Raw genomic sequence first — 51138 nt, forward strand, 5'->3', positions numbered from 1 at the left:
AGAACACAGAAACTTATTAAGTGTTCCTTGAATTGAGTGGAGGATGGAGAGAAATTGTATTACAGAGAAAAATGGTGAAGAAATAGATCTCCCCCTACCTTCTAACTTACATTATTTACTAGAATAGGGGGAAGGGTGGTTGACCTTTTCTTTTTACTGTTGCTAATGCTATCTTAACCTTTCCCCACTGAATTTACGAAAACCAGAAAGGAAGCAATAAAGGACCCTTGGTTTGTATCTGCCACCTTCAGCATTAGAAGTGTTGGAGAATTTTTGATAAGTTGAGCAATAATGACAAAAGGCATAGCTACCTTTTATTAAATGCTTACTTTCTGAAAATTGCTAAAGTACAACTACTCTTTTTTCCATTTCAAACTTTGTCTTAGTGATTTTTAGCACATTATCAATTACTGAGCTGTTTTTCACCAACATCACATCCACACAGCAACTCTGTTAGGTAGACATCATTGCTTCCTTTTTAATTGCTTAGGTTATTTTCCCAACAGCTCACGGCAGAATTAGATCCTCAGTTCATTTCTTCCAACTTGAAATTTCAAGCTGTCTGCACAAGCTTCATTACCAAATTATTTTTATGGTAATATTTGGGCATGAACCCCTAATGCTTTTGGAAGACACTGGTCCCTAGGCCACCCCCTCTCCACCAGGGCCAGAGATCACCAACCTGGAGGCTTAGACCAGTACATTGTCTCGGGCCTGGAGACAACGATCTGTAGAGGCAGAACAGAACACATTCAGACACCAACAGCAGTTTAGTTTTTAGAAAGAAACCGGATGATTCTCCAGGTTAGGACACAGGGGGCTGATTTGGAGCTTTACTTTCCCTTGGATTCCTCCCTTCTGTAACATGGGAATTTAGGAGGAGAAAGCCAAATAGCTCGACTTACCAACTTTGGTCAAGTCAAGTATGTTTTCCTGAACAATTCCGTGTTTTTCACAAGATTCCACAAACTTTTCCTTGACTTCTGGGCTCACATCTGGTTCTCGGCCTGTGGGAAGAGTGACAATGACTGCTGTGTCTTGTGTATTGGTCACAGAGGTACAAGAGGGAACAGGGCTCCAGAGGGATGGGAAATGGATGGCACCGATTGGATGCTGAGGCAGAAGTCTTGCGGGGTGGGGATAAACTGTCCTGAGTTTCACATCAGTAGGATATCTTTCTGGCATGATGAGAGATTTCATAATCTTCCTATCACTGAGCCTGAGGGTTTACCAAGGGAAAGCATCTGTCTTCCGAAGGAGAGAGATAGTCCAGGATAAGATTGGGAAGACCACTGTGTATCTAAGTTTCCTTCCTTCCCCTGTCTCCCCACCCCACGATGAGTGCCAGCATGAAAATACTCTACCATAGAGCTCCATAATTTGGGATTTTTCCTCATTTTCGGAATTCTGGACATGATAAATAAGATAGTCAGTATAGTCCGTGTCAAGGATGGTAGCTACATTGTGCCCATCGTCTGTGGAGGAAACAGAATACAGCTCAGAACTTTTTGGGAAGCAGTTGAAACCCTTTACCTGTTTTTTCCCACAGAAGAAATCCAAGTGCATTTCCTGGAAGAGATAGAGAGCGAGGCTGTTCAATGCCTTCCATTTGCATCTCGCTGGGCTTCATGAAGCGACTTCTAAAGATAGGGTAGATTGACTGCTAGTGATTGAAGAATTTAGCCACAGCAGCAACTCATGCTTCATCTTCTTCCCTGATACCTACCCACCCCCTCAGCGTCTCTGTCAGTGATGTGTCTTTGTCCTCTTTCTAAGCCCCACTGGCATCACACACTTGATGCTACATCCTGAGTAACAGGTTGTGGCAACGGCCACCAGGCATCATCAGAAACATGGCAGGGAATGAGAAGCTGTCCTGCCAGTTTACTTTTCTTTACCCACCAATTAGCTCTTGTTGCAGGAGGTACATACAACGGTACTGCCTTCTTCATCTGATGGAATTATGTGTCAAGCATTGGATTTTACATACAAAGTTCTCCCAAATTCAGGATATTGGCTATTAGATGGCCCCTGTTATATTACCTAAATAAGCATTGATCAAGAATTGATCATGATCCTGAAGATACTGGGGTTTAGCAGATTCCTTGCAGCTGGAAGTAGATTTTAGAAAGGCATTTTTTGTATACTTACAGTCAACAATACATTCGCCGTCCTTTCCTGTTGAGTCACAAACCAAAGGAATTTCACTGCACTCTCCATTTATGCTGTGAAACAGAATGAGTTAATGCCCAAGAGATATTGAGGAGGCTGACTCCTTTCCCCTCTCCTCTCCCTATAACTTGAGTTTCTGATTCCACCTAAGTTTCGAACATTGTTTTGTTCAGTTACCAGAGAATATTATTTTGCTTGATTTTATCACTATTGCTACTACCACTACTTGCCGCTGTTACTGTTACCACGACTACTTATCTAGATCATGAGCAGAGCGTTCACCACCTGGCAGCCTCTCAAGGAAGTGCTTTACAAATGTTACCTGAGTAGGTGCTCACAAAAAGACATGAGGGAGAATTGTTATCAACTCCTTCCTCCCGCAGGAAAATGGAGGTGGAAAGAGATGAATTATCTTGGTAACACAACTAGTAAGAGATAGATTCAAATTCAGGTTGCTGATTTCAAATTCTATGCTCTTAACCTACACTAGCTATATTGTCATGCTACTTAGGATTCTGGTGTCCCTCTACCTCCTACTTTCTCCACTCCCATTAAATTTATTCGTGTTACCAACTCTTGTCTCTGAATCTTGAAAAGGCCCAGATCCATTAAGGCCTGGATCAGTACCAGAGGAGGGACTCTGATTTTGGAGACAGGCTCAGCATGTGTGTGTGCACACATCTGCATGTGTGTACATATGTGCACACTTGTGTGTGCCTGTGTGTGTGTATATTCAAGATCTTACCCACACTTCAATTTTTCTTTTCCCAACTAAAAATCTCATACTTAGGAATAATAAACATTGGAGATCCCAGAAGGTGGGAGGGTGGGAAGGGGGTGAGGGATGAAAAATTACCTATTGGGTACAATGTACACCATTCAGGTGATGTGTATGCTAAAAGCCCAGGATTCACCACTACACAATATATCCATGTAAGAAAACTGCGTTTATAACCCTCAAATCTATAAAAAGAAAACAAAATCCCATGCTTACATTGTATGGTATTTAAAGTACAGAGAAGAGTTTTCCAGGGGTTGGATGTGTTCCACGAAAACCCTCATGCCGCCATTTTCTTCTATCTTTTCCTTATGGTCAGAGGCCAAGAGAATGGAATACCACTCTCCTGAAATCTGCAATAAATAGTAAAAGGATTGGGTAAGAACAGAGAATAGGGGATATCACATGGACAGTTCTCTCCTTGGACTCTGGCCAGTGGGCTAAGACTTATACTGGTGTTGTGAAGATAGAACTCAGGTCAATTGGCACCACACCTAGGGCTCTTTCCACTGACCCTCCAGGGAAATGAAAGTCCCCAAGCATTGTCATCTTTTCATATGGTGGAATTGCTCTTGGTCCAAGGCCAGAAACTACCCCTTTTGTGAAACATGTTAAGGAACTTCTGCCCCTGCCAATAGGACCTACTTGGCTTCAGAATCCTCCAAGGCCCCTACCCCCACACCCCAAGTCAAAAGTTACTGCACTCCACAACTCTACCTTTGACAGATCCAAGTTGCTTCTCCCAAGATCATCCCTTCCTTCCTTGTAGGCACAGACTAGGGCCAGGCCCAGACTCAGCAACAGCAGCTTCATCTTGATAGGGGACTGCAGTCTCCTCTTCAGTTGCCAGGGGTGAGGCTTGCTCTAATAGCGGCTCCAGTCCATAGCTCCTCTGCCTTTATATCCATTCTGGGTCCTGATTTCTGTCCACGGGGCGCCACCTTTCTCCTCCCCCTCCATGAAATGGTCTTTCATTCACTGATGTGAGGCCAAGGATTGTTCCCACCCTTTTGAAACATGGCAATTTCACCTCTTTTAGATCTGGTTAGTGACCTTAAATTTCTCAGAACACATTGGCAAGAAAAATAGTGGATGTTCTAAAGGGCTGCCATTTGGAACCAGATTGAGCTGTGGTTCTGGCTTTGGAATCAGAAAGCCAATTATGTGTGGCAGGAATGGGTGTAACAGGGAAATGGAATGTGTGAGAATCTTTGTTCTACCTGTCACACAGTGTGTGGAATTATGTGAGTTACTCAATTTTTGCAAGCCCCAGAAACAAAGAAACTGTCTCTACCAAAGAAAACAGTACCAATCACAAAGGATTAACATACGATTAACTAAAATGATATCTTTAAAGTACGGCATCTGGTATTCAGTACATTTTAATTCCTTCTCTGTTTTATCTGAACTCAACCACTGCAGCCTTCTGTCTCCCCACAGTGAACGAACAAGCATTTAATCACTATGTGTAAGTCTACACGTGGGCCCAGAACAGAAAAGAAGTACAAGATATCATTTCTTCCTTCAATGAATCTTCAATGAAGTTGGGAAAATGCTTCACATACTTAGTAAAAACTTGCTTCTAGAAGCATATGAAATGGCCAACTGAGGGGTAGGTACCAGGTCCATACTGTATATAATAATGGGATGCTGCTGGGATGGTGGCATCACACAGAAGGTGTTTAAGAGCACAGGCTCTGGGGTCACGCACACCTGGGCTTCATTCCTGTCTCTGCAGTTTGGAACCCATGAGGACAGATTTTAACCTCTCTGAGCCTTAGTTTCCTCTTCATGGGGATAAATTACACCTGCCTACCAGAATGCTGCAGGGATTCAATGGGATGATGTGCATAAAACCCTCAGCATAATGTCTAGCACACACTGAGCTGGCAGGGGCAGAGAAGGCTTCCTGGCTGCGGTGGGGCTTATGGTAGGTCTTGAACGTTAGGGAGGGTATGCAGATGTGGAGAGCATGTGGGAACAGCATTCCTGGTGACAGAAATATTGGGAGATAGGATCCTGTGCTGCCAGCTGGGGCTGTTAGAAGCTATGGCTCATTTCTGCCTTGTGCAGTCCCCTTCTGCACCCCCAAAACCAGAAAGAGGATGGTATCATGGGAGGAGCTGAGCACATGGCAATCAACCTAGGAACTGTGATGTTCTGCTTGTGACCTACTTAAAAAGTCATCCCAGGCTGGGCACAGTGGCTCACACCTGTAATCCCAGCAATTTGGGAGGATTGCTTCAGGCCAGGACTCCAAGACCAGCCTGGGCAACAGAATGAGACCCCGTCTCTATGAAAGAGAAAATTAGCCTGGCATGATGGTGCATGCCTGTCGTCCCAGCTACTCGGGAAGCTGAGGCAGGAGGATCGCTTGAGCCCAGGAATTTGAGGTTGCTGTCAGCTAGGCTGATGCCACGGCACTCTAGCCCAGGCAACAGAGTGAGACTCTGTCTCAAAAAAAAAAAAAAAAAAAAAAAGTTTAAAAAATAATGTGCCTATTTGTGTGCTATATGGAAATAACTGGTATTTCTTGGTTTTGCCCTACTTAATCCACTTAATACAGATTAATTCAAAATATGTATTTTATTATTAGTTTCAGAGTCAGTTTGTTGTGGTTAACATCAATTCCAATGTTGGCATTTAGATTTCATTTAGAATGCAAAAGAAATTGAGCTAGTTTTTGAATCGACTATATGGAATGTATTTATTTGAAATGTATGGTTTAAAAACCTACCAGTTCATTCACATACATTATTTATAAACCTAGTATGATATATTTTATTATAAATCAGCTATATAAACTGTTTGTACAAGGAGAAGTACCCATTTGTGTGACATTCCATGTTAAATGACTGTCACATTCAGCTTTACTGCATGTGGCCTAGTATACACAACTGTATGTTTTTGAGAGCGTTCTTTCTTCAATTAGGTTTTAACTTAATACACAAAAAATGAAGGAAAGAAGGAGTGGGTGAAATGCTGCTGAAAAGTCAAGTAAAATAAGGACTGAAAAAGATATCCATTTGATTTAGTGTCCTGGGGATAACAGGAGGCCTTAGAAAGACAGGGGCAGCAGCCTCGCCAAGATGTCTGCAACTGTCCGGGCTTCTATCTGTTCCAGCTCATCCACGGATGAAAGGGGAAGAATTCATAACTGCACTTTCCATCAGCAGCATGGGACGCAGGTGAGGATGGTTGAAGGTAGCCAACAGGAACACTCACTGATCCCGTGCTTGGCTGACAGGACCGGCGGCTGCAAGTGCAGCAAGGCGCAGGGGCGCCCCCTGCTGACCAGGGCTGCACTGCATCCCACCGCCGCTGTGCGGCAGCAGCGTGCTTCTGTTCTTCCTCTGTGGGTTGAGAGGTTTCTGTCGTCGGGAGTATTAAGTGGTTGCCTATTTTTGTTATATATGTATGACTCTAAATATAATTTGCAACTGTTAACTAAAGAGTCTCAGCAGAGTACAGAACTGGTTCACATTATGGTCCCTTTTAAAACTTGAAAAGTCTGTTATTTTGACAAATTTGAGAAATGTTCCAATAACTATTGGTTCTAATCTTCGTTTCATTGATTTCTATTCACAAGTGGAATCTATTTTCTACATAGCTTCCAAAGCAAATTTATAAGAGTGGAAACACGTGAGATCGCTTTCATCCACTGCTCAAAATCTCCAATGTCTTCCCATCACTCCTATTAATAGAAATCATCCCAACTGCTTACAGTATTGACTTCTCCGAGTCCAACCTCAGGTCCCAGGCTGCTCGCTCTTTCACTGGACCTTTTGCTGTTCCTGAACGTGTTGAGCTTGTTTCCATCTCATGACCTTTGCAATTTCTATTCTCTCTACCTGAGACACAGTTTTCCTACATCTTTGCAAGGCTTGCTGTCCTCAAAGTTGCTCTCTGGCCCTGCTTTATTTTCTATCATAGCACATAGTCCCTGCAATTTTATATTGGTTCTTCACTTGTTTATTGTTTAACTCCCTGAATAGCATATAAACTCCCCAAGCATAGGAATTTTGTTGGTTTGTTGCCAGCTGTATCCTTACTGCCCAGAACAGTGCCTGGCACAAAGCAGGAGCTAAATGAACATGTGGCAAATAATAAAGAAATGGTAAGACACTGGCTGTGTGGCATGTCAAAAATCTTACTTTTCATGCCAAACGGTGGTGCTTTATTTTTAATTAAAATTTTAAAAATTATTTCTAAGAACAAGCCAAAAGTAGTCAAGAATAAAACAAGATCCACTCCCATTGTGATTTTGCAGTTACATAAGTAGCCTAGATCACACCAGGGACAAAATAAATAATTTCAGGGCACTGGATGGTCATTGGTTACAGCTTTACAAACCTTTTAGCATCCTCTCAATTGAGTATTTCATTGACTGTATACAAAAGAGAAATAGCCAAAGACCTCTGAAAATTGCTTATGGAAAATAACCACTACAAATTTGTTCATACTCTCCCGAAGGTGGTTCAAATTGGATCATTTGTGGGCATGCAGCCGCTTCTCTCCTCCAGGTGGGATTCATCACAGCCGCCTCGCCCAGTCAGTGTGTTGGTGGAAAGAAGCATGTAGTCTCTGTGTTAGCAGCCTCCGAGTAGAGGTTTTTCCAAGTTCGTGGTGATCATCAGGAAAATAATTTCAGGATGTACCACATATGCCAAGCAAGCAGCAGCGTTTTTTAAAAAAATTAAAAGTGAAAGTACACATGCACACACGTGACAGAGAGAGATAGAGAGATAGAGCTAGAACTCGCACGTGTGCGGGGTAGGCTTGAAAAGAGCAGCTGCACCAGGAGGAAACCACTTCAAGTGGTTTTGAAGTCTTACTAACTGAAGGGAGGAATATTCAAGGCTAAGGGTTGGCTTTTACTAAGAACATGGGTCGTAATTCCTAGAATTGGGTTGTCTCTCGATTTTATATTTTATAGGGTTGTCTTGGAATTGCCATTGTGATTTCAAGGGTGGAGAAATTTTAAAACCACAATGTAAATGATATTATAATTAGCCAAAGTTCGTGTAAAGTGGCAGAGATAGTTGACAAGCCAGCTGAAGCCAGTTCTTGCCTGCAGTTGTGAGCCCCTCTCGTTATCTTCTGCTTGAGGGTGTTTACTTTAACAGCTGCACCCAATCTTCAAGCCCCTGCATCGGGTCTCAGCCCTGTCTCCTAGTCTCCTGCTGTAACCTGGGCATGAACATAACACACAGGAGACACTCTGGAGTGGTCTCCTCATCTGTATCGTGCTCCTCTCTGGCCTAACTTCATCCCCATCCACCACACCCTGGACACATGCTGGTGACTGAAAAAAGCCAAAATGAGGAACAATGAAGAAAGAAACTAAGAAGCTAAGAAAAAAAAAAGAAAGAAAAAGAAGAGAAGCTAAGAGTTACAAAGAAAAAAAATAGGTCACATACAAAATCAGAATGGCATTCTTTTTTTTTTTTTTTTGACAGAGTCTTACTGTTTCCTAGGGCTAGAGTACAGTGGCATCATCATAGCTCACTGCAACCTCAAATTTCTGGGCTCAAGTGATTCTCCTGCCTCAGTCTCCCCCGTAGCTGGGACTACAGGTGGCGCACCACCACACCTGGCTAAGTTTTCTATTTTTAGTGAGACGGGGTCTTGCTCTTGCTCAGACTGGTCTGGAACTCCTGGACTCAAGCGATCATCCTGCCTCGGCCTCCCAGAGTGCCACGACATATCTTTTTTCCCTAGAGTTATTTCCCTACATTTACTTGTGCTGAAAATTATGACAAAGAAGGAAAGGGAAAGATAGGGCAACACATCGTTTTCCTCTCAGTCCTTACTCATGGGGAAGCTGAAGGGAGAGTGTTGGTAGAATATGTGACAATCAAGAAGTAAAATAAAAACTGAGTTTTCTGCAGCATTTCCACTGTTCAGGTAAAGTGAAATACATGTGCGCGTATATATATATGAACTACAAAATATAACTTGAGCCAAATGTTATTTTGCATTTAAAGTTATAATTGTACAATCTAAGGATGAAAAGTAAAAGTTATGCTAATACTTTAAAAAATTAAAATTTAAATGTTCTTGTGGTGCACACCTGTAGTCCCAGCTCAGGAGGCTGAGGTGGGAAGATCACTTAAGCCTAGGAGTTTGAGGTTGCAGTGAGCTATGGTGATGCCACAGAATGGAAAATCCTAATATTTTAGTAACTTTATGGGTACTGTTTTCCCTGCTTTTTGAACAAGGGTTCCTGTATTTTCACTTTTCACTACTTCCCACAAATTAGGTAGTAGTCACCCCTGCTTCTTAGGTCCAGCCCATTGTCATTTTTCCTTAGTGTATTTTTGCTTCCTTCCCCCCGCCCTTGTCCTGATTAATTAGTAGCTGTGTAATTGTCTTATAATTTTTTTCCAAAAATGAGGATTTTGATTTATACATTAGTTCTACTGCCTTTCTGTTTTATGCATCACCAATATCTGCTTTTATCTTTATTTCTGTTCTTCTTTCATTTTTTATGATATTTTTTAACAGTTTTTAGAGTTGAGAATTTAGTTTGTTTTTAAATTTTCTTTAATTTTAATGGAAATCCCCTAGAGTCTAAATGTTGACTCCCTCACCCACCTACCAAAATAGTAGAGATCTCCCAGACCCCGGGTTCCATGCTAAAACGAGAGGCAAATCACCAGTTGCAGAAAAGGCAGGGTCCTGGGAAGTTGTAGTAGAAGGCTGGTGGCCATTAGGTGGAGACAAAACATTCTGAAGTGAGGCCATTGGTGGCTTCTGGAGCTACCTGAAGCCTGGTCTACTTGTTTCTCCCCCAGACTTCTATGACAGGGTCAGCATCCCTCTTTCTGCAGCCTGCTCTCACCAAACCCTGGCAGCAGACCAAAGAGGCCAGTCAAGAAACCTCTACAGGGGCCAGTAAAAATATGGAGACCATATAAAGAAAGTGAAGGGGTCACCATATCCAACCAAATGGAGAGGAAAGGATAAATTGGACTCCACCAGGGCAGGAGAGCAGATGCCACTGCAGAAGACACAAGGCCCTGGATAATGTGTGCGTGTGTGCGTGTGTGCGTGTTTGCAGGTGCAGGGCCCGTGAGCTCCTCCATCTCTCTTGGAAGGAGACTGAGATGCCTCTGAAGCTAAGCACGTAGCAGTAGCGTTGCAGGGAGACAAGGTTGGCCTGAAGTCCTCATGAGATAAAGGCATCCAGGTCTTGTCACAGACTCCCACTGGAGCTGGGAATGGGCAGCTAGAGCCTGGGTCAAAGAAGAAACCGTAGGAAGATTGGAAAATATAGAAGTCAGTTAAATGACAATGAAGGTACTGTATCAAAATTTGTGGATGTAGCTAATGAAGTGTTTAGAGGATTTCATAGTTTTAAATACTTCTAATATGAAAAAATCTAAAATCAATGACCTAACATTTCACCCTATGAGGCTTGCAAAAGAAGAGCAAAGTAAACTCAAAATAAGTAGAGGATGTGGGTACCCACCAACGCAGCTTCCTCTGCTCCCCTTCTTTGGCCCCTTTGTGCCCCTCAGTGTCAAAGTGCAGGCTCTGGCACATCTTTTCTTGAGGCAGGGGGCACCATAGTGCAGAGAGCCTCTTGCTGTAGCGGGGTACATGTCCCACTGGGGGCTTAGAGGGGCAAACGTGCCAGCATGTGCCGGGGTGATAGCTCTTTTCAATCCCAGGCTCCACAGAGTGTTCGCTTCTACCAATATGAATCTTCTCAAACTGGACCATTTTCTCTTTGAGAAAAGGAGTAAAATTGAGGAAGCATCCATAAGCAACTCCAAACCCTCCTAGTCTGGCCCTTCTTCACCAATTCCTCTTAGTGCTTAGGAGGAGAATGCTGAAGGGGAAGTTAGCAGGGCAAGCACTCCTGGTTTAGATAGAACTAGAAGAGTCTAGTTTTCCAGAAATTTCAGAAAATGAAAGAAAAGCAAGTATGTCATATTTCAAGAATCAAAGAGGAATATAGTATATTGATTTTCCTTCTGATAGGAAGATGTTGTTTACCCAGATTGTTCCAACATGGCAAAAACTCAAGAGAAAAAACTCAGCAAAACACAATGATTATTGTTTCTGAACTATCTGAAGATGGAGTCCCAAAGTCTTTCTACCATGGCCAATAGAAATAATGATATTTCAGAATTGGAAGAACATTTGGAACTGGAAGACCTTATAGATGCTACACTTGAGAACTTGAAGAAACTTTTTCCACAAAAAAGTGACAATGGTTTACTTAAGTTTCTACTCTTTTATAGTAATCAATTGTTGTAGCTGTCCTGATGATTACATCTCTCCTGTACCCAATGCCATAGTTGGATAGTAAGTTTTCTAAAGATATCTGATGTTTAAAGAGAAGTATTAAATAGGATTTTATGTAATAGTAAATATGAATACCAGATATTAAATGATATATAAAGGGTATATTACTAATAAGAGCAGAAATCAATGAAATGGAAGACAGACAAACAAGAGAAAATTAACAAAGCCAAAAGTTCATTCCTTCTAATAGCAACAACAAAATTGATAAACTCCTAGTTACATTAAGAAGAGAGAGGTCACAAATTACCAATATCAGTAAGGAAAGAGGGGTCATCATTAGCGATCTTGCAGACATTAGAAGTTTAACAAAAAATATTTATATCAACTGTATGTTAAATTCAATCTCTTCTATGAAATAGGCAAGTTCCTTAAAAATACAACTTAAAAATATCTCACAGTATAAAATAAAATCTGAATAACCTTACATCTACTAGAGAATTTTAATTTGCTGTAAAAACTCATCCCACAAAGAAAACGTCACTGGTGAATTCTTTTGAACACACAAGGAAAAGGTTACACCAATCTTATACGAACTCTTTCTAACAATAAAGGAGAAGGGAACAATTCTCTTCATTTTAGGAGGCCAGCATAATCCTAATAATAAAACCTGCAATCATGTTGCAAAAAAAAAAAAAGAAAGAAAGAGGACCGGGTGTGGTGGCTCACGCCTGTAATCCTAGCACTCTGGGAGGCCGAGGTGGGTGGATCGCTCAAGGTCAGGAGTTCGAGACCAGCCTGAGCAAGAGCGAGACTCCATCTCTACTAAAAATAGAAAGAAATTATCTGGCCAACTAAAATATATATAGAAAAAATTAGCCGGGCATGGTGGCACATGTCTGTAGTCCCAGCTACTCGGGAGGCTGAGGCAGTAGAATTACTTAAGCCCAGGAGTTTGAGGTTGCTGTGAGCTAGGCTGACGCCATGGCACTCACTCTAGCCAGGGCAACAAAGCAACACTCGGTCTCAAAAAAAAAAAAAAAAAAAGAAGACAGAAAGAAAAGTACAGATCAATGTGCCTCATGAATATAGATGCAAAAATTCTTAACATAACGTCAAGTCAAATCCAGCAGTATATTAAAACATTATGACCAAGTGAGGATTAAACTAGGAATACAAGGTTGTTTTAACATTTGAAAATCAATGTAATTCACCATATTAATACAGTAAATGTAAAATCCATATGATTATTTCAACAAATGCAGACAAAGAATTTGAGGAAATTTAATATGAAAATTCTCAGAAGAAACTTCCTTGATTTTATAAATGGCATCTACCCACCAGTATCTTTTTTTTTTTTTTTTTTTTTTGCTTGTTAATCTATTGACATGAAGCACCCAAAGACCAGGCAGTAGCCATAGCTTCATGTTCAGTGCTAGATTAAAGGTCCCAAGAAACAGGACTTTTAATCTAGCACAGCCTAAGTTTGTGGGAAAAGAAGGGCAGGACAAATGGGACTCTGGGAGTGTTGGTGAGAAGAGCCAATCCTACTTTAACACTTGGCTATTGGACCTGTATATAATATCTATTGTGGATAAAGAACAATTTATTAGGCAATAGCTTCAATGTAGGTACCACAATTTGGACAATAGTGCTGTAACTCTGAAGAGTGTCATTCCTAAACTCGTGCCTTGGCTGAGTCTTAAAGAGGCACCATTAGTATGGCAACTTCTTGGTGATAATAGCATATGGTAGGGCCAGTGGATTTCATGATCATACACATTGTCACACTTCCTTCACCATAAAATGGGTACATTCGTCTGAGGCAACATTTTGTAGGCTCCCACATCCATAAATTAGGCATTCAGTAAGCACTAAATTAGTGATACAGCCAGAGTTAATGAAGACAGTGAAGGCAAACCCATATCCAGGGTAGTTGCCAATTCCAGTAAGGAAAAATCACTATCTCTTCCAGGGTGGAAAGTGTCCTGGGTTCAAGTAATCCTCTTGCCTCAGCCTCCTGAGTAGCTGGGACTACTGGTGGGATTTTCTAACATAGCACAAATGATGACAGTTTTTCTCTCCCTTTAAAGTAATACTAGCTTATTTTTTTCTCTAATTGAAGTACCTGAGACCTTCAGAATAATGTTGATTAATAATGGTGACATCAAACATCATTTATCTCATTCTTGTCTCTGGTAAGAATGCTGCTAGTTATTCATGGTGTTTATTGATTTCTGGTAAATATCCTGGGATGATTAATTCTTGTGTTAACTTGACTGAGATTTCAGATCTCTGGTGCTCAAATATTTGCATAAACATTATTTCTAGGTATGTCTGTGAAGGTGTTTCTGGGTAAGTTAACATTTGAATCAGTAGACTGAGTAAAGCAGATTTCCCTCTTCAATATGGGTGGGCTTCATCTAATTCATTGAAATACTGAATAGGATAAAAGGCCAAGTAAGAAAGAATTTTTTCCCTGACTATCTTAAAGTTGGGACATCGGTCTTTGCCTGCCTGCAGCCTCAGACTGGAACTTACACCATTAGCCTTCCTGGCCTCTGGAAGTCTCAGGCCTTCAGACTCAGTCTGGAACTATATCATCAGCTCTCCTGAGTCTCCAGCTTGCTGACTGTAGATCTTAGACTTCTAATTACCCATTAGTTATGTAAGCAAATTCCTTATAGTAAATCAGTCAATCAATCTGTCATCTATCTGTCTGCCAATCATCTATCTACCTTCTGTCCCTGGCAAGCACAGACTAATAAATGTCCTTTATCAATATAAGAAAGCTTATTTCTATTTCGAACTTTTAAAAAATCACCAACCAATGTATGTAGAATTTAACCAAATGATTTTATAGCCTCTATTAAGATATATTTTTATTTATATTAATGTAGAGTTCTACATTTGAAATAGTCTAGAAGTCCTAGGATAAGTCTTAGTACTTATTTTATTAAACTTCTAGATTTTATTTGTTAATTATTGACTTAGAATATTTAAGTTCCTTTCCACCTATATTTATAATCCATTTCTTATTCCTGGATTTTTCTCTCTTCTTTTTCCCTTGTTACTACTTGCTAGAAGTTTGCCTATTGGCTCAGCAAACCTAATTTTTGTATATATTTCATTAATGTGTGCTTTTATCTTTATTAACGTATTCCTTTTATTTTCTTTGAATTTATAGTATTACTTTTCCTATCTTCTTGAATTGAATAATTTATGTTCTAGCTTTACTATTTTCTAATAACTGCATTTTTTCCTGTTTAGATTTATTCTTTAACCCTAAAATTATTTATTTTTTAATTTCTAAATAATGTTGGGGTGCTACTTGTAGTTGTTCATTTCTTTTACTGTATTGTGGTTAAAAAAATAATCAGTGAGGATCTGAATATTTCCCTCTGAGAATTTGTTGCAGTTTTCTTTGTAGCCATATGTATGATCTATTTAAAAAATATTCCATGAATCTTAGAAAATAATGCATAGTATCTCTGTGAGAGAAAACATTTTTTTGTCTATGGCTAGCAATCAAATTTGTCAATTTTATTATTCAAACTCTTTATACAAGTGTTTCTTTGAACATTGAAGAATAACATGGGAATTTCTAAAAAAAAATAAGGGATTGTGTATACAATAAGCAATTTTTATCATACTACTAATTTTTTTGTGTACTTCAAAAAGCTTTTATTATAAGCAAATATACATTTGTAATAAAGTATAAGCAAACATATACATTTGTAATAAATTATCTGAAAATAATTTTCTATATATATCTTTAAAAAAACCACCTAGTTTTGGATGAATAGTTCCATTATAACTTTTTATCTTGATAATACATTTTTAAAGATTAATTACAAGAACAGTGTGTCTTCACAGTACAAACAGTACAATATTAAGTAAATGAGTGTTTGGTCTAAGTAGGATTGCCACATAATCCTAGGTTTCTTGCTTTTGTCAGTGCTCAGGTGTATGTGATAACCTATGAATGCAGGCTTTCCCACACTCATTACTTTGCTAGGGTTTCATTTCTGAAATGAGTTCTCTGATGTCGAATTAAAGAAGTACTATGACAAAAAACATCACTACATTTATTACATTGATAGGGTTTCTCCCCTGCATGTGTTCGCTTATGTTTAGTAAGAGCTGAGCTTAAGCTGAAGGATTTTGCACATTCATTACACTGGTAGGGTTTCTCTCCTGTATGGGTCCTCTGATGCCGAATTAATGATGTTCTATAGCAAAATAGTTTATGACATTCATTACACTGATAGGGTTTCTCACCAGAATGAATTTTTAAATGTTCAGTAAGATGTGTACTTCGACTGAAGGTTTTTCCACACTCTTTACAAACGTAGGGTTTCTCTCCAGTATGGGTTCTCTGGTGTTCAGTAAGATGTGCACTCCGGTTGAAGGCCTTTCCACATTCATTACACTCATAGGGTTTCTCTCCAGTATGAATTCTCTGATGTTGAATGAAGGCTGGGGTATGACTGAAGGCTTTCCCACATTCATGACATTCATAGGGTTTCTCTCCTGTGTGAGTTCTCTGATGTCGTATTAGTGATGTGCTATGGCAAAAAACTTTTCGACATTCCTTACACTGGTAAGATTTCTCTCCAGAATGAATTCCCTGATGTTCAATAAGGTGTGCGCTGCGGCTGAAGGTTTTCCCACATTCAATACACTCATATGGTTTCTTTCCAGTATGAATTCTATGATGTTGAGTAAGGGCTGAAATATGGCTGAAGGCTTTCCCACATTCATTACAAGGATAGGGTTTTTCTCCAGTATGAATTCTCTCATGATTTCTAAGGGATGACCTATGACTAAAAGATTTTTCACATTCATTACATTCATAAGGTTTCTCCCCAGTATGGACTCTTTGATGTTGGATAAGGTTAGTACTTTGACTAAAAGCTTTTCCACATTCATTACATTCATAAGGTTTCTCTCCAGTATGTATTCTTTGATGTTGAATAAGATTAGTGTTCCGGCTGAAGGATTTACCACATATTTTACATTCATAAGGTTTTTCTCCAATATGTGTTTTCTGATGCTGGGTAAGGGATGCAATACAAGTGTAGCCTTTCCCACATTCAATACACTGATAAGATTTCTCTTGCATACAAATTTTCTCAGATTCCATCAGTACTGAACTATGACTTTACATTTAAATTGTTTCCAGAATAAGTAAGGTACAAATCCATCCTTTTTTATATATAACGGTTTATTTTTAATGCATGAGTAGCCTTTAAAAAAAGGCCAACTGAAGCAGAATTATGCTTTAAGTTCTTACAATTTATATCATAGCTTAGTAATCTGCCCTTATCCATGATTTTACTTTCTGCAGTTTTCAGTTACTTGTGGTCAACTGTGATCTGAAAATATATGGAAAATTCCAGAAATAATTCATAAGTTTTAAATTGTGTGCCATTCTGAGTAGTGTGATGAAATTTCATGCTGTCCTGTTCCATCCTGCTCAGGATCTCTGTGTCTGGTATACCTATGCCATAAAAGCTACTTGCCTATTAGTCACTTAGCAGCTGGTATTAAGGACCCAGTTACGGTTTGCTACTATCATGGTTTTTAGGTATCCAGTGGGGGTCTTGGAATATATCCCCCACAGATGGGGGGATACTGTATAAAGTCTTTTTCTTATAAAAAAAAAACTCTCAGTTGTTTAAATAGGTTTAAGTTCAGATTAAATATTTCTCCCAAATTATTATATTCATGATCTTCCTTTTGAATTGCTTTTCCTTACAATCTGTTTATCCTGGTGTTTCTCAAACTGGTCATCAAATTCCAGTTTTTCTAATGTGAGATATCAGGAGCCATCATTTGAAAAATTGCTAACATCATATGAAGACATTATTTGTTTTTCAGAGATTCTCTGCTTTGAAGTTGATGATCTGACTTTGGATATAGTATCCAGGATTAAGTAGAAGATACTATCTCTTTTCTCTGAAATATAAAAGGGGAAAGGAAGACTCATTCGTCATTTACAGAACAAAATAAATAAAACACTGCTATGATAACACAAGAGTATATATTATAGGTCTTGATTAGCAGGGAAGTTTAAAGAAGAAAATAATCAGTACAGCTAAATCTGGAAATACACTTTCTCTACTCACAACATTTCTGATCAACTATATAGGAAAAACAAACTGTTTTCTTTTCTATAGTCATACTCAACACAGAACACTTCTGTGTTCAAATGTGTGGGTTTTTTCCCCACACTAACCAGTTCTCTAACTCTCTGAACACTAGCTGAGTTTCCTACAATTTAATCCAGTTCTGACACAGTCTATCTGGAGTTAGCATCAAATCCCTCAATTAAAGGGCTCAAGACTACCTACACTTCAGATGATAATCACAAACCCTCTCCTCCCAAATGGCTAAAAATCAAACCTCTCATTTTGTTTGATTATTCACTAGAATAGTTCAGAATTCAGGAAAACACTTTACTTACATTTACCAGTTTATTATAAAAAATACAATTCAGGAACAGTCAGATCAAAGAGATGTACAGGGCAAGTGGGCACAGGGGGTGAAGCACACAGTTTCCATACCCTCTCTGGGCATCTTATCTTCCCAGCACTTCTATATGTTCACCAACCTGGAAGCTCATCAAATCTCACTGCTCAGAAGTTTTTATAAAGCTTAATCTCCAGTTCCCTTGTACCCACCATTCCTGAGTCCATCTAGGGGGCCTGCCATATTTCATCTCATTAACATAAACTTAAGTGTGATCAAAAAGGGTGCATTATGAATAATAAAAGACATTCCTATCACTTAGGAAATTACAAGAGTTTTAAAAGCTCTGTGCCAGGAACTGTGATGTAAAAGAAATGGCAGCATTGAGACAAAGTGCTTAGTAAAATCAAAGTTAAAGATACAGTAAAATAAATGATGTAACTAAAAGACAATGAGACTAACTGAAGTATATGTCTTGGAAAGCAGAGGTAAAAAATAAGAAAAGAAAAGTGAAATGGAATCAGGTAATAAAAAGCCCTAATAATTAAACAGAGAGATTCAATGTCATATGGCAGGAGATAGGAAAACACGTTTTCTGCCAGAGTAGTAACATGATAAGTATGCTTTAGATGTGATGTTTTAGATGAAAACATTTGTTAATTCCATCTAAAAAGAATAAAAAGAGAATAACAGTCAAATTCAGCAAGAAAGTATAATACAAATGATATGGGCCTGGATCAGGATAATACTAGTCAGAATTCAGTACAGGTGTAAATCTAAGACATAAAAAATACGAAACAAAAATATTGACATAGATTACAGGGAATTTTTAGAAAATAAGATTCATAAAGATATAATGGTTTCTAGCTAAGGAAGCTAGAAAAATAGTGGTACTAATGATAGAAATATTGAAGAAGGAAAGACAAGTAACCTAAGGAAAGTTGGTGATTTTACTTTTCACCACATTGAGTTTAAAGTTAATTTAAGTGAAATGGGACATTCAAGTGGAGATAGACTCTAAGCAGGGGAATCTGGGGATAGAATGCAAATGAGATATTTGGGCTGAAAAATATTATATCAGAGAGTCAAGGACATGAAAGAACAATCTGAAGGTATCAGAATGCATGTATTCTTTCAGATAAAAAATAAACAAGTAGAAAATGAACTTTAAAGTCACATATATTTATGTCAGGGAGGAAATGAAGCTAATGAAAAGGCACCTAAAGAGAGATCAGAACAGGAAAGAATCTGGTGATGTCACACAAGCAAAGACAAAATATCCAATGCAGCAGAAAGTCTAAACCCAGAAAGGACTAAGAACAAGTTGCTATCAAGAAAGAATGCAGGAGTCTCTTCAAAGCAATTTGAGTAGAAGAATAGAAGACAAGAATATAACTCCAAAGATTGAAACAGAATAGGAATTGAGGCTGTTATCTGTAAGTTTGAATAGTTTGGTAATGAAAGGAGAGAATAAAATTGAAAGTAGATAAAAATTAAATGATTGTTAGGCAACATGTTCTTTTAAAAGCAAGATAAACTTTTGAATGTCTGAAAGTACTAATAGAAGGAAAGGAGCTAATGAACTGGGAGAGAGTGAATTATAAAGTGATCATTAAATCAAGGTCTTAAAACAAGTCAAAAAGAATGGAATCTGAGTACAGAATGGAGAGATTATTTAACCGTGGAAGAGGGCTAACTCTTCCTCTGAGATGAAAGAGGTACGCGAGAAGATGGAGAAAGGTATGTAGAAGTAAATTTGATATTGCTCCCACTAGATGAACACGGTTTTTTATCCAGATAATGTGCTTTGCACAGAAGACCAACATTTCCAAAGCTATAGGAGGTAGCTACTGTTACTACCACCACCATAATGGATAGATGGACTGTTGTTTACACATACATATGGATTTTATTCACCTATGTATTCTTATTTACATATATATATATATATATATGCACTTTATTTACAGATGAATTCCTATCTTCTTGGTTTTACTTAGTGATCTGATTCTTTCCTGACTGAATATTTTGTGACATTTCTTCATTTTACTTTTGTTATCTATTAATATGGTTCTTCTTAGTTGGAAGATAATATTTGATTTTAAAAAGTTGATAGCCTCCTCTAGGCAAAGAATATGGGCTTAGGCACTTATGATGAATCCTAAAATTGTGTCCTTGGTAGTCTTCAGGAATTCTGAGATATAGGAATGTTGATCCTTCTAGGAAAACACAATAAGGTTATCTATTTACAATTTTTTTTTTGTTTTTTTTTAGAGACAGGGTCTTGTTCTGTTGTCCAGACTGGAGTGCAGTGGCACAATCATAGCTCACTGCACCCTTAAACTCCTTGGGTTCAAGTGATCCTCCTGCCTCAGCCCTCCAAATAGCTGGAACTACAAGTACATGCCACCATGCCTAGCTAATTTTTTTAAAAAACTTTTGTAGAGATGGGGGTCTCACTATGTTGCCCAGGTTAGTCTTGAACTCTGGCCTCAAATGATCCTCCCACCTCAGCCTCCCAAAGTGTTAGAATTACAGGCATGAGCCACTGTGCCAGCCTTTACAATGTTTTAAAGAAGAGCTATCACCTGTTTAGTTACAAAAGAAATATCTTGTCTCTGTGTATAAATAAAATAAAAAATCTCTGGTCCCTAAATTCAAAGCCCAGTCTCAGAGAGCACCTGTAAATCCTATAATTCCATGTATTCTGACATTTGAGGAAATAGTCACTGTAGTCTGTAGTAATTATAAACCAGTACTCACCCAATGATACAAGGCTATAACAATTTTTTTCAAGGTCACATTCCCGTGCAATGTCTCTGATAATGGTCTAATTGTTTTCACTCTTACAAGGTGGTCCACTGGCACATCTTCCAATGCTGCTGGTTTGTAAAACAGCAAACAAATACCTACTCATTAAGGGATTAGTCATGGAGGCATTCATGGAAGAAAGAGTAAAGCTAACATTTGAAAATGGAAAAGTGGAGGGCTACTAAGTTTTTCAAAAAGGGCTCAGAGTTCTAAATTCAAGAGTGGCCCAAAGTTCATTATTTGGTGTCTACTACTTTCCTTTTGAGAGCATACACAAACAATATTGAGGTTTCCCTATAAAGACACTGAAAATAAAAAATATATGTATGTATATGTGTATATATACACACATACAAAATATTGATAAAATCTAAAGTCAATTCAAGAAATAACAAGATGCAAATATATCATAGGTACGTAGGGCAGAAAGGTACTTGGTTATAATCCTATTAGTGGCAACAATAAAGGAAAATTAGATTTATCCAGTAAAGTGATTATAACAGAGCATATAAAAGTGAAGAGCTAAAGATGCAAACATTAGTAGTTCTTTCCTATTTCATATACAATCTGGAGAAAGGAGACTGGCACCAAGTACTATTTAGACCTGTTTATCCCAGTAAGGAGGCAGAGCTCTATCTTGGAGCCAGACCCCATACGATAGTGATATCTAAGAGTATTTTACATTTGCATAATACCACTAATTCCCTTAGCTAAACTAAGATTAGAATTTGTTTCCTATACATTTTTTCTTGCTAGAGGACCTAAAGATCTGAATTGGAGGTTTGGGGTGAATGAAGTGTGAGATAGTTGGCTTAAAGAGTTGGAGAATGAAGTAAATAGGGAAACCATCTTTCACCTGGATTATTACCTTAGCTTCCTAACCAGTGTCCCTATGTCTGCCCTTGGTCTCCTATCATCTCTTCTCAACAGAGTATCCAAAATGGTTCCTTTAAAATATAAGTCAAGTCATGTCATTTCTATGTTCAAGATCTTCCTATGAAAATTGGTAAATTACATGTAAATTATATCTCAATAAATCTGATTAAACTATAATAACCACCACACCACCCTTCTATGTCTTCCCTTCTCACTCAGCATAAAAGCCAAACTCCTGGCTGTGGCGTATACACCCCTGTGTGGTCTGCACCCCTCTTACTCCTCTCACCCCGACTCCTAATGTGCTGCTCTCATTCACTCCTCTCTTCACAGTGGCCTCCTTGATGCTCCCACACAGGCTAAGCACATCTGCACCCTGGGGCCTTTGCATGTGTTGTTGCCTTTGCTGGGGAACTTAATCTCCCCTCTCATCCCCAGATATGTACCAGGCTCATTCCCCCACTTTCAGTGTCTCTAGTCAATGTCATCTACCAGTGAAGCCTTCTCTGGCCCCCTATATAAAACACCAGCTGTCCCAGGCCTTCCCTAACACTATTACTCTGGTATAGTTTCCTCCATTAATCACTACCTGACACACTAAAAACAGATGGTCCCCAATTTATAATGGTACCACTCATGATTTTTTGACATTACAATAGTATGAAACCAATACACATTGAGTATTCAAAAAATTCCATGAGATATTCAACACTTTCTTATAAAGCAGGCTTTGTGTTAGATGACTTTGCCCAACTGTAGGCTAATTGTGAGTGTTCTGAGCATGTTTAAGGTAGGCTAGGCTAAGCTATGATGTTTGGCAGGTTAGGTGTATCAAATGCATTTTGGATTTATGACATTTTCAATGATGGGCTTATCAGGACGTAACCACATGGTGAGTCGAGGAGCATTTGTATTTACTTGTTTATTGCCTGTGTGTCCCTCCTAGACTGTCAACTCTGTGTAGGCGGGAGCTCTGTGTACTACCTGGCAAAAAGCAGACCTTCAATGAGTATTTATTCAATGAGGAAAAGAAAGAAAATCTTCTCTCTCTCTGGACACAGAAGTGATACTTCAGGAAAGAAAAATACATCAGAGCTGCATCACAGACCCACTTGTACATTTTATTTGTAAAAGTTTGCCAAATAGGCTCAGGAAAGTATGCCATCTGAAGTTAAGTGTGAGATGGGAGAATCTGCTGCTTCCTCAGTCTCAGTTCTCACAGCCCTCCCATAAGTGAGCACCTTGCCAGACTGAGTTGTTTCAACATTCACAGAACACATTTTGGTATATTAATACATATATATTATTGCATAGTTGTATACAAATAACATGTGAATAGAAATTATCATTAATAACAATGTATTGTTAATAACAATGTACTGTATTCCTGAAAATTGCTATGAGAGTAGAGTTTGTGTTCTCACCACAAAAAAAATGAAAAGCATGTGAGGTAATGCATGTTGATTAGCTTGATTTAGCCATTCTACAATGTATACACATTTCAAAACAACGTGTTGTACATGATAAGTATATCTAATATTTATTTGTCAAGTATAAAGAAAAATTACAAATAATGAGCAATTTAAGAGATTCTCAAGGGATACTTAATTGCATGTGATTTTTCAAACTGCAGGTGATAACTTTAGAAATTAAACCTATTAATAGCTTAAGGTACAAATGCCTTGAAAAGGTTTGCTCACCAAAGACCATGTAATCAGGGGCCACTGGTCAGGTCTTCCTTCTTAACACCATCTTATCTAAGCAAGTAGAACTGAGGAGGCAGAGCTGATAAACCAAAGAGAAACTAATGCTGTCTTTATGGAAACCCCGTCTGACTCCCTGGCTGTAACCCACACCCTCCCTAAACATAACGTCAGAATGAGTCCAGGAACAGATTCCTTCCCTGCAGAATACTAAGGGAAAGGCCACTGGCTTTCCTGTCTCTGGTCATTGGTCCAATATGACAATCCAGACACGGGACTAACATTAACCTACCATGATGGGTGGCACTGAGGACACCAGCCCTCTCCTTGTTTATTAATAATAAGTAGCACTCGTAAAGCATTTAAAGTTTTTCAAAGCGTATTCACAAATGTCATCTCAGTTAATTGCTCTTCAATGCCAACAGAAAATACGAAATCAATTCCACAGTTCCTTACAGAGGAGGCTTTAAAAACTTACCAACAAAACCAAACAAAAAACTACCTCTAGAGAGGAGGTGTGTGTTTGAGAGGAAAGAGCAGAGAACTGGATGTGAAGAAATCTAAACTGGAATGCCACTAAATGCCTAGATCATAGTTTTCTCGCAATTCCCAGGTCTATCACCAAGGTCTGGAGTGGCTGCCACTTCCCCATTTGAGTATCTGCCCGACTGACCCCATCACAGTCAAAGAAAGGCCCCGAGGAGCTCTTTTCTCGTGTTCGTCCAACCCGAAGAGAAAGCCCAACCCCCTGATCACTAAGTGGGATGCTCAGACCGGGCTCCGCTCCCCCTAACCCAGAGCCGGATGCGGGCCCAGGTCACCACTCCCCGTTCTACCCCGAGGCGCACCAAACACCCAGCCCGGCCTCCCCAGCCCGGTCTTTCTCCCGTCCCCGCCCCCAAGCCCGGCCACTGCACTCTCAGGCCCCTCCCCCACCCCCGGCACGGCTGTGTGTGACGCGGGGCTCCCTCCCCAACTCCCACCCCGGTGCAAGGGTCGGGGAAAGAGCAAGCTCACCAGCTCCTTCGAAAACTAAAAGAGCACTGTCGGGCGGTCCACGCCCCCCACGCCAGCAAGTGCGCCTGCGCGCGCGGCCGCCGGGAACTACATCTCCCAGCATCTGCTGCAAAGGCCGCCGCGAGCCGCGGCTCCTGCGGGCTCCGTGGGTGTCTCGTAGGTCTCTGCGAGTTACAAGCGCGCGTGGCTTTCCGTGGTGGTTTAAATGAAAAGAAGAAATAAGGGGAGGAAAGCGCTTCTTATTTTACCATAAACAACTGTTAATCCAAAGAGATACCAGGTTTTCGTTTACAAACTTTTACCCCTGACAGAAGAGTAATACCTATAAATTACAGTAATAGATGATTTGTAAATATCCCGTTATCTAACAGATAAGCAAAAAAGAACGAAACAACTCTGAATTTCGTTACAGATCTAATTACTAGTAACGCAGTGATTGATACTTTTTAGCATTCTAAAGATAATTTGACGTATCGCCAGAGTCTTTGTTATGGGGCGGGGGTGGGGGGGGAGAGTGCGTCTGTTTGTGTGTAGAAAGAGAAAAAGAGAGAGAGAGATTTATTCTAACCTAGAATGAGGTTATAATTTGGCGGTAAATTTTTTTCTAGCTTTGTTCTTTCTCTGAGGAATTTAGGTTATGTTCACTTTAATGCTACCAAAAATAGTGCTCTGATGAAAATACTTGTAGATTAATCTGTTCCCTCCTCCACATCTATTCTTGACAATAAAGTCCAAGAAATGAATTTAATTAAAAGGGAATGTGCATATATAATTTTTTCTAAATGAAAGAATATATAGATTGTAGAGAATAAAGAACACAGATAAGGAAAACCAGCAAAATTAAAATCAAAGTTCACTCCAAGATACTGATTATTATATATTTAAACATAATAGGCTATTTTATGCATATATTTACAAATTATATATAGTTACATATGCTGTATGTATTAATAACTATATATACTTTTTAAAGATCACTTTGTTGAGCTATGACTGACATACAAAAAGCTGTACATATTTAATGTATACAACTTGATGTGTTTGGAGATAAGAATATACCTGTGAAACCACCAAACCATCATCACTATCAATCTCATAAATTTATCTATCACTTCTAAAAGTTTCCATCCCCTTTGTCTCCCTTGCCTTTTGTAATTAGAGCACTTTTGTTTTATTCTTTATTTTCTTAAACTTTCTGGAACAATGAGCACAATGAGGACTACCTTCTTTGCAAATTTTTAAGTATATGCTACAGTATTGTTAATCATAGGCCCTATATAACACAGCAAATGTTCTGATCTTAGTTAGTTTGCGTAACTGAAACTTCGTTCCCTTTAATCAACACCTCCCCACTTCTCCCTCATCCAGTCCCTGTCAGCTATCATTACTACTCTTTTCTATGCATTTGACTCTTTTAGATTCCCTATGTAAGTGTGATCATGCAGTATTTGTCTTTCTGTGCCTAATTTATTTCACTTAGCATAATGTCCAGCAGGTTCATCTATGTTGTTGATGAAGGGATTTGCTTATTTTTAAGGCTGAATAATATTCCGTTATATGTATATACCACATTTTCTTTATTTACTCATCCACCAGTGAACATTTAGGTTGTTTCCATATCTTGGCTGTTATGAAAACTGGTGCAATAAATATGGACGTGCAGATATTTCTTTGAGATCCAGATTTCAGTTCCTTTGGATATATACTCAAAAGTGTGATTCCTGGATTAAATGGTAATTCTATTTTTAGAGGAACCTCGATATTGATTTCCATAGTGGCTGGACCAATTTACATTGCTACTAACAGTGTACAAGGGTTAGTTTTCTGTACATTGTCTGTTACCTATTTTTTTTATAATAGTTATCTTAGGTGTAAGGAAATATAACAATTGATATCTCATTGTGGTTTTGATTTGCATTTCCCTGATTATTAGTGATGTTGAGCACTTTTTAATATACCTGTTGGCCATTTGTATGTCTTATTTGGAGAAATGCCTATGCAGGTACTTTGCCCATTTTTAATAGGGTTATTTATTTATTTTTTTTTTTTGGTATTGAGGTATGGGAATTCCTTGGGTTTTTTTGGATCTTAACCCTTTGAATATTAACTCCTTATCAGATATATGGTCTGAAAATACTTTTTCCAATTCTACTGGTTGCCTTTTTATTTTGTTGTTCCTTGCTGTACAGAAGCTTTTCAGCTTGATGTAATCCCACTTGTCTATTTTTGTTTTTTTGCCTGTGCTTTGGTGTCATATCCAATAAACCATTGCCCAGTACAATGTCTAGAATATTTTTTTCTATGTTTCTTCCAAGAGTTTTATTGCTTCAGGTTTTACATTTATATCTTTAATCCATTTTGACTTTATTTTTGTATATCGTGTGACATAAGTGTCCAATTTCCCCATCACCATTTATTAAGAGACTGTCTTTGCCCCATTGTGTATTCTTAGCATTCTTGTCAAAGATCAGTTGGCCATATATGTGTAGGTTTATTTCCAAGCTCTGAATTCTGTTCTATTAATCTATGTATCTGTTTTTATGCTGGTAACATACTGTTTTGATTGCTGTAGCTTTGTTTACAAATATGTTTTCAAGTCAGGGGGTTTGATACTTCCAGCTTTGTTGTTCTTGCTGAAATTGCGTTGGCTATTCAGGAATTTTATGGTTCCAAATGAATTTTAGGATTTTTTTTTTCTTTGAGACAGAGTCTCATGCTGTTGCCCCAGGTAGAGTGCAATGTCATGATTTATAGCTCACTGCAACCTGAAACTCCTGGGGTCAAGCAATCCTTCTTCCTCAGCCTCCCAAGTAGCTGGGACTGCAGGCATATGCCACCATACTCAGCTAATTTTTTCTATTTTTGGTAGAGACAGGCTCTCCCTCTTGTTCAGGCTGATCTTGAACTCCTGACCTCAAGCCTCAAGCTATCTTCCCTCCTTAGTCTCCCATAGTGCTAGGATTACAGGCCTGAGCCACCATGCCCAGCCTAGGATTTTCTTTTCTGTAAAAAATGCCATTTGTATTTTGATACTGATTGCATTGAATCTATGGGTCATGTTTGGAAGTATGGACATTGCTATGCTTTCAATGTTTGTCCCCTTCCAAGCTCATATTGAAGTTTAATTGCCATTGTGACAGTATTGGGAGGTAGAACTTTTAAGAGGCAGAGCCCTCGTGAATGGATTAATGTGTTATCAAGGGAGGGAGTTTGTCCCTTCTTGCACTTGCGTGCATGCTCTCTCTCTCTCACTCTCGCTCACTGTCTCTGCTCTTCAGTCATATGTTCCTTCTACCATATAATGATGCAGCAAGACCCTAGGCAGGTGCTGGCACTTTGATACTGGACTTCCTAGTTTCCGGAACTCTGAGACAATAATTTATGTTCATTATAAATTACCAAGTTTGTGGTATTCTGTTAGAACAGCACAAAATGGACTAAGATAGACATTTTAGCAACATTAACTATTCCAATCCATGAACACAGGATGTCTTTCCATTTATGTGTCATTTAAATTTCTTTCATCAAAGTTTTGTCATTTTGAGTGTACAAGTCTTTAATTTCCTTGTTAAATTTATTTCTAAGTATTTTATTCTTTTTGATCCTATTGCAAATAGAATTTTTTACTAATTTGATTTTTGGATAGGTTGTTAGTGTGTAGAAACATAACTGATTTTTATATGTTGATTTTGTATCCTATGACTTTACTGAATTTGCTTCTTAATTGTAAGAATTTTTTTGTAGAGTCTTTAGGGTTTTTCTACATACAGGCATACCTCAAGTAGTATAGAAAATGCTAGCCAGAGGAATCAAGAAAAGTGAGCTGCATAGAAATATATAAAAATGATAACATCGCAAGGAGGGTTTATCTCAGGAATGGAATATTGGATTAAAATTTAAACATCAGGAAATAAAACTGATCTTATTAACAGAAGAAAAAGACCATATGCTCATCAGATGCAGAGAAAGCACTTGACAGAATTCAGTACCCATACCTGAGACACACACACACACACACACGCACAAAAATTCCCAGAAACTAGAAATTAAAGGGAATTTTGCAAATTAATAAGGATCATCAACAAAAGACTTACAGCTAACATTATTTTTTATGGTGAAAATGGAATCCTCTATTCCTAAGTTTGAAGAAAAAGCAATGAGGTCCACTCTTTGCAATTTTTTTTCAACTTTGAATTAGAGGTACTAGCCATCGTGATAAGACAAGAATAAGAAATGTTTTAAAAAGGCATATAAATTAGAATGTAGGAAATAAAACTAGTTTTTATTTGCACATAGAAAATCTGCACATACAAAATCCCAAAAAATCTACAAAAACCTACTAAGTTTCAGTAAGCAAATTTAGCTAGGTTACATAATAAAGCGAATAAAGTAAATAATTGTGACATATTAAAATGAAAAAAATTTAATTGAAAATAAAATGCCATTGATAGTAATACCTTTAACATATACTGAACAGCATAAAATACTGCTGAGAGAAATTAAAGATCTAAATAAATAAAGAGATGTATCACGTTTGAGGAAAGAAAAATTAAAAATCCTAAGATGTCACTTATCTCCAAATTGACTTATAGGTTCAATAAAATCCTAATCAAAATCCCTCTAGGCTTTCTTTGTAGAAATTGACAAGCTGATTCTAAAGTGGATGTGAAAAGGCAAACAACATAGAATAGGCATAACAATTTTGAATAAAGAATAAAATTTATTTCAAGCCTTAATAAAAACTATATTATGAAGACAATGTGGCATTGACTTAAGCTTAGATGTAAATATCAGGGGGAAAAAGAAGATCCATATTATATATGTATGTAAATATATATGATGATTTCTGACAGAGGTGTAAATGTAATTCATTGGGAAAGGATAGTCTTTTTGACAAATGTTGCTGATCAACTGTATATCCACACGCAAAACATATATACCTCTACCTAAATTCAAAAATATATGAAAATTATATGAACAGGGCTATTAGACATAAATGTAAGAGGTAAAACTACAAAATTACTAAAAGAAAACATAGGAAAAGATCTTTTGACTTTAATTCAGGCAAAGATTTCTTAAAGAGGACACAGAAAGCTCAAACTATAAAAGGAAAAACTGATAAATTGGACTCATCAAAATTAGAAAGCTTTTCTCCTTTAAAGAGACTTAGAAAATAAAAATATATACTACAGACTATAAGAAACTATTCGCAAAACACATCTCTGATAGAGAACTTGTATCCAGAATACAGAAGGAACTACTATAACTTCATAATGAAAAAAAAATCAACACCTTTTTTTTAATGAGCACTCACCAAAATAAGCAAATCTATAAGGATAAAGATGCTCAGTATTGTTAGTTATTAGGTAAATCCTTCACTTCTTTACATATGGTTTCCTTTCATCATTTATTATGTATAATACCTGATTTGAAGTCTTTGTGTATTTTCTGACATACATGACCTCTCAAAGACACTTACTATATAGCCTGCTTTTCCCAGTGTATCAGAAATACTTTCCTCTTTCTTTTTATGTCTTATAATTTTTGTCAGAAAGTGAATATTTTAGATAATATATTATAGCAACTCTAGATATGGATTCCTTCCAGGGTTTGCTGTTGTTGGCATTTCCTTGTTTACTTGTTTAGTGATTTGGCTACACTATTGTTGTCAATGGTTCCCCCACAGTGTGACATCTCTGATGTCACTTATCAGAGTGGTCAAGCTTGGGTATGAGTACAGTCACTCTGGGATGACAATGGTCTTAACAGACCTCTCATCTGCGTTTCATTCTAGCCTCTCAGTTAAGCCATCTGCCTCTGTTTGTATCACACCCATCTGTTAGGCTCCACTAGTTGCCAGCTGCCTGCTCTATTGTTTTCAACAATTCCCTGGAGCAAAACTTGCTCCACAGTCTTTTCAGGGGTAGTTTCTGAGGCCTATCTTTGAGGTTTGTTCAAACTCCAGGAGTGCTCTTCTTGGCTGTCACTTTCTCTGGTTCTCTCTGGTAAACGGCCTATAGTTAAGCTTGTTACCTTCATGGAGCTACCAGATTCCTTTTAATTACCTACCACCAAAATCTCTGCTATGTTTGAGAGCACCCTCAGGCTTGAACTTCCCTAATGCTCTGTTCTAAATGAAGTCAATTTCCTTCAGGTAAGCTTGGGAGCTTCTGTGCTTATGGCCTGCCTCTCCCTCTACACGGAATCTCTGAGCCATTGCTTTAGAGTTGTGGGTGGCCCACTTCTCTTGGAGTAACACTCCTGCTTTATGAGGAGACACTGGATGTGTGTGGTAGCTTTTGTTCTCAGCTTGCCTCTCCTGCTATTACTGGCTGTTGAACTCCTTGGTTCTTGTCTTCTTGTGATTGAAGAATGAAACCAAGATTTCTGAAGCAGCAAAGTTTATTAAAGTGGAAGTTCACTCTTAAAGAGGTTAAGAGAAGGCACACATCTGAGCAGACTGTGGCCCCAGGATTTCTTTGGGTTTCTAATCAGCAAGCAAGAGTGTACCTCAAAAGGGGCAAGAGTGGGCATACATCCCAGTGGACAGTGGCCCTGGGGGTCTCTCTGTCATCCCCTTTTCTCTTACTTGGAGTCTCTTCCTTTGTGACGCTGTCCCTTTTTTTGACACAAGGGATGTTGTTTCCTTCCTGTCGCCAGGCAAGGGGAGTTTTCCACCTTATATGATTAGGCCTAGATGTGTTGTGGTGTCCAAAGTCCATGGGGGATGGGACTGTAATGTATAATGTGTCCTGTGTTGTTTGTTATATTTTTTTTGATAGTTGTGGTTACCCTTTATCTTGTTATTGTTACAGTATGTTCTCTTACTCAGGATCCCATTTGTTTACACTGTGTGCTTTTGTATTTTTCTCTGTTCATGTCTTACGTTTCTTATGCTAACATTCTGTGACACTTATGGCTACCCTTATCTTTCAGTGTGTTTTCTTACTCAGTATCCCATTTGTTTACATGACCCATTCTGTACTTCCTCTGTTCATGTCTTGCTAACACTGCCACAGAACCTCTGCTGGATGAGTAAGCTGAAGCAAGCGTGTTTGGGGCCCCAGCATTCAGTGCCTGCCACACCTGGGACAAAACCTCTGCCTTGTGAGTCGGGGCTAGGTGGAAAAATGGAGCACCTGACCTCTCAATTGTACTTGCCTGGAATTTTAGCTCCCACAACATGGACCTGGGTGTGAGATGAAAAATTTTGGTGGTCTGCCCCTCATGGGGGGTAATACTTTTTGACCGGGAATGGAAGGAGCTCTGTCTCCTTAGTCACACTTTCCCAGTGCAGAGCTTCCATGATGCTGAGGTAGGAAAACAGGGGGGAGGACATGCACTCTGGTTCACGTGCTACAGACCCCCAATGTTCTTAATGAGATTTAGATGTTCTTGAATAAATGTTTCTCCATTTGCTGTGTGACATTAGGACAATTGCCAGGGACTTAAAGTAGTTATAATTTTCACCAGTTATGGTTGTTTTACTGGAGAGTAGGAACACAGATCTCATACCGCCATTCTGGAAGTAGATTTGTGGCTGGTTGTTTGTTTGTTTGTTTTGTTTTGTTTTTTAAGAGTCTCTGTCTTTGCTGACAAAATTTCAGATCTCATGATGATCTTCATGATGATTGCTCAAGGCATTTTGGAGCAGCTCTGACAGCTTGCAGCTATGTTAGGTCAGAGATAATAAAGAACTCAGGGGAGGAGGAAGAAAAAAATGACCGATTAAAGCAATGAGAGCAAGAATGTCACTGAAGACTTTTAAAAATGAAACCATTCTTATATAGTCAACATTTTGGTCTTGGGATTTCTTTTTATGAAAGATGGATCCCCTTTCCACTTCAATCCTATTAAGTGGTATTAATTTATTCTGATTTAAAACCTATTCATTTCCTTTACATTACAAACCAGTATCTTGAAACCATTATAACCATATTAAAAAGGCACTTTGCATAGCTACACTTGAACTAAAAGGCTTCCTTCAGTTGAACATTCAGTTCATAACAACTGAACTCAATAATTATGAATAATTCAGTTCATTAATTGAGTAGAATTATTCCCAGCCATGTCCTACAGGTCTCCTGTTCTTCCTTTCTCCCACAAGAAATTGCAACTTATCTGCAAAACCAGGAACTATGATTGCTTTACTGTGTGAATCGCCCTCCTTTTCTGCTAATTTCCTACAAACTACTGCTTGACTTTCTTACCCTAGATAAAAGATTAAAAGTTATTTTGCATGTATTTTTTAATTTAGAATGTGCTATTTTAAGCAAATAGTATTTTCAGTAAAGTTTTAAATAGCATGACCTGGCCACAAAATGTTTTCATTTCTTTCTTTGTTAAACTTTGTCTCCCTAAGTAAGATAAAGTGATTAATCCAATGATGATTAAATATCTATTTCTCTGTATCATAGTGGTATATAAAACAACAAAATACAATTCTACATAGTAAATCCTCCAAGCCTTGAATTTCTAGTGCTAAAAAAAGCAGAGAGCCACTAAGGTTGGGTGGGTGTGTGTGTGTTCACTGAGTCTTGGTCATGAAGTTGGTAAACTCTTTTTTTTTGATGCTGGCAAGGCCAAATTCTATTCTAATATCCTTCAAACAAAATCATTAGCAATGCCCAAAATATTCAGGCAAGTCTTGCTTGTTTCTCTTTTGCCCTCAAATCATATAATATGCCCTGGAACCAGAATGCAAGGATAGGAGAATTGTTGGTACTACTTCACTGTTCCCTATAGGCAATGAATAAGCCTCTTTGTTTCTTTCTAAGATCTAAGATTTGAGTACTCAGTTTACTTAGTAAAAAATTTTTAAACAGAATAGGCTATTTATAATTCCTCTAGCCAGCTCGGAGACTATTCGTCAAATTCCATACTCCCTTGACTCACTTCTACCTTGGTATCAATGGGGTTATGAAATTCCATTTTCTCTACTTTGCCAGAAAAAAAAAATCCAGTTTGACTCCCTCCCATCCTACCTCATACATACTTACATAATTCCATTTCAATTTGTTATACCCTAATAATGTTTTAAGTAGGATAGGATTCAAATGTGAAGATGGTAAGAATTTGAACTAGAATTTGAAACAGAGGTAACATCTAAGCATCTGAGTGACTATCAACATATGTTATGAATAAACATTAGCATCTCAATGACAGGCACAATTAACTGTTTAATCATTTAATTTGCAAACATTTTTTACCATATTTTTAACATTATCAAGATAGTTCCATTTGTTACAACTTTTAACTCTGCCTGAAAGTTTTGAAATATCTAAGAGTTTACATGTAGTGTAATGTTTCAGAGTCCCTGGATATGAGTTGTGGTTTCTTGTGTGACTTTAGTAAGTTTTTTCTTTGTGACTCAAATTCCAATTGTTTAAAATGAGGATAGTAACTGACTCGTAGGGCACAATACATGTCTGTTAGTGCTATGGTTTGACTGTCCCCTCCAAAACTCATGTTGAAATTAACTGTAAATATAATGGTATTGGGAGGTGTGACTAGGTCATGATGGCTCTGCCCTCATGCACGGATTAATGTAGTTACCATAGAAGTGGGTTAGTTATCTTGAGGTCAAACTCTTATTAAAAAGATAAGTTTGGTCCCCATTTTCATCTGTCTCACATGTTCTTGCCCTCTCTTTTGTCATACGATACCTTCTCCCAAGTTACGATGTAGTAAAAAGGTTCTCAACATGCAGCCCCTTGATCTTGGACTTCCCAACTTCCAGAACTGTAAGCCAAATAAACTTTTCTTTATCAATTACGCAGTCTGAGGTATTCTATTATAGCAACAAAAGACAGACTATTAACAATAGTAACATTACTGAAGTAGAAAGAAGATAGTATTTAAAGAAAAAAATCGGCCGGGCGCGGTGGCTCACGCCTGTAATCCTAGCACTCTGGGAGGCCGAGGCGGGTGGATCGCTCGAGGTCAGGAGTTCGAGACCAGCCTGAGCAAGAGTGAGACCCCGTCTCTACTAAAAATAGAAAGAAATTATATGGACAACTAAAATATATATATACAAAAAAAATTAGCCGGGCATGGTGGCGCATGCCTGTAGTCCCAGCTACTCGGGAGGCTGAGGCAGTAGGATCGCTTGAGCCCAGGAGTTTGAGGTTGCTGTAAGCTAGGCTGACGCCACGGCACTCACTCTAGCCTGGGCAACAGAGTGAGACTCTGTCTCAAAAAAAAAAAAAATAAAATAAAGAAAAAAATCATGTAAGACTCAGATTTCAAATGTGTTAGGAGGCAAATAACACACAGGCATTTCCTGCATATTTGATGCTCATGGCAATACTAACTACCTGTGAGACTATGAAGTAGAAGGCAAACAATTGAAAATAAAGATATTGAATTTTCTAAGGATCTGAGACTGAAATGACTACAGAAGTGGTATGGACTTTCTTCTTGACAAAGTCACTCACAGAATTAATACGAACGGTGCTGATGACAGTGGTTTATGTGTGTAGAGATTTTCATAGTATTCACGGATGATGTTATCCATTGTAACATCTTTTTCATTTCTGACTGAGCTTATGTGGGTTCTTTCTCTTTTATTCCTGGTTCATCTAGCAAGAGGTCTATTCATTTTGTTTATCTTTTCAAAGAACCAACTTTGTGTTTTGCTGACCTTTTGTAAAATATTGTATTTTTTTGTTTTACATTTCATTTAGTTCTGCTGTAATCTTTATTATTTGTTTTCTTCTGCTGGCTTTGGGTTTGATTTGCTCTTCCTTTCCTAGTTCCTTAAGATCTGACATTAGGTTGATAATTTATGATCTTTCTGTCTTTTTGATGTGGACATTTAAGGCTATGAATTTTCCCCTTAGGAATGCTTTTGCTGACTCCCATAGATTTTGATAGCTTTTGTCCCCTCTGTTGTTCAGTACAAAGAATCTTTTGATTTCCACCTTAATTTCATTATTGACCCAATAATCATTTAGCAGCAGGTTGTTTAATTTCCATGTCTTTGTGTAGAACTGAGTGTTTCTCCTGGAATTGATTTCTAGTCTCATTCCACTATGGTCTGAGAAGATACATGGTATGATTTCAATTTTTTAAAATTTGTTGAGACATGTTTTGTGACCTAAGATATGATTAATCTTGGAAAATGTACTGTGTACTGTAGACAAGAATGTATATTCATTAGTCTTTGGGCATGTTTTGTAAATGCTAGGTCCATTTGTTTTAGTGTCCCATTTAAGTCCAGTGTTTATTTTCTGCTATGATGATTTGTCCAGCTCTGACAGTGGGGTGTTTAAGTCCTCAGGAATTACAATGCTACTATCTATTTCCTTGCTTAACTCTAGTAGAATTTGTTTTATGTATCTGGGAGCTCCTGTGTTAGGCACATATCTATTTAGGATTATTATGTCTTCTTGTTCATGTTGGGTGGTATCTTATTGCTTTGTTTTTCCTCTTGTGCAATTGTTTTATAAGAGTTGTGAACTTTAGCTTTATGGGGTGATTTTACACTGGTGGTTATCTATTGTGCTGATTCATGTATAATGCAGTTCACAGTATTTCCTGCAGGGCAGGTCTGGTCATGACAAATTCCCTCACTGTCTGCTTGTCTGAAAATGACTTAATTTCACCATCAATTATGAAACTTAGTTTTGCAGGATACAAAATTCTAGGCTGGCAGTTTTTCTGTTGAAGAAGATTAGAGATGGGGCCTCACTCCCTTTTGGCTTGTCAGGTTTCCGCTGAAAAGTCTCCAGTTAGCCTGATGGGTTTTCCTGTGTAGGTTGTTGCTTTCATCTTGCTACTTGTAGAATTTTCTCCTTCATTTTGATTTTGGCCAGGTTTATTAGGTATCTTGGAGATGCCCTCCTTGTCATGAATCTTCCCAGTGTTTTATAACCATCTTGTATCTGGATGTCTGGATCTCTGGTGATACGAAGGAAGTTTTCCTCAATAATTCCCTCAAATAGCTCTTCTGTACTTTTAGCTCTTTCTTCTCCCCCATCAGGGATACCTGCAATTTGTGTGTTAGTTTGCTTCACATAATCCCATATGTCTCTAAGTGATTGTTCAGCCTTTTTAATTCTCATCTCTGCCTCTTTAAATGACTGGGTTAGCTCAAGTGCCTTGTCTCCAGGTTCTGAGTTTCATTCTTTTCCTTGGTTTAGTCTGTTGCTGAAGCTGTCTGCATCTATAAAATGGAGATAAGTCCAGTCTCACAGATTTGCTTTACCTCATAGATCACAAATTTTATAATAATTAAATACAAAGTATATACTAAATTGCTCAACAGAATGCCTGGGGTAGAAACATCCAACAAAAGTAGCTTTAAAGAAACCTAATTCTGATCATCATAAGGATACAAAGAACACAAGCTATGCATAACAGTACTTGTCTAAATATACTGAATTGAAAACTAAAAGGAATATGAAAAGCAGTTCCGTGTGCAGAACTACTTTTGTCAAGTGTGGAATATGCCGTTATTGCCTACTGCCATTTTGCTGCCCTCTTTTAGCCTTGTATTATACTGTGTCTTTCTTACCTCTGTATTCTTTACATTAAACTTACATTACATTTTTTTAAAGTCTACCACTGACTTAGAACTATTTATAAATACATTAGCTTCATTCTCTGTACTTTACATACCAAGAAAGAGTCAGGGAGAAGTTATATGTAATATATATATATTTGTACTCTCCTGCTAAATTACAAACCATATTGCTTTTTCACTTTTAATTTATCATTTTAAATTTTGTTTTACGGGGTGGGGAAAATGGTGTCATTTAGTGTGGAAAAGTAGTGTGAATATCCATATTCATCCTCAACCGACAGATAATTTACATTATGAATGCCACTCCTACGCCACTTGCAGAAACATCACTTATGTGTTTGTCGCTTTGTTGTCCTGATTAATCAATTTACTTATTTAAAAAATTTGTACTTCATAATGAACAATTATATGTAACTGAGATTTTTCTAACATACTTTAAAGAAAGCTTTCAGTATTAAGTCTGAACTAAGATGTTCAGTGCAAATGTTGGGTTTCTTTTTTTTTTTTAAAAAACATTTTTCAAATTCATTGACTTTGTGTTACTTCTCAGTATAAATTTTATGGTGCTTGATAGTTCTGGAGCTATTGTTAAAGGCATCTCATGTTTAGTACACTCATAGAGTTCCTAGCTATGAATTCTATGACATATATTGAAGTTTTGATCACTGATTCAATGTTTTCTCATTCCATTAAAAGAATTTCTGTTCAACATGAATTCTCTGATGAACTATGAGAGTAGATTTTTTGCTGAGGGCTTTTCTACAATCATTGCATTCATAGGGTTTTTCTCCAGTATGTGTTCTATGATGTCGAGTGAGGTGTGACTTCTTCCTAAAGGCTTTTCCTCACTCACTGCATTCATATGGCTTGTTCCCAGTATGTATTCTCTGATGCACAATAAGTTGTGATTTCTGGATAAAAGCTTTTCTGCATTCACTGCATTCATGGGGTTTCTCCCCAGTATGAATTTTCTGATGTTGAATGAAGTGTGAATTCCGAATGAAGGCTTTCCCACATACACTGCATTGATATCGTTTGTCTCCAGTGTGAATTCTCTGATGTATGATGAGATCTGACTTCTGGATAAAGGCTTTTTTACATTCATTACATTCAAAAGGTTTCTCCCCAGTATGAATTCTGGTATGAGCATTTAGTCCTGACTTCTTTTTGAAGGCTTTTCCACACTCATTACATCCATACGGTTTCTCTCCAGTATGGATTATTTGATGTACAATGAGCTGAGAACGCAAAACGAAGGCTTTCCCACATTCGTTGCATTCATTTGGTTTCTTCCCAGTATGAGCTCTTTCATGCACACTAAGTGATGACTTTTTGACAAAAGCTTTCCCACAGTCACTGCATTCATATGGTTTCTCCCCTGTGTGAATCCTCTGATGAATAATGAGGCTTGCCTTCTGGATGAATGCTTTCCCACATTGACTACATTCATAGGGCTTCTCTCCTGTATGTGTTCTCTGATGTACAGTAAGTTGTGGTTTCTGGATAAAGGCTTTTTGACATTGATTACATTTGTATGGTTTCTCCCCAGTATGAATTCTCTGATGTATAATGAGTCCTGACTTTCCACTGAAGGCTTTCCCACAATGTATACATATATATGGTTTCTCTCTGCTAAGAATTCTAGGTTGTGCAAAGAGGTGTGACTTCTGCACCAGGGTGCTCATATGCTCATTAGCTGCTCTGTTCACAGGAATTACTTTCCCCAATACATTATATTCACAGTCTATCTCCTCAGTCAGTGACTTACGGTTAAATACAACTTGGTTCAAAATCTTGTCTTGGTTTTCCTGATGATTTAGTTCACCTTCAAGTTTCAAGTCTTCAAAAATTGAGTATTCTATCGTATTATAAAGTATCTCTTCAGAAATACTCTTTTGTGGAGTTAATTCTTTACTTTTGGGTCTAACTTCATAGTCTGAAAAAGCCCAAGTATAAATGATGTTAAAATGAATACAGTTACAGCTTTGAAATTTAAGAATATGACCCAAAGATAAAGAATAAAACCTAAAGATAGAAGAAGAAATGAAAATAAAAAGAAGTAGGTAGGGGAGTAGTGGGAAAAAAAGAGTTGATGAACTCAGTGTCACAGTCTCACACTCTTCCACCTCACCCCCACTCTACCACATCAGTCTGTAACTAGCAAAAGTAGACCAAAAAATAACTGCAGGAAAGACAGAGGAATGATGCTAGCAAAGGGGCCTAAGGGCCTTAGCTGAAGTGAAAAACAGAAAGATTAAATATACATTCAATCTAGAAATAGTTACAAAGTAACCAGGCAACTTAGAGCACAACTACAGGCAAAGGATTTTAAAGTACATGCATTTTAAAGGGTCAGATAACATAAAAAGGGCTGCGTACAGGATGGAACATACTCTATCTAAAAGAACAAACATAGTTCAGAGGGATAACAAAGGTTAAAAAGAAAGAAGCACCCTGTAGTCATTTGGTGGTGGAAATCAGGAAAAGAAGAAAAAGGGGAAATTTTAGAGTCCTGCAAAACAAAAAAGAACCAGAGAACTCAAAACTCCTCCCCTATCACAGAAAGAGGAAGGAAGTAAGGAGCCCTACTATAGTTCTTGAACTTTTGCTATGTTAATAAAAAAGGGCTCCATAAAATCAAAAATTTTGTAAAAACATCATGATATAATAATAATAAACAGAAGAAATAAACAGTCCATAGAGAACTATTGCGAAAGTCAGGAAATGTATAAAAATCAATAGTGAAAATTGTCCCCTGCAAAAAACCAAAGATGCATGTAACTAAAGAAAATTTTTTGTCTATATTCCAAAAATAATTAAATATACTCAAACAAGCATTGGAGGATGTGGCAATTGCCATGAATTAGAACTTCAAAAATAAAAATGGAAATAAACAAAAAACAGGGACAAATAAAAATTTTCCTTAAAATACTCAGAACAAAAAATATATAGGGGAAAACAGATGTGACAAGATTTTAAATTGTTGATAATTATTGAGGCTGGGTGATAAGTAAATGGAAATTCTTTATGCAAGCATACTACTTTTGTGTATGTTTCAGAATTTCCATACTATCACATACATATGTGTGTGTGTGTTTGTGTTTGCCTAATTTTGAAAAAATACATACATACATACATACATATGGGAAGGATAAAACAGAAAGCAATATAAAAACGGCTATATACACTGATAGATGTTGAAGGAAACAGAGTGAAGTGATAGGAATGAAAGACTTTGGTGAGAATATCTTTCATATAGTTTTATTTTTTGAACCATGGAGATATTTGTTTTCAAAAAATTAAAATTAAGTTAAAAAGGAAAAAATAAAGCTCTCAAAAACAAACTGAAAGAAATGAATAAACCATATTTTAAGCTGATAAATAACTACAAAAGAATATAATTATTCCAAGTGACCTTTTAACACTATCCTCTAACTGTATGTCTTTAGTGAGATATTTTCTAAGAACACAAAGAACTGCAATGAAATCTTAAACCTCATTAATTACTTCTCTCTCAAACAGTAATATTGGTATTTTAACTTTGAACTATACATATATACATTAGTATAAAGCTAATAAAGCTAATACTTTATTAAGATTTTAGATATAAGAGAAAAGATATATGAATATAAAAGCAAAGAAAGAAAAAGAACATTTCAAGGATCTACAGGAATTTTACTTCCCTGCCTCCCATATGCTAGGTTCTCACTTACCTGGATAGGGCCAACTTGAGATTCCTCTCTCCTCCATGCATGGTTCTCCTGGCTTCAACAAGATTACATTTGACTTCACAGATCGATACCCTGCTTATGGGAAATGATACAGGACTTCGGCATTTGTGGACAAGCATCCTTCCTAGAAGTAGGCCTGCTACGTATGCACCAGAATGGCTACTGACATTACCAAAGGTTGAATTAACTCTCGTATATTGCTGGTGGGATATAAATTGGTATAACCTCTTTGAGAAACTGTCTGGTAGTATCTACTAAAGCTAAATATACATATGCCTTATGACTCAGCAATTCCAATCCTATGTATATACCCAATAGAAATGAAATGCTTTTTTCTACCCGAAAATATGTATAAGACTGTTCTTAACAGCTTTATTCATAATAGCTCAAATCTGAAACAACCCAAATGACCATCAAAAGATGGATAAATTGATGAACTACTGTGTACTTACTAAAGGCAACATAATGCAAAAATAAGGTGAAACAAACTACTACTACATGCGACATCATAGATGAATTTCACAGATATTATGTTAAAAAAATATGCCAGACAAAAAAAACTTACATAGCATGTGATTCCACTTACATGAAGTTCAAGAACAGACAAAGTTAGACTATGGTGATAAAAGCCAGAATAGTTGTTACCTCTGAGGAGGTAAATGGCCAGGGGCTCTAGTGAACCTGCCAGAGTGCTCGGTATGTTCTGTATCTTGATCTTGGTAGTGGTTACACAGGTATACACATATGAAAAAAATGTATCAAGCTACATAAGATTTGAACATTTCACTATATTTATTATACCTCAGTTAATTTATATAAACTAAGAAAAACTTGGGCTCAGTCCATTGTCTTTAGCCTCCAAAGAGTAAGCAGGATGAAGTACCCATTTTCTTTTTATTCAAGTTCACTAGAGAGGCAGAAGTACAGTATTAGATACCAAAAAATTTAATATTATTTTGACACTTACAGCTTAAAACCAAGCTCATTAACATTCAGAGACCCAAAAGCTTTTAGTAAATAAGAAAGCAAAGGTAATCAATTAGGTACTCTCATGGGTTTAATATTTGTTCATAAATTTTTCAACATTCCTCCCTTCAAGAGGTGGTGCTGAATTCTCCAACCCTTGTGCATGGGCTAGACTTAGTAACTCACTTCTAATACACACAGTAAGGTAGAAGAAATGGTATGATTATGGAGACTTGGTCATAAAAGGCAACTTCCTCTTTGCTCACTCTCTTGGATCATTTTACCTGGGGGAAGTTATCTGCCATATTATGGGAGAGACCATAAGATGGCGAGGAACAACTGAAGGGTCCTGTCAACATTCCTGTAAATGAACAATCTTGGAAATGGACTTACAGCTCCAGTCAAGCTTTCAGATGAATGCAGCTCCTTCTAATATCTGACTGCCACCACAGGCAAGAACACAGCCAGATTCACTTAGCAAGTCATTCTAAATTCCTGACCTACAGATAGTGTTAGTAAAGAATGTTTGTTTTAAGTCACTAAATTTTGGGCTGTACTAACACAAGTACTCTCTGAGGGAGAATGTCCTTACCCACTGAAACAAGGTTGCTATAGTTCTCCAGCATCACATCCCGGTATAGGTTTCTTTGAGCAGAGTCCAGCTGCTGCCACTCCTCCTGAGTGAAGTCCACAGCCACATCCTTGAATGACACGAATCCCTGTAACAGGACATTTCTGTTCAATCTAAAGCAAAAAACATCAGGTGATGTGTAAAAGATGTATGGGAACTTACTATTGTTTTCAACATGCAGAGTTCATTGTAGTAAGTTAAAGAAGATGTTTACTATGAAGCCAGGTTTGAGTTCTACTATGTGGGAAAAGCAAAACTCATGTTAAAAGAAAGAAAGAAAGAAAGAAAGAAAGAATGAACGAACGAAAGAAACACATGGGGACACACAAAAACAAACAAGGAATTTTGAGTACTTTAGAATAATGCTCCCAAATATATTTATTCACATACTATCTTCACAATTTTTACTATATCTGCATGTCACCTACACTATTATTGACTTAATAATTTTAACTCAACTTAACATTTTTACTTAAATAAATGTATTTTAAAAGGAAAGCATTAAAGGGAAAATCAATGTCACTTGTCATAAAACAAAGATAACAACAAAAATCTACAAACAAGTATATCCCAGTGAAGTGTCATGTGTGGGATTTGCTTTAAAATCTCAAGAAATGAAGGAAGAAAGAAAAGATGCAAGATTGGTAAAATATTGATAATTATTAAAAATATATGAGGAAGTACATGTGGTTTATCATAACATTTTCTAAATTTTTATGTATGTTTGAATTTTTCCATTAAAAAACTTTTAAAAATTAAATACAACATAAACCAATATATTTAAAAGTTTAAAATTTTTAAAAAGTAATATTAAATCTAATCAATCTAACTTAAAAATGCATGCCTGGAGATAAAAAGGATGGAATCATTTATGATTAGCAATAAAGTGCTATTAAGCTCCTTGTTGCTTACTTTTCAAACCATGATTAAGTTCTATGCCAATAAGAGAATTTCACTTTTAAATTTGATATTAATCAAATCCAACCAAGATATTCCTGAAAAACAGTGTAAGAGGGAAAGAGAGGAATCAACTAAAATACCCTGGCTTTTGGTGTTTTTGAAATATTACTTTTTTTTTTTTTTTTTTTTTTTTTGAGACAGAGTCTCACTCTGTTGCCCAGGCTAGAGTGAGTGCCGTGGCGTCAGCCTAGCTCACAGCAACCTCAAACTCCTGGGTTCAAGCGATCCTCCTGCCTCAGCCTCCCGAGTAGCTGGGACTACAGGCATGCACCACTATGCCCGGCTAATTTTTTCTATATATATTTTTAGCTGTCCATATAATTTCTTTCTATTTTTAGTAGAGATGGGGTCTCGCTCTTGCTCAGGCTGGTCTCGAACTCCTGAGCTCAAACGATCCGCCCACCTCGGCCTCCCAGAGTGCTAGGATTACAGGTGTGAGCCACCGCGCCCGGCCTAGAAATATTACTCATTTATAAAAAGGAACAAAATTCTGATACATGCGATAGCATAGACAAACCTTGAAAACATCATGGTAAGTAAAATAACTCAGACACAAAAGAATAAGTATCGTATGACTCCACATATATTAAACATGTAGAACAGATAAATTTATAGCTTCAGAAAGTAAAATCAAGGTTATCAGGGGCTGAGGGTGGGGAAGGAAGAATGGGGAGTTACTGCTTGATGGGTACAGACTTTCCGTTTGGGGTGATGAAAAAGTTTTGGAAATACTGGTGATGGACACACAACACTGTGAATATATTAAGAATTAATGCCACTGAACTGTACACTTAAAAATAAAGTGGCAAATTTTATATATATTTTATCACAATAAAAAAGGAATCTATTTGTTCAAGTAAAGTACGAAATATCTACTAAAATATATATCCAAGTGGTAATAATGAGTAGGCAACTGGATTTCAACAGGATGACAGCTGCTCAGACCAAAAACCAAGAAGCATGGAATTCAAGCTGAGAAAAGAGAAGTAAGAAGTGGGGCAAGGGGTGTAATGGATGGTGAAAAAAATGGAGTCTCAATAGATCAGAGGTGTAGAGGAAACTGAAGAATTGTTGGAGTCAAGATACTAGAGTAAATGAGCTAGAAACATAGAAATAATGGCCAGAGAGTGAAATGCTTAGAGGTGGTACAGTTATTGTCAATTACAAATCTAGAACATGACTATGAGAGTTGGTGGTTGAGATGGGGTGTTAAGAAATGATCTCTGCAAATAAGGAAGTACACTGGCAACAATGGTATATGACCCAGAAGTCCCCAAACTCTTAAAATCAGATATACTTCGTGGTTAAAAAAAAAAAAAAAAGTATATACCATCAATATGTGTCTTTTTAAAAAAACATAAATTATATACATGTACTTTGATACTGAGACATTGTTTATTAAAAGAATATAAACTGCAAGTTCTCATATTTTCTTCCCATACCCCAGTGGATCATCTTGCATATCTCCCATGGAATATACACTCTCAACTCTGAAGACTACTGTACTGAAGCTATATGCTACATAATGGGCATAACCAATAGAATATTATAGGCAAAAAATTAAGTAATATGTACATTTCAAATAAAAACATTTAAAATTGTGTGACAATTACAACCACTATGATGCTGGCTAACAGTGTTTAGCTAAGTGATAAAGCAATAAGAGTGAGCACATTCATTTGATCTCCACTACCCACCAAGCATGCTCACTTCATATGCACTTCAAGGCTCTCAACCCATTACATTTTAAAGAAAAAATATTTGATTATTTATTGGTTAAAAATTACAAATGAAAATTGATGTTATTATTATCTTTAATGACATGAATTCCCTGGACCAATTTCACACACTCCAAGGGCCGACAAATGCTGCACCAAAAATTATGGATTTTATTCTTAGATCAAGGCAGACTGACAAAAAGGTACGTACTTCAACCTCATAATTTTGCTGTGCAGAAAAAGTGAATTCATTGAATTCTGCCTTATTATTATGCCCTATATTTAATTTGAAAAATGGGTTAAGAAAGAGATATGAAGAAACCTGCTATGGGATTTATCACTACATATATATACAGACCCATAAAGAGAATAACTTCAAACCTAAATTCCAAAATATCTTTACTTTCCTTGAGATTTTATTACATGTAATGTATAATTTAAGTTATCTAATTACAGATGATATGCTCAACTTTAACTATGAAAGATACTATAAGTTGCATGACTATGTTCCAAGTTTCTTTGGAAATAGAAATATCTTCTATTTTCTTATTATTTTCTCTGATCTCTATTTAAATTTTTTCATTTAATTAATTCTTCTAAACTGCCTCAACTACACTGGAAAACAAAAAAGCTCACTTACCTGAGACTTGGTCATTTTCTGCAGCTCTTCACAAAGGGAAGATACCTGCAAAGACAAGGCTGGAATGAGCAGGAAAGGGATAAATCTCTAGGATCAACTCCATAAAAAACTACCTTTGGAGACTGCACCTTTCACAGCTTTCTTTCAGAGAGACCACAAAGGATTACACGGTGATAACATCAACCTATTAATGTAAAGTTCTAAAAAGATCAGGACATAATATATCTTTCCTTCGAGGATATGAATGTTTATATTCCCTTGTATGTTAAAAATGTTTCTCTTCCTTTGACCCCAGAAATCTATAATTAGATATTTATTATAACAAAATAAAGGTGGACATACACAAAGTTACATCTGCAAGGATCTTCATTACAATGATGATTTATCACCTAAAAAGTAGAAACTACCCAGATGTTCAACAACGGGGATTGATCAAATCAATCACGGAAAGGACAGAATGCCACAAAGTCATTAAAAATGTCTTAGAAAAATATTTATAAACCTGGAAATTTTTTCCAGTTGTATTATAAAGCAAGAGAAATAAATCATAAAATGATACATAATATATGATTACAGTTAGAAGGAAAGTACCTGAAAAGACATCAATATGCTTATGGTTACCTTTGGGTCGTAGGATTACAAGTGATTTCTACTGAGTTGCATTTGGCATTTTCAGTTTACAAGTTTTCTATAATAAATGTGTATTACTTTTGAAATTAAAAATGATAATTATTTTTAGCAGCTATTTTCCAAATGACCCCTTAACCTAAGCTTTATCAAGTAAGTTCTAAAGGGCACAATTCACCAGAGGGAATTTAGCTGAAAGAAAATAAACAGGGATTCAATAAACTTCAATAGTCACTGTTTTTCATACATTTACTGGATCATAAAACTCTTTTATATCACTTCATCCTTTTTTTACACTCTGGTTTATCCTGTTTGTTCTTATTGAGGTATAATTTATATACTATAAAATTCACCAATTGCAAATAATTTTTAGTAAATTTTACAATAAAAACAGTAAATTTGTAAACTAAAAGTTACAAATTTTAGTAAATTATACAACCATCACAGTCAGGTTTAGAACATTTCCATCACCCCAGAAAATACCCACATGCCTCTTGCAATCAATCCCTGCTCCCAGCTCCAGCCCCAGGCCACCACTAATCTGCTTTCTGTCTCTAGAGATTTGCCTTTTCTGAAAATTTCATATATACATAATCATATAATATGTTGTATTTGGGTCTGGCTTATTCCATTTAGCATAATGTTTTCAAGGTTCATCCATGCTGCAGCATGTATCAGAAGTCTGTTCCTTTTTATTACTGAATAATATTCCATTGTATGTATATATCACATTTTATTTATTTGTTCGCCATTTGATGAACACTTGGATTGTTTCCAGTTTGGCGCTATGATAAATAATGTACTATGAACATTCACATACAAGTCTTTGCATAGATCTGGCCCATCTTTTTGATCACCTCTTTTCATTTGGTTGCAGTTACTTGAAAGGAACTTTTAGTGAGCTTGGTCACTGATGAACCACGTTGTGTTGGGCTCTGGGCTCTACAACTAACAAGCTAGATGAGCTTGTTTCTGACTTAAGCCCAGATTCACCAATCTTTGAAATAAGGAGGTACAACTAGAAAATACCTCAAATATTACCACTCTGAAATTCTATAAAATAAGAATCAAAAGGATTTTTCCTCTTTCCTGATAAGGGTAGAAGAGGAATCAACATTTCACTAAAGGCCAGTTGTGATGATGGAAATGACACAGGAAGAAACTAAAAATCTGAAAACAGATAAGGCAAGTGAAGGAAGAGAGGCAGCATGTGTGAATCCTTAGGAAGGGGGGACTATACACTGGGGGTTAGGGATCCTTTTCCATCTATACCAAGAATCCATTTTACAGCAAGTCTATCCCTGTGGCAGTCTCCCATTTTCAAACTCTGACCTTCCCATAATTCTCACCTCTCCTACATCTTTGGAAATGAAACTTCTTATTACAACACAGTCCATCACCTAGCTTTCCAGACCTAAAATTATTAGTGCATATTCTGCCCAGTAATTCTTCTCTCTCCCAAAACTCTAGTGACAGCTCTGAAATCTAGGATGGCTCCACTTCCTGACCTCAAAGCACCCACCCCATTTTTTTCCTATCCCACTGAGACCTGGTGACTTGGGGGCAAATTCATATACCTTCGCTCAGAGTCCCAAAGCTCTATCTCTTCCTGGGAACTCACCCTCAAGTTATAGACTGGGCTCTCCAGTCTTTAAAAGGTTGCTAGGGACACAAAATAGCTAGAGACAGAAGGGCACAGTGGATTTAATTTGGTAATCTGACTCAAGGGCTTTGCAGAGAATCTGAAATGTAATGTTTGTTTGGTGAGAGTCATTTGGCATACACTTTTCAAACCTATTCTAGAGACCCTTAGAGTTAGATTACAAGGCCAAATTTTGGGGAGGACACGTAGTAGAGTAGTTAGTCAATTCTGTGGTTTAGGCAGGGCCAAATACTGGAAAGACAATTAAGATTTTGAGTAAGCATGAACTTAGGTAGAAATTCTTAACCATACAATACTAGCAAGAGTTTGAGTAAGACTATCTCATTTCTCTGAATCTCACACTCCTTCTCTATAAAAGTAAGGATGGTAGATCTTACTTCATAAGATTACTGTGATGACTAAAAGATTCTACATTTTTAAAAGTGTCTAGCACCCTGTCTTGCGATAGTAATAACCTAACATTTATGTAATGTTTACTACCTGCTACACAATGTATAGTCCTACACATACAGTATCTCATTTATTCTTCAAAATCACTCTAGGAATTGGGTACTATTTTAATCTCCACTTTTCTAATTGATTTTTATTTTCAGCTAAAGCATATACATAATTGTAAAGTCTTAAAATGAAGGACAGTAGTGTTCTGCCTTACCCCTCCCCACTAAGTCCTGTTCCCCAGAGCCAATCACTTTCAACTCTTAGTGGTTTCTTCCATTTATCACTGCATTTCTAAATAACATGGAAATATATATATATATATATATACACACACACACACACACACACACATGCATATACATATGCATATGTAATCACCATTTCTTGATTTATCAATTTTAAACACTATTTATTGGCTTCTCGGAATTAAGCTGAGGATTTGACACTCTTATACCACCACCTTCATTTCCCATGACATCACAATTTTGGTAAAATCAACTTTTAGTGTTTACAATAGTATAACTATGTAATTATTGTATACTAGGATTATTCCATTTCTTTCATGTACTTTTTGTTTTTCCCAGACTTAATTTTTGTCCTAATGGCTTAGTTTTGTATAAACCTATCTGCACAGCAGACATAGCACCTGTACATAGTGTCAAACATTAGATAATTCATTAGATCCCTTCTTTTCTCTTCCAAGAATCTTCTGTTCTTCCTGCTCCTGTTTACCCAGGGTTTAGAGCACAGAGTGGGCACAGCACTAATTAAAATGACCTTATCCCTTCTCTGCCTGGTGAACTGTTCCTTCAAGGTTCAGTTTAAATGTCACCTTCTCTAGAAAGCCTTTCCAGATGCCTCTGTGATAGAATCAACCACTGCTTCCTCTGACATCCCCACAGTGTTCAACATTTTGTTACAGGGTTTTCCTGATACAGGCTTAAGGCAAGGAACGATGCAGCCTGAACTAAAACCAGGGCAGTGGGAATGGGGAGGAAAATCAGAGAGATGTTAAAGAGGCAGAATCACCTGGATTTGATCACTAATTGGTTAGGGGAAGAGAATGGAAGGAGGAAGCTACATGGGTTTTTAGTATGGCCATCTGGATGAAGAGTGATGTCACTCATCATGATGTAGAAGGCAGTAGGATGAGCAAGTAGAGTGGGAAGAAGGAAGATGATAAACTCTGTTTTGATATCTTGAACATGTTATGATTGAGGAGTGTGTGAGTAAACCTCATGGTGATGTCTACCAGACGGTTGGCTATGTGGATCTGGAGCTTGGAAGAAAGTCTTGGGTTGGTGCTATAGAGTGGTAAGTCTTGAGTTTAAAGGTGGAAGGCAATACAAAGAATGTGGTTGAATATATCTAGATATAGCACATAGACTGAAAGGCAGAGAAAAGGCATAGGAGCTTTAATAAAGGGTTTTTGAGGAAAGACTCGAAGTACTTAGCTAACTACAAGACAGGAGCAGAGAATAAAACTACTTTAAGTCTGTTCAGGAGATATATCCAAGGGTGGATGCAGACCCTCTAAGGGAAGGATGGGAACTCTATCCCTACTCTCACATCCTTATGGGCATAAACCCACACAAGAAAACCCAGAGCACAATATGCGCGGAGTGCAGCCTCAATGCAAATCGTTTTAATTCAGGGCTGGAGCCCCAATCACTGATCATGCGCAGCCTTCTCCCCAAGCTATCACACTGGCTCCTAATAGTTGTCAACTACGGCCCCCATTTACTGATCTCCCCCACCAGGTTCCTAAAATAACCCTAATAACAGCTGTCCCCCTTCAGGGCCCCAACCACTGGTTTCTACGTGACCTCCAAACCGTGACCCTGAGAGATCCAGAATCACTCACACAGACACGCACAATCACTAAGCCCCACGAATCCCCAATCAGTCGCCGACCCTCTTCAGAATTCACCACTAGGAACACCACTAAATAATGAGCCCCACGGGGCGGAGATGACTGTCTGGGACAGGTCCCCTTAATTACTAACCACAACAAGGCCGGGAATTACAGGCCGCTGCAGACGCTCAATCGCTGCATAAAAATGACGCCCTTACTCCAACACCCCAGCCAGCGTCTGACTCTCTTCTCAGAGCCAGACGCTCCAACTTCCCGCCTCGCCTCCAAAGCCCTCAGCGGAGCGCTCTGTGCCCACTCCCTCCGCTGACGGGCTGCGGGACTCGATGTTTCGGAGGAAGTTGTTGCAGCCCGCGACTTTGCTTATATCGCGAGACTTTCCAGGTTGCTAGCCGGCAGGAAACGGAAATTGACATGGCCGCGCCCATGGAGAGGAAAGTGTGACGCAGCGGGTAGCGCCATATTTCGAGTAGGTGTTGATGCCGTACAGAAGAGCATTTTTATAATAAGAGCAGGGAGGCTAGAACTGGAATGCGAAAGCTACGGGAAAGGTGTACGGGGACAAGGCGGGAGCGGAGACACAAACTAGGAAAGAATTAGAGGTATCCGAGGATGGAGTCGGGGTACTTATCCAGCTAAGATGTATAGAAAATGGGAACACAGCGGAAGATGCAAAGCACAAAGATGAGGAAGGGAACTAGGGGACGAAGGAAGCCCCCAGTTATTATGCAGATGAGAAGAGTGAGGTTCAGAGAGTTTAAATCAGTCGATCTCGGTCACATTGCCTCACTTTCCCAATCTGAGGTATAATAATAATAATAATAATAAATGTTTATTGAGCACTTAAAGCATGATCACTGAGATAGGTTATTTAATTTAGGCTTTAACTGAGGTGGAAAAGTCAAGAAGGAGCATTATTCTCCCTGAGAGATGGCACTGGGAGAAGGAAGTTAGAAGTTAGCTGGTGAACTCCAGCTAATCATCCTGGAAAATTAAATTCCAATGTACTCTCCTGGGAAGCTTTCTCTGATTGGGATGGGAAGTCTCTGTCCCCTGCTAAAGACAGGTCGGATAGGAGCAGAGGGGAAGAGTTTGGGTGAAGACTAAAGGACGATTCAGAACCTCTAGATTCTCCTCTCAAGCTCGTCTTGAACTTACTCTGTGGCCTTGAACCAGCCACTTTCCCTCATTAGCTCTCTGTTCTCTCATTTGTAAAGCGGACAAAGGTTGTGAAACTCTCATTTGGGTCAATGTTTGCTGATGTAAAGAAGAAAGTTTCAG

At 37.7% G+C, this 51138-nt stretch overlaps 2 protein-coding genes across 2 annotated transcripts; both read right to left on the minus strand.

The window, feature by feature from the left end:
* Positions 1-15209: 15209 nt before the first annotated feature.
* On the minus strand, positions 15210-16349 carry ZNF883 (zinc finger protein 883). The gene has a single exon (XM_069474565.1). The coding sequence runs from the start codon at positions 16347-16349 to the stop codon at positions 15210-15212; it is 1140 nt and encodes a 379-aa protein (XP_069330666.1).
* Positions 16350-37383: 21034 nt separating this feature from the next.
* On the minus strand, positions 37384-50186 carry LOC138385994 (zinc finger protein 300-like). The gene is made up of 5 exons (XM_069472152.1): positions 49991-50186; positions 45257-45301; positions 41900-42026; positions 40324-40413; positions 37384-38546 (listed from the first exon to the last, which is right to left on the minus strand). The coding sequence occupies exons 2-5, from the start codon at positions 45269-45271 to the stop codon at positions 37456-37458; spliced, it is 1323 nt and encodes a 440-aa protein (XP_069328253.1). The 5' UTR covers positions 45272-45301; positions 49991-50186; the 3' UTR covers positions 37384-37455.
* Between the last annotated feature and the right edge of the window lie 952 nt (positions 50187-51138).

The sequence above is a fragment of the Eulemur rufifrons genome, chromosome 7 (assembly GCF_041146395.1).
Source record: "Eulemur rufifrons isolate Redbay chromosome 7, OSU_ERuf_1, whole genome shotgun sequence".
Taxonomy (NCBI): domain Eukaryota; kingdom Metazoa; phylum Chordata; class Mammalia; order Primates; family Lemuridae; genus Eulemur; species Eulemur rufifrons.

Coding starts and splice junctions, on each gene's coding strand:
- ZNF883 (XM_069474565.1), bottom strand. CDS start 16,349: ATGGAATCTGAGAAAATTTGTATGCAAGAGAAATCTTATCAGTGTATT.
- LOC138385994 (XM_069472152.1), bottom strand. Junction 40,414..41,899: donor TAGCAACCTTGTTTCAGTGG/GTAAGGACATTC, acceptor TCCCATAAGCAG/GGTATCGATCTGTGAAGTCA. Junction 38,547..40,323: donor CTCAAGTTGGCCCTATCCAG/GTAAGTGAGAAC, acceptor GGGCTTTTTCAG/ACTATGAAGTTAGACCCAAA.